Source organism: Helianthus annuus, chromosome 3 (genome assembly GCF_002127325.2).
Source record: "Helianthus annuus cultivar XRQ/B chromosome 3, HanXRQr2.0-SUNRISE, whole genome shotgun sequence".
In the NCBI taxonomy this organism is placed as follows: Eukaryota; Viridiplantae; Streptophyta; class Magnoliopsida; order Asterales; family Asteraceae; genus Helianthus; species Helianthus annuus.
The window spans coordinates 155110555-155169378 of NC_035435.2; the positions used below are offsets into that span (position 1 = coordinate 155110555).

Sequence of the window (58824 nt, forward strand, 5' to 3'; positions counted from 1 at the left end):
TTTTCCCATCAAAGTGGTATCAGAGCCATTGGCTCTTGTTATTGGGTTGAAACTTGATTGAACGATGGAAGCTAATACAAGTAGGATTGTGAATTTGAATGGTTCTAATTATCATGTTTGGAAAGGCAAGATGGAAGATCTCCTTTATGTTAAGGATTATTATATGCCTGTTTTTAATACCGATAAACCGGGTGATAAAACAGATGAAGAGTGGAATATATTGCACAGAAAGGGTATTATTAATCAGCTTGCAGGAATGGGTATCAAGTTTGAAGACGAGGTACAAGGCTTATGGCTTCTTGGTACTTTACCGGATTCTTGGGATACTTTTAGGACATCATTGTCCAACTCTGCAGCAAATGGTATTATTACTATGGAAATGGCTAAAAGCGGTATTTTAAATGAAGAGATGAGAAGAAAATCACAAGGTTCCTCTTCACAATCCGATGTCTTGGCCACAGAGAGCAGGGGGAGAGGTCAAAGTAGAGGTCCGAGTAACAAAGGGAAGCATCGTAGTAAGTCCAGAGGTAAGTTTGCTGATTATGAGTGTCATCATTGTGGTAGGAAAGGACACACAATTAAATTCTGCAGACAATTAAAAAGGGAGAACAAGAAGGCTAATTACAACAATCAAAAGAACAATCACAAAAAGGATGATGGTGGCAATGATATTGCTGAAGTTAATACTGCTACTGAAGAGTTCTTCGTTTGTTGTGATTATGATACGGTGAACATTGCACGTGATGATTCGAGTTGGGTTGTTGACAGTGGTGCTACGTGTCATGTGACATCACAAAGGGAATTTTATTCATCTTACACACCTGGTGACTTTGGGGTTGTTAAGATGGGTAATAACGGGCTATCAAAGATTGTAGGTGTTGGGGATGTTTGCTTGAAGTTTGACACTGGGATGGAGTTGGTTTTACACAATGTAAAACATGTTCCAGATATTAGACTCAATTTAATCTCCGCAGGTTTACTCGATGATGATGGTTACCATAGTACCTTTGGTGATGGTATTTGGAAACTCACTCGTGGTTCTTTGATTGTGGCAAGAGGTAAAAGAAGTTCAAAGTTATACAGAACACATCCAAAGATCTCCAAAGACTCGGTCAATTTGTTAGTGAATGTTGATATGACCGACTTATGGCATAGGAGACTCGCTCACATGAGTGAAAAAGGGATGTCTATTTTGTTGAAGAAGAATGCCTTGCCCGATTTGCACGATGTTCATTTGAAGAAGTGTTCTCATTGTCTGGCAGGTAAACAAAAAAGAGTTTCTTTCAAGAGTCACCCTCCTCATAGGAAAGACAATATACTTGATTTAATACATTCAGATGTTTGTGGTCCTATGAAGACTAGAACACTAGGGGGCTGCTTGTACTTTGTCACTTTTATCGATGATCATTCGAGAAAAGTTTGGGCCTATACTTTGAAGTCTAAAGATCAAGTATTAGACGTGTTCAAGCAGTTTCATGCCTTAGTTGAGAGACAAACTGAGAAGAAGCTCAAGTGTATTCGAACAGATAATGGAGGTGAGTACATTGGTCCTTTTGATGCTTACTGTAGAGAGAAAGGTATTCGGCACCAAAAGACTCCTCCAAAGACACCACAGTTGAATGGTTTAGCCGAACGGATGAATAGAACATTGGTTGAAAGGGTTAGATGTTTGCTATCACATGCAGGGTTGCCTAATTCCTTTTGGGGTGAAGCTTTGAACACCGCAATAAATGTTATTAATCGTACTCCTTGTGTTCCTTTGTCTTTTGATGTTCCTGACAGGGTTTGGAGCGGCAAAGATGTTTCATACGATGATTTGAGGGTCTTTGGATGCAAGGCTTTTGTGCATATTCCCAAAGATGAAAGAACAAAGCTTGATATAAAGACTAAGCCATGTATATTCCTTGGTTATGGGGGAGATGAGTTTGGACACAGGTTTTATGATCCAATCTCGAAGAAACTCATAAGAAGTTTCGATGCTGATTTTATTGAAGATCAAAGTTTGAAAGATATTGAGAAGACAAAAATAGTTCCTCAACATAGTGATGATCTTACTGAATTGGATCCAGTTCCTCCACAGCACTCTGAGCCGCATAATGAAGATGATATTCAAAATGATGAACAACACGGTACTGATAATCATGATATTCCAGAGCAGCAAGAGTTAGATGAGGGTCCTCATCCAGAGTTACCAGTACCAGGCATGCCAACATTTGTCCCACTCAGACGGTCTACAAGAAATCGTCATCCTTCCGCCCGTTATTCTGCCGATGAGTATGTCTTGCTTACTGATGGGGGAGAGCCTGAGTGTTATGAAGAGGCCATGGAAGATGAACACAAAAGGGAGTGGGTTGAAGCCATGCAAGATGAGATGAATTCCTTGTATGAGAACAATACCTTTGAGTTAGTAAAGTTTCCCAAGGGCAAAAGAGCTTTGAAGAACAAGTGGGTCTACAAAGTGAAGACTGAAGAACATACCTCGAGGCCTAGGTACAAAGCCAGATTGGTGGTTAAAGGGTTCAGTCAAAGAAAGGGTATTGATTTTGATGAGATTTTCTCTCCAGTCGTGAAGATGAGTTCCATTCGGGTGATTCTTGGTTTGGCAGCTAGTCTTGATCTTGAGGTTGAGCAAATGGATGTCAAGACAGCGTTCCTTCATGGTGACTTGGATAAAGAAATCTATATGGAGCAACCTGAAGGTTTTCAGGTTAAAGGTAAAGAAGACTATGTCTGTAAGCTTCAGAAAAGTCTTTATGGGTTGAAGCAAGCACCAAGACAGTGGTACAAGAAATTTGAGTCTGTTATGGGGAAGCAAGGCTACCGAAAGACTATTTCAGATCACTGTGTTTTCTTTCAGAGATTTGGTGATGATGATTTTATCATTTTATTACTCTATGTTGATGACATGTTGATTGTAGGCAAGAATGCAGAGAGAATTGTTCAGCTGAAGAAAGAATTAAGCAAGTCGTTTTCTATGAAAGACTTGGGCCCAGCAAAACAAATTCTTGGTATACGGATTACTAGAGATAGAGCTTCAAAGAAGTTGCACATGTCACAAGAGCAATACATTGAGAAGGTGCTTCGCAGGTTCAACATGGATAAAGCCAAATCGGTTAGTTCACCTCTTACTCCCAATTTTAAACTAACCGATAAAGATTGCCTTTTTTCGAAGGAGGAGATTGAAGACATGGATAAAGTTCCATACGCATCAGCGGTTGGAAGCTTGATGTATGCAATGGTGTGTACAAGACCTGATATTGCCCATGCAGTAGGTGTTGTCAGTCGGTTTCTGTCAAATCCTGGCAAGAAGCATTGGGATGCGGTTAAGTGGATTCTTAGGTATCTACGTGGTACTTCCAAATTGGGTATAACATTTGGGAATGAAGAGCCAATGCTTGTTGGTTATACTGATTCTGATTTGGCGGGAAACAAAGACAACATGAAATCCACTTCTGGATATCTGATGACTTTTGCAGGGGGAGCTGTCTCATGGCAACATGAAAGACTGTAAAAGTGTGTTGCTTTGTCTACAACTGAGGCTGAGTATATCGCAGCAACAGAAGCATGCAAAGAACTGTTGTGGTTGAAAAGGTTTATGCAGGAGCTTGGCTTTATGCAACAGCGCTACGTGGTTCTTTTTGATAATCAAAGTGTCATTCACCTTGCTAAGAATTCTACGTTTCACAAGAGAACAAAACATATCGATGTGAAGTATCATTGGATTAGAGATGCTCTTCAAGACAAGTTGTTCGAACTTGATAAAGTTCATACCGATGATAATGGTTCCGATATGTTGACAAAATCTTTGGCAAGGGAAAAGTTGAAGATATGTTGCTCAATCGCCGGGATGGCGAACTCTTCCTCATAGGCCAAAAAGGGGGAGAATTGTTGGGTTTTTGGGCCAATGAGGAAGCCCAACAATTATTTTTATGGCCCACTCTTATTTTTCATGTATGGTTAAAAAGGAGTAGTAGGGGTTTCAGTTGTGAACACCCCCACAACACACACAAAAGTCTCACAAAAGAAGAAGAAAAATTTCCGTCACTTTCATACCCAGCTGCAGAGGTCGGCAATTTCTCGGAGATTGAACCGTTGGATCACTCTGATTTTTGGACACAGTAATCACGACATCAGGGCGACCTTATCCAACGGTCAGTTTGTCTTAATCACGTCCGGAAGTCTGTCTGCACAGCCTCTGTTTGCTGCTGCAGATTTTGGTGATATTCCTTCTTTTGTCTTTGTATTTTGATTCCATATGTTTGATGTTGTTGATTCCAAGTGTATGATGTTTATTGTATGCCTCTAGTATACCTAGGGAAGACTTTGTATTGCTCTAAATTGGTGATAGTGGATTTGAAGCGGCTCTAGTAGTCCCGTGGTTTTTACTCTCCTTTCTTGAGAGGTTTTCCACGCTAAAATTGGTGTTCTTGTTATTATTGTTTTCGGGTTGTTTAGATTGTAGTTGGTATACCCTATTTGTTTGCATCCTCAAAGGTTCATTCAAGTTTGGGAAAATTCTTGGTCAAACGAAGTTTGCTTCCGCGTTTGTGTTTACCGTTTGTGACCGGGTTTTGTGTTTTTCCCATCAAAAAGAAGGGTTTGTGAATGCTGCAAAATTGATTGGAGAAAGTCTACATAAGAAGTTGACTGATAAGGATGGTGTTGTTAAAGATATAGAGTCATTAGGGGACTTATTTCCCAATAGGATTCCAACAACAATCATAGGGGTTTCTGGAACACCAAAGATCAAGTTGTATGACATTGATTTTGGGTGGGGTAAGCCCAAAAAGATTGAAACAGTTTCGATTGATTATAATGGAGCGATATCCATGGGCGCCTGCAAAGATAAGAACGAAGATCTTGAGATTGGCGTTTGCCTTCCGACTACTGAGATGGAGTCTTTTGTTCGTATCTTTGAACATGGGTTAGAAGCATATATTGATATGGGGTGGAGGCGTTTGTGAATATTCCAGCTTCATGCAACTAGCTTATAAGTTATATGTGTATTTCTTAAGAGTTTCTTTGACTTAGTGTTTTGGTAATGGGAAAATTACCAAATATCAGTTGACCAAAACATTTTTTCAAAAATGTCACCATCCTGTGTTGGTGGAGAGGCACATCAAGCTTGGGATGCGTCTTTCAAGCAAGGGAAGCGTCTGTGAGCGAAACCCAATAAAAATGGACACGTGGTCATGGGACGCGTCCTTGGAGTGAGGCATGATGCACGGGATGCGTCCGGCTAGTTTCTGAAGCGTCCGGTGTGTTTTCCGGCGAATTGCTGGTTTCCGGCGTGTTTCCAACGAGTTCTCATTGCTTATTATCTCTTTTCTGTATGACACCAATCAAGTTCACAATATCACACATGAATTTGGCCCCAAATAGATCCCAACAGATCTCGAAGATGACGGATACCTTGTCTCTTAAGAAGATAACGAACTCAACAGATCTTGAATATCTTTCTTTTCATTATCAAAGAACGAATTCAAGAAATAAGTACCGAATTCCCAGAAACCAAAACCTATATTTTATGTTGAACTCACCGAAAACCTACAACTCGCCGGAAACACACACCGGACGCTTCAGAAGCTAGCAGGACGCATCCCGTGCGTCATGCCTCACTCCAAGGACGCATTCACATGTCCATTTTTTATTGGGTTTCGCTCACAGACGCATCCCGTGCTTGAAAGACGAATCCCAAGCTTGATGCGCCTCTCCACCGGCGCAGGAGGATGACAAATTTGAAAAGTGGTTTGGTCAACCGACATTTTCGTAATTTTTCCTTTTTGATAATTGTGATTTGTGTAACAACTCATATACAATATAATATGGTGTTCTTTTTAAATTTATGAATATCATCACTATTAACTCGACAGTGATTTTACTTTAATTTTATAGACGTTTTAAATTAAACTATTGCAATTTGGATATAGACAGATAACTATACAATGCTTTTATTAGGGGTAGGGACGCTTTACTAGTGATGGAATCCAATCACTTACAACATCTAATCAAATTCCGCTATATTATCGAGTTTCATTCCATCACTAGTGATTAATTTTTGTAGAAATGTCCATCACTACTGATAGTTTTTTTTATTTTTAAAATATAAATTAACAATAAAATTATAAATTATAAATTTCATTTACTAATATTTTTTAGTGTTGTACATATGCTTGAATACTTGTACCGTTTTACATTTTTTAATGTAGCTTTTGCATTGTGTCAATACCACAAAACCACCATCATCGCACCTGGTTACCAAAATAATTTAGTTTTTTTACAGAGTAAGCTGCAATTTTATCCACTGGGGTTTAGGCCAATTGGCACTCTGATTCCCCCTAACGAAATAATTGCAATTTTACCCCCCAACGTTTGTTGTTATGTCGCAAGTTTACCCCCCGGCGTCAATTTTATTAACAAATCTGTTAACTATAACTTGAAATATTACCCTTCAATTATTATTAATAACCTTTTGGTCAACACTAGTCTCCGTTCACCCCTTTCTTCTCCAAACCCAAAATCTGAAACCCTAAACCTAACTCTACTGAATTGCCAAATAACCCTAACCCACCGCACTGATGTGAATGAAATCAAGATTCATGAATTGTATGTAAAGTATGGTGATTTGGATGGAAAATAATTTGTGGGGATTTTTCGCGAGGGAATGCGGGTTAAAAGTTGGGCTTGTGGCATCTTTGAAGTTGATATATATCAAGTATTTGAAAGAGTTGGATCAGTGGTTGTTGAATGAAGGTTTTAAAGATGGAAAAATGGAGAATTTGGAGGTTAGTGTAGTTGAGAAGCTAGATCGGTTGTCACGGAAATTGGGAAGGGCTTTGATTGATGTTGAATCTTGATTTCATTCTCCATTGAAGGTGGTGACGATGTTACGCAGCAGCAGAGGAGGTTGACGGTGACCGAAGGTAATGCACGGTGGTTGTTCAGAGGTGGTTGGAAAAGAAAGTGGTTGCCGAAGGTGTTAATACAGTGATCGGAGTTGGAGTTGCAGGTAATCCAATTTCAAACCCCATCTTCTTACTTCACCCACTATTCAATCTTTCAATTACAAACAACACTTGCAATCTTTTTCCTGAAACTCAAATCTTTTATGATACCCAATTGTGTTGTCTGATTTCATGTTGCAGATCTGACACAAAGAATCATGTTCTCTCCATCTTTTTTGCTTGTTAAGTTTGAGAATTTTGTGAATTTTTTTTGTTGAAAAAGATTGAATTTTTATGTATGAACAAATATGAACTGAACTGATATTTGATAACTTGTGAATTTTACTGACAAAAATATTGAATCTTTATGTATGAACAAGATGAATTAAGCTGATATTTGATAACTTGTGAAGTTTACTGACAAAAAGATTGAATCTTTATGTATGAACAAGATGAATTGAACTGAGGTGGTTGATGTTTGGGTGTGATTTGAGTTAAATGGACAGCGGCGAGAGAGAGAAGTGGTTGAGAGTGTTGGAGGGTGGTGGCTGGAGGTGGTTGAGGGTGGTGGTGGTGAGAGAGGACTCGTTTAAAAAATGTTTTAAGTATTATGGAGGGTGGACATTGTCACATTGAGTTCTTAATGTTATTTAAAAGTGTTAAGTCATTTTTTTTTGTTCGTAAATCATTGTATCATTCCACACGAAAAGGACAATTACAAAGCAATGGCAGGTAGTCGGGCAACAAGTTGCGCCGCCACCCCCTTTTGAATAGAAAAACCAATTCTACTAAATACAAAGTTTGAGACCTTTAGCGACAAAGAATTACTATTAACGACTTTTTGAACCCGATTCAAAAGTCGCACAGCGTCAAAAAAAATTAAGTATTGTTTTTAAGTATTGGTTTGTAGCTTTTTTTAGTTCTAGTTTAATGGTATTTTTTTTGTTTTATCTTAAATATATCTTTTATTTTAAATTTATAAATCTGAATTTATAAATAAAATTAAATTAAATTAAAATAAATCTAAATTGAGTATTTATAAACTTAAAATAAATCTAAATTAAAATTAAATTAAATTAAATTAATAATTGAGTAATGATGAGAGTTTTATTGAGTAATGGTGGGTGGCGTGTGTGGCGAAGGTGGGGTGTGGCAAGTGACGGGGTGGTGGTGGTGGTTGTGTGGCGGAGTGAGAGGGAGACGATGGTGGTGGGAGATGGTGGAGGTGGTTATGGTGGGGTTAGATGGTGGTGGATGTGTGTGTGTGTGTGTGTGTGTGTGAGTGAGTGAGAGTTAAGAGTTAGGTTTATATATATATATATATATATACATATATATAGGGGTAGGAGTTTGCTACAAAGTACAATTTTTCCTACAAAGTGTAAAAAGTTATAAAACACCATAATATCAATCATAAAACATACTCAAAACTCACAAATAACATAGTGGAGATTACTAAAACATTTGTGGGTTTGTATTGTGTTTTGGATGATAAGGTTTTGATTATCGAATGACTAATATTAGTATGTTTTATGTTGATTATCATGTTGTGTTTTATATTCATAGTTGTACGATGAGGTGTTTGAAGTTTTTAAATATTGCTAGGGTTTGAATATTGTGTTTTAGTGATCTTCACTATGTTATTTGTAGGTTTTGAGTGTGTTTTATGGCTGAAATTTTGGTATTTTATGACTTTATATACTTTGTAGAAAAAAATAGAATTTGTAGCCGAACCTCACCCATATATATAGGGGAGGGATAGAAAGAAAACTCATATTAGTTAAGAAAACTACGAAATCCAAATAAATGGACCTTCTTTTGCCATGTGTTACACAATTTTGGAGATTGTGTTACGTGTAATAACCAGAGGTTATCACATGTTACGTGTAACAACTTTTGCAGACTTTCAGTTTTTCCTGAAAAAGTAAAAGCCGTTACATAACATGTGGCAGCCTTTGGTTGTTACATGTAACACGTCTGCAAAAAGGTGTAACACGTGGCAAAATGATTTCCATTCATTTAGGTTTCTTAGTTTTCTTAACCAATATGAGATTTCTTCCTATAATTGCCCTATATATATACTAGTATGGTGTCCGCGCGATGCGGCGGGGACGACACTTTACATTGCGGCACTTGTTTTTTGTAGTTTTCTTATTATATAATATTTATGGTAGCATTATTGTGGTGGATATATCTCATAAGTATAACACATGTCTAGTAATTATTAAATTTAGAATTTACATTATCAAGCACTTCAAATGCAATAAAATAAAACACGAATAAGGAAAAATAAGTCTTAAACATAAAAGCTAAATAAAGTAGCACACGAATAAGGAAAGATAAGTCTTAAATATAAACGTTGAAAACTAAAAGCTCAAGTGTCAAGTTTATAAAGTTTTTTTGAATTATATATTTAAGACGGATAAAAAGTTTCTTCATTGAACATAGATTTTTCAGCCACCGACCATAACGGAATATAAGGCTATTTTTGTTGCATTTAATTTAATATAGTTTATAGTTATTCACTTGTAAGAGACATGTCTCGTATAATACAAGTTCCCGTCTCTTATTCATTCATGCTACTATGTGATATAAATTACAAAAAGTTGAGAATCTTTAAGGCTTGATGAGGTGGTTAATGAGGAAACTTGAATATGAAACTTAACACTCGCAGGGATTTGCATCGGTCGATCCGTGTCAGTTTTGGGCTTAAACCGAACCAAAACCAAAAATCCAGTTTTTAAGTTTTAGACTGTTGTCCGGTTTTGATTTTGGGTTTTGCGTGTGGGTTCGGTTCAGTTCAGCTATGAGTTTGTTCATTTAGGTTTGAAATGTTTGGGCCTGTAAAATTATTCCAAAATAATTGGGCTAAAAACTTTTGTACTAAAGTTTGTGTTAATCATCTTTTTAATAAACTCGGGCATAAAACTCTTGGCCTAAAATAATGAATTTAGACTATATATTTAATAATAAACATTTGAAAAGGTTCGGGGTTGTTCGATTCGGTTCAGTTTGGATTTAGAGCGAGGCATAAACGAAATTGAAGTGTAACTACTAGTTAAAAAAAAGATCAAACTGTCAGTTATTAGCTTCGGTCAGTTATTTTGGTTTGCCTGTTTGCTATTGTCAGCTCTTTCGATTTTGGTTCGTTAATCAATTGTTTTAGTTGAGTTCTTAGTTATGGACCTTATAAACTATCATTGATTAGAAGCTATTATTTTTTTGTATGAAAGGAATATTTCATTATGTTGTTTATAATTTGGGACTTTGTCTTGTTTTTGTAAATAAACAACAACATTTTTCAATAGCCTAGGAGATCAAGTCGAGATTATCTTCATGGCAGCTGGGTGGACTTGGTCTTCTGCTCGTGTGTTTGTTGTTGATCTGTCTACAAGCATTTTTTTGGTTTTTTTGCCGTTATGGTTGTAGGAAACACGTTGAAAGGGTAGTGAGGATTTGTAACTAAATGGTTTGTTGTTGATCAGGCTGCATGTAACAACCCGCGTTATGGAAGTCAAAGTCAAAGTCAAAGGAAGAAAAGATTGCTAATTGCGATCTGTCACTCCTTGCTTAATTATTGATTGTACTCTTTGACTTGAAATCGATTTCTTAATTTATGTACTTTAGTTGTATTATGTGGAGTATCTATAATAATCGCATGTTTATCCTAATCGCATCGCAACATGAATCGCAGATTCTGAATATTATTTTACGTGTGTGTGCTATTTATGTGTTACTTGTGCATCTTTATATTATATATTTGTGGTAATTAATCGAAAACGCAATCGTAACTCTATCGCAACGCAAACTAATCGCGAACTGAGAACGCAAGGTTAATTATGTTGTTGTATATTAGTTATGTTATTTGTGTGACTATTATTTAAATCTATCGCATCGCTTAATCGACACTCGCCTAAACGCATCGCAACGCTCAACGCACGAAACGAAACGTCAAAACTCAACTCGACGAAGACGTTCGATCGAATGACCATTAGATCGAATGGTCATCTGTACGGATGACCATCCGATCGGATGGCCATCCGATCGGACTGCCTCCTTCACACCCTAACTGATGACGGAAATATCGGGGCGCGGCACTGAGCGAAACAGATTGTACAAGAGAAATTCCATAACAACTAAATTACCGGATAGTTAATTTATTATGTCCCATACCATAACCCATCAAGTAAATCAATTATTACAGACATAGATATCTCTAGGCAAATCATTGTTTCGAAAACTCAAATCAAATAAATAAATTGTCTTTGTTTCTAGACTCTCACTCCTACTTGATTCCACAAAAGCAGGTAGAGCACAACATCCTAAACACCTGTCACATACGTTAAAATAGAGGTCAATACACATAGTGTAAAGGTGAGCATACAAGTTTGATAGTATAATAGATTTTGAAAGCGTTTACGCATAACCAGCATGTAACATGTAGCAAAGTGAAGCATGTAGGTTATCGACAATGAAATATGCAAGTTGTAGAATGCGCAACACATATCCCCACTGGGACACATGAAGTAAAGCCCTTAACAACCCCTGTCCACGACAGGTGCTGAGTCTAAACTATAGTACTATCGTTGCTAAAGTGTCAGGCAACAATCACTGTGTTAACATAACATACAAGCATTCATCGAATAACACGTAACATGCAATAACGGTCATTGTATAAATAGTGTTTGCGTTGTGTGTCGATTGTGACTTGAATAAGTAACGTATGTAACACCTAAAAGTGCGTAAAGCAAAAAGGGTTCGAGTATACTCACAGATTGTGTTTAAGTAAATAAACACTCTCTTGGATTGAAGGGAGCGCTGAAAGATTAGCCTGAACAGTTAACGATAGCATAAGCGAAGAACGGTGCGTTAAACGGTAAAAAAAACAAGTGTCGAATGGTAATCCGATTGGATGGCAATCCGATCGGATGGTCATTCGATCGGATGTCAATCCGTTCGGATAGTTATCCGATCGGATGGCCATTCGTTCGGATTGACCTTCGTTTGGGATGGATGTGTTTGTGTATGATGTCTTTGAAGTTTTTGTTGTAGCATTTTGAAAAAACAGAGAAGTATCTCTACCCTTCAGGTCGTCGATCGAATGGTCGTTCGATCGAATAGCGATTCGATTGGCGAGACATTTCAGTGGAGAACAAGTTCACAGCAGGATGGTCATTCGATTGGATAGTCTTCCGATCGGATGGCAATCCGGTAGAAACTGATGATCTTTGAAAATTAAAAAAATGTTATGTGTTGGAGATCCAGGTGTCAACCAATCAGATTGTCGTTCGATCGGATAGCAATCCGATCGGACGACAGTCCGTTCGACATGCAGATCTTCTGAAAGTTTGAAAAAAATGTTTAAGTGTGGGAGTTCAAGTGCTGTCACACCCCGATATTTTCACGTATTACCGGTGGGCCCGGTGGGGAGTATCGTGACGTAGTTAATATCGTCATAGTCAAACAACACAATTTAATGCACAGCGGAAGCGAAAGATAAATTCATTACAAACCGATGAAGAGTAATATTAAGTATTACATAAACGGTTGTAAAATATCCACAGGCAGATCAAGGATAAAAGAAACATTGTTCAACAGACTTTAGGCATCTAGAACTTGCAAGATTCCCTATTAACGCCCTGAGCTCCCAGCCAATTACGTACAGTACCTGTCACTTAATCTTTTTGGAAAATACGTCAGTTTACACTGGTAAATACAATTAACTGACTCATTTTGAAAACATTTATGATAAATTGATTTGAATGCACAAGGCACAAAATATCTTTTATAACTTGGGACAATTATATAAAAATAATCTTGTATACAGATTTATATGTTCGTTATACATTTAGGGCCCGATGTTAGAAACCGGGTCAAGATTGACAGACACACCACAAGTATAGGCCCACAAGAGAGTGAGATACCGTTTCCCTTATGCAACTGTCAGGTGTATGCCTACACCCCGTGCATAAGACGTGGCCATTTTTATTTTATAATGATGCCAAGGATATCCGGGACATGGTCATTAACCCCTAAAGGCCTTTATTTCAAACAAGACAGATTAAAACGGGTTACCTCAATAATTTAATCACAAACCGATTAAACATTCAATACCCGACCAAGCGATATTATTATAATACCGTATCCGAAGCCCGTATAAGGAAAATAAGTTAAAAGTATTTACCTGAGCTTAAAATGCAATTTATACTCAACCGTATATCCTAATCAGCAAGCACAAGTACCTTTACTGGGGCTCTTAATCTGGAACAAAGGTTTTATTAACCTATTAGATTCCTAACGGGTCTTATTTAAGTCGTAACTTAGACCGGGTTTTAAGGAAAAGTTTACGGTTCAAAACGCAAGATTAAGCGAAGACCGGATTAGAATGTGATTTAGACCCAACAATTTTGTATACTTGTATAATATGAGTAAACTAAACACATTCTGGATTTTGAGATAAAAATGATAAGGTTTGACCCGTTTCGGCTAATTCATGCAAACTAGTTACATAAACCGCATCGAACGCGAAATATGCGTAACGGGTAATCAAAAGTATAATGAACAGGTTTCTTAAGTTAATATGCCTTAAATATGTTGTGATATCAGTAAAATACCTTCCATTATGCCCAAAACGAATTTAAACTCAAATTAAACCCTGTAGGGGTATTTTGGTCATTTTAAAGGTTATAAAAGGGATTAATTATAAATCTGAGTTTCAGGTCTGATATAATCAGTAAAAATACTTAATTTAATAAGTTATATCAATAGGGTATTGCTTATATGTGAAATTTATCATTTATAACCAAACTACGCACCGAAGGGGCATTTTGGTAATTTCGCATAAGCTTAAAAGGTCAAATCTGGAATTCCGAGTTTAAACTTTTGCTTACAGTTAGAATATAAAATTTACTAAAATATCAGTAGGTGTCAAGTCGTTATATATTTAAAATAGTTTTAATACATACTATGCGTTTAAAACGCGTAAAAGTCGGTTTTAAGCGATTTTTGGGTTAAAATAGGAAATCTGAATTTTTGATCAGTTTAATACGTTCAAAATATTTTATTTATCATATAAAATCAGTAGCAAAAAGTTTGGTATCAAAAAGTTATGTAAAACTCATTTTATAGGCCAAAAGGGCAAAACCGACGATTACCGAATCAAAGCTATAATCCTATGTTATGCTCAGCCTAAAAGTAAATAAAAATCTTCAAAAATCCCAAAATATTATTTTACATCAGTAGGTAAAAAGTTTGGTATCAAAAATTGGGTTTAGATAGGCTTTATGCTAATTACGCCGTTTATAATTAATAAAAAGCTTCTTTATTACGATATTGAGCATAACTCCTAATCTAGACCTCAAACTGATGTGAAAATTTAAGGACATGTTTATAATTCAGTAACCAAGGTTGTTATCTTTTCAAATTTTCAAAATTCTTGTTTTAAGGTCAAAAGGGAATAATGGTCAACATTTAGGCATATAACGGAAACATGCATATGAATCGGATAACTAAGGATCCAAGTTGTATAACCTCAAAGGGTTATACTAACCTATAACATGGTCCTAAAGGAATCCTAAGGCATATCTAAACTAAGCTAAATCGGGTCAAAACTGAAAGTCAAAGCAAAAGTCTACTTTTGCGACTTTCGGTTCCAAACCGAGCTTATACTCAAATCGTCGGGTTGAACATGCTTAAACATGTTCTTATATTAATTACCAAGTTATTTAAGTGTTAAAACATGTTCCATAACTTCAGTATTATTAGTTGTGAATTTATTTGTAAAAACTGACTCGTTTGACTTTTTATTAAGAAGTTTGACCCGACAATTGACTGAGTAAACGTGGTAATTAGGAGGTGCCCTTTTGAGGGTTTAACACCTACCTAATTACGGTCACGTAGCCATGTTCGTTGCGAACAATGGCTCAACCGTTTAAAAGTCAAAGCGTTTATCGAAAACACTTGACTTTTCGGCTATAAATGCTAAACAATTAAACTAAGCACGAAAGGATACTTACAAAGGGTCCAAGCAAGGATGGAATTGATCTAGGATGCTCAGGTATGAAGCACAAAGGCTCCAACTTAGAACAATTCAGATCAAGTGTGAAATGAGAGCAAGATCAAGTGGGTTTATATAGGATTTCAAGAACCGTTAGGATCGTTTCTCGTAACCCGAGCTTTGATCAAGGCCCTACATGTGTTACCCACTGTTTTTCAATACTATGGGTGCCCAAAATGGCCTATAGATTGATTAAAAACCATCCGCAATACCAGAAACCAGCTGCTGATCATGGAAATCAAGTTTTGCAGGTCTGATAAACTCACACGGCCTGCGTAGACTCAGAGAGAGTCTTACGCGGCCCGCCTAGTACCCAGATCAGCAACACATGTTTCAGAAATGGCAGTTTTAGTCCCTGTAATCATATAAATGTGTTTCTGACACATCTAAGGCCTATTAAGCCATATTTAAGGCTCTACAATGATGCCTAAATATAGGGAACATAAAACATGCTCAAAAATATGTCAGATGTCGGTTCGTTTGGTCGTACGGTCACGTCGTTCGGCTAATTACGACGAAACACGAACGAACGCGAAAAACGAACCAAATTGCGCGACGAATAGAATTTTATCATGCCAAACACTAAAATAAAATATTTTAATTCTTACATAAATTTTTGGATGTCCGGATATATTCAGAACGTAAGATATGCGCGAAAATGCAAACTTGTGCACTTTTTGACGTTTTTAGTCCCTGTTGATCAAATAAGTTTATTTTTGCACACCAAACACCTCAAAGCCTATTTCTAAGCTATGTAAAGGATATTTAGGGCATGTTTAACTTATGATCATATTCCAGAAGGTTTGATACCATACGAATCGATAGACTTTTGCAGTTTGACGCAAATAGTCCCTTTAATGCGCAAACTTGCGCATTTTATCGTTTAATAGCATCGAAGCCTTATCTAATCCATATTAGGCATTCATGAGAGTATTATAAAACATCATGATGCTTCAGGTTTGTAGAAAGGTCATTGTAACACCCTAACACGCTTTTACTGAAAAGACGCAGCGGAAATTGATACCATAAAATTTCTTTCATTTAAAAACGTCTTAATTTACTAGAAATCCATTTAAAAGTGACAATCTTACAATAATACATCAATAGATCTTATCTGCGAAAAGGGAACATAAACTATGTTTGCTAATTACTTATTCGAGCATCCCGTACAATCTAACTTGTGACTCGATCCTTGATCTTCACTCCTCAGTGATACTCCGTGCCTCGTACAACCTACACTCACCATACCAATTCACACGTTAGTACACTTTATAAACGTATCAAGATTCATACTCTTTTACTTTCCATTCCGTTATTCCTCTATGTAAGGCGCTTTCGTCTGAGTATCCATTTCCATGGTGAGATTACAACATTGTACCTGCATTATACTTTATTCTCAAGGTACACTGTTAATAGCATCATTACTCAGTCGTATTGAAAACCCATGAACATACTTACATGCCTACTAGCATACATTTATACCTACATACATGCATCCACATATAAAACGAATCATAACTATACCCATGCATACCCTCACTAGTGAAAACTATACATACATACACACATACGTACCCACGTACTTAATTCATAGCCCCGCATACTCACTCACGTATCCCGTTACTATTCACACATCAATAACACTTTTAAACTATCATTCGGGTATGCTTCAGATCTTTGAGAATGAGTTCCATTCGCAACCGTAACTTACCAAGCCCTTTAGTAGGGTTGAGGTGCATTATAAAAACTTATCAAGGCTTGGAATGGGTTCACGGGGCCCGAAATCGAAGGAAAAACGAATGATTACGAAATCTTATAAGTGCACCTGACCTCCACCGTAAGCTACGGTGGCTACCGTAGCTTACGGTGGCCACAAACCCTTATGGTACATATCTATTGCCTTACGGCAGGAAGAAAGGCCCAGAACCTACCGTAGCTTACGGTGGCTACCGTAAGCTACGGTAGAGACCAGTTCAGCCTACCATTTAAAAACTAAAACTCGCATAACTTGCTCGTTTTGCGTCCGTTTCACTTGAAACTTATTTCTAATTGTCCGTAGAACATTTCCCTACATATTAGACTAAGAATCCTTGCCCCGGGTCCTTAATCCTCACGAATTTCATTACCGCTACCATACTTATACATGCTTATTCAACCCGTTTATTCACATCAAAATACCTTCGTCTTACATATCTCCCCTCGTCTAACTAGATCAATACTTTATCTTAAAACTTCCATTATTTCATAACCTTACATAATTTTCTCCACATTCATGAACATAAAAAATCTATATGCATACTAAGAGGTGAGTCGGAAGTCACTTACCTTGTGCTCGCCATGTTATGCTAGTTTCTTTGCCTCCTCTTTGACCCGTTTGCCTCCCATGATATGGTCCATCTTGACATGGTTCTTATTCTTTCAAGCTATCATATTTACAACATTGTTAGCATATATGCTCATACGTATTAACATCCATTTCCAACACATGGGTCATATTGACTTTCACTAGTCCATTATAACATACACAAGTCCTACTTTAATAATTATTTCATTCCAATTCCACATAATTTAACATATCATCAAATAACACATGGTGATCTATTAGGCATCGCATTACCTTCCTAATCACACAATCATGTTGGATAAGCCTAGTCACAACATTTCTACATTCATTGACTTTCAGAAAGTCAACTATCAAGCAACCTAAACTCCAATCTAAACACACACATACATCAGATCGTGGCATGTTAGAACATAACCATTATACTATATACGCCTCACGCTCATGTAGTAAGACACATACAACCACATTCACCTAGATTTCACACATGCACAGAAACAACTTCCATTCATACTAGTATTTATGTAAACCTACATGTAGCATCATAATCCACGATTCGCCAACCTAAATCATCATTCTAATATTTCTTCTTCTTCCTTATACATTCACGATTTTCACAATTAATTCATAGCCATATTTAGAAAGTCCAGCAACACATGGTGTCCATTGTATCATTTAAGCATAAGGTACCACTCCTAAAGCATACTACTACCACATGATACTAGCAATTCAAATCTTCGACATGAATCATATCTAAAGCACACTTCTTTTGTTAATTCACTATTCAACACACCATTATCACTTCCTATACACGTTCATTCATTGTTTACATCCAATCTCATCTAATAATTCCACCTATGCATTTCATCAAACACTTGGTGTGCATGCCATCATTTAAGCCTATAGTACAAGTATTTTATGCATACTCTTCCTAGTTCATTACATAGATCATCAATTTCAACTAGAATCATATAACTTTTATACCATTATCTAACAATTACTCATTACATATAACATCAATATCAACATCACACAAGTATTGAACATGCATAATCATCCATATCATCATCTCTACTACTACAAGTGGGTTTCACCCCAAAACATCAAATTACTCAAAACCTTGCATAACACATATTCTATTTAATGATTCTAACACCCATTCATGCTTAGTTTCATATAATTTCACGGATTTGCTCATAACCCATTTCTTAAAAGTTCACCAAATACCAATCTACAACTTACCACATGTTTGTTAATGTTGGGTGATGCTAATTCTTCATTCATGCATGATTTTCCATTCGATTTTTGCTCTGATTGGGCTGAATTTGTGTTGATGTTCTTGAGAGCTAGGGTTCATCCTTCTGCTCTTTCTCCTGATCGAAGTCACGCACACACACATCTTGTGTGTGTGTGTGTGTGAGATATTTTATTTAATAAATTTAGTTTCCATTTTGGCACCCTAAGTCCCTCAAGATCCACCATGTTCCCATACTTGCCACAACTTCATTCTTTTAAATAAAACACTTTCCATTTATCCTCTTTTTAACCCTTGAATTTGTTAATTGTTAGTCACAAAGATTCCATTCCTAATATTTAACTTATATCTATAACTAAGTTAACTAACTTAGTTACCATGTCACATCGAGTAAAACAAAACATGCTCAAAATTAACATTCAGGTTTTGGGGTGTTACAGTCATTCAGAGGTATAATTAAACATATTGACACTTTTAGCCCCTTAAACTTGCAAAGTTGCGCGTAACTTCACTTAAGGGCATAAAAACCTTAGATGGCCATTAATTGGCATTCCCGAGAGTATAATCAAATATCATGAAGCTCCCGGATTGTTAAAAGGTCACTCAGAGGTAAGAATTAACATGTTGACGTTTTTAACCCTTTATTGCGCAAACTTTCAATTAACTACGCAAACAGCTTCACTCGATCGACAAGTGGCTCATTTGTGAATATAATTACCGTATAACGTTATTCAGAGGCTTATGATTACCATGCTGACACTTCCAGTCCTTCTGTAATCAAAGTTTTTGATTTTTCGAAAAATTAGTCCCTTAAATTCAATGTTTGACTTTATTTGGGTTTATTACATGTGTCAATACATCATTGGACGTGATTTTACGAGGTGTTACAAGTGCAATCCGATCGCATTATCGTTCTATCAGATGTCAATCTGTCCCAACGGTCTGATCATCTTGAACTTGATTATTTTGAAAAGTTTTGCGGTTTGCTTGAGATGGTATGGCAACGTACTAAACAACGGAACCTCGTTAAGTCCCAGGTCGTCCGATCGAACAGGAATCACCCTAATCTGACCAATTAACTGTTCTTGACAGTAGTTCATGTTCAATCCGTCATCAGTTGTCTCTTTTGATAGAGATCAGATCTCAGACCGATGGTTCACTAATAAATGAGTAGAAGACCTGAATTAGCTCCGATTCCATCAGTTTTGAGTGCATTGAGTGTAAAAGAGTTGAAAGAAAGTTGTGAAACCATTTTTCAATCCTTTTCACCATGGAAATGGGTAGATCTAGATGAAAACGTTGTTAAATCATGTGGAAATCCTTTAGATCTTAGTTGTTCTTGGTGGATTGAAGCTAAGTCTTGAAGTTCGTAAGAACTCTATGATGACATCATCCTAGAACACCTCAAATCCACTGATTTCACAGTTAAAAGTTAAGATTCAAAAGAGAAAATGAAGAAGAAGTGTGTGTAAATGATAGATGTACAAGATTTGAGTTGAAAACTTACAAGAATCGCGAGAAATCGAGAGAAAACTGAGCTTGAGCATGCTGGTCGAACGAGGGAGCTGTCAAATCACTGTTGGTGATGCGACAGGGGTATTTATAGGTTGCCAGAAAAGGAAAGTGGAGTGTAGGTGATGGATCGGATGGCACTTCGATTGGATTGCCATCCGATCGGATGGTCATCCGATCGGATGACCATTCGATCGATTGGTCATTCGATCGAAGTGGTCCGGCGAGTTGTATTTCGACGTTTCGTTTCGTGTTTTGAGCGTTGCGATGCGTTTAAGCGAGTATCGATTAAGCGATGCGATAGATTAATAATAACCACACAAATACTATATCTAACATACAATCATCCTAAATAACTTGCGTTTAGCGTTTGCGGTTCGATTGCGTTGCGATAGAGTTGCGATTACGTTTCGATTAATCACCACCAAACATAAAGTAAACATGCATAAATAACACATAAGTAACACACACACGTATAACAATATACAGAACCTATAAATCAAGTTGCGAGTGCGATTGCGATGCGACTAGCGTATAAGCGATAAATAGATTAGCGATTAAACCTCGATTATTAATAGATACTCCACATAATACAACTAAAGCAATTGAAATACAGAATCTGATTACAAGTCGGAAGTCAAATCAGTAGTTAAGCAAAGAGTGGAAGATCGTAATTAGCAATATTTTCTTCCTTTGACTTTAACTTTGACTTGTACTTTGACTTTCCGAAACACGGGGCGTTACACCTCCGATCCGTCATCTGCACTGCCTTTCCTCTTCTATCACCTATAAATAGCACCTGTCACATCATGAACAGTGATGTGACAGCTCTCTCTCGACCCTTCAACTTCTTAGGCTATTTTCTCTCGATTTCTCGCGATTCTTGTAAGTTTCTACCTCAAATCTTGTACATCTATCATCTACACACACTTCTTCATCATTTTCACCATCAAATCTTCATTTTTCACCCTAAAATCGGCTCATTTGAGGTGTTCTAGGATGATGTCATCATGGGGTTCTTATGAACTTCAAGATTTGACCTCATACCACCAAGAACAACTCAGATCTAAGAGATTTCAACATGTTTAAACACTGGTTTTGCATAAATCTAAACATTTTCAAGATTAAAAGGATTGAAAGATGTTTTTATAACTTTCTTTCAACTCTTTTACACTCTTGCACTCAAAAGCGATATAGTCGGAGCTCATTCAGGCCTTCCGCTCATTCTTTAGTTAAGTGTCGGTCTGGGGACTGATTCCTATCAAAGAGACACCCGATTTATGGGTTGAACCGGAACAACCATCAAGAATAGTTAACTAATCAGACTGGGGTGATTTCCGTCCGATCGGATGACTTGGGCTTGATGGAGTTCCCATTGTTTAACACGTTATCATATCGTCTTGGTCAAACCGCAAACTTTCTAAACTTAACAAAATTTTTCCAAGTTTCAAAACGAACAAGTCACCAAACGGACTGTCGTCCAATCGGATTGCCATCCGATCGGATGATTTTGAACTCAACACTTAAACATTTTTACAATGTATCAAAGATCATCAGTTTCTGACAAATAGTCATCCGATCGGATGACCATCTGATCGAATGACTATTCTGTTGTGAACTTGTTCTGAAACGTCTCACTTAGAACAGATCGCCATCTGAGCGAACGAACATCCGACCAGACGACCGTTCGACCAGAGGACTTAAAAGGTAGAGATACTTCTCTGATTTTAAAATGCTACAACGAAAACTTCAAAGCCATCATACACAAACACATCCATCCCAAACGAATGACAATCCGATCGAATGGCCATCCGACCAGATGACCATCTGTCCGGATGTCATCCGATCGAATGACCATCCGTACGGATTGTCATCCGATCGAATGACCATCCGTACGGATTGTCATCCGATCGAATGACCGTTCGTCATCCAATACACGCGACACCGCTTAACGCACCATTCATCGCTTATGCTATCGTTCTGTAATCAGGCTAACTTTCAAGCGCTCCCTTCAATCCAATCCAAGGCTGTGTTATTCATTTAACACAATCTGTGAGTGATGCGTGTGTAGTGTAATATATTTTAGGTGTATATTTTAAGCCATTTTACACTTTTTAGCCAAGTTTTAAATTTATAAAACACGATATTTACGAACACTAAACACACATATGGGCAAGTGCACCCATCGTGAGCGTAGTATAGTGTTGGCAAGATACCGAGGTCGTCCAAGGACACAAGAGCTTTTAGTACCGGTTTATCCTCAACGTCTAATCAAATCAAAAGTTAGAAAAAGGTTTTTAAACTAGAAAAAAAAAAATAAAACTAACTAAAATGCTGAAAAATAAAATAAAAGTAAGACAGATAGACAAGATGAATTACTTGGATCCGACTCGTGTGTAGTGTAACCTTTGATTATTTCCGCACTTTTGCACTTTTTAAGAGATTATCTTAGTTATTGTAGTAGGCCCCTCTTTTGAAGGTGACGTTACCCTCAACCCAGTAGTTTGAGTCAGCAAGGACAATCCTAAAGGGTCGGATTATTGAAAGATAATTAATTAAGTTATTAATGCATAATGTGGTAGGCCCCTCTTTTGAAGGTGACGTTACCCTCGGCTAAGTAGTCTGAGTCAGCAGGGATACAGTCCTAAGTAGCCGGGTTAAAGTTTTTATAGTAGCTTAACTTATGATGGGATCAAAGAGTTTGGACCCCCGCCATCCAATACCGGTGGGTATTGATGGAGGTCCTACTAAATTTGACCCAGGTCCTTTGCAGGATCTATACACTGAACAATGGCAAGACTCTTACCAAACCGTTCCCTTAACCCCGACCAGGTAGCCAACATATCTCCATATAGACCGTGGAGATATGAATGGTGAAAATCTTTTATTTTATATAGACAGTAAAATAATGCCAAGACACCACGGACAAACGATAAGGAAGAATCGTCTTCAACATAAGAAACTAGTTATTAAAGTCATTAATACATAACCAAATAAAAAGTGCGAAAAGATTAAAAATAAAAAGTATTACACTAAACACTTGTCTTCACCAAGTGATGTAAGAGACTTAGGCAAACATGGCCTTTGATTGTCAATAACTCTTACGATCAATCTTGGATCCCGAGACGACTCACACACTCTATGATGGACAATGGATGATGGTGGTGGATGATGATGTTGTGATAGTGGTGGGTGGTGGGTGAAGTGTGAGAGAGGTGGTGTGCCAAGGGATGGTTTGCAAATGAGCCAAGCACCCCTATTTATAGCCTGAACAGTAGCTCGGGCACGGCCCCGTGTCCATCCTCCTTCTCTTTCTTCATTAATTGCAGTTTTTCTGCATTAGTTGACCACGCCTCCGTGTCTGCTGGGCACGACCCCGTATGAAGAAGCGTATCTGTACTATCAAGATTTCCTCAGATTCTGCGAATCTTAGAGTTGACCATGGCCCCATGTCCGATGGGCACGCCCCCGTGGTGGGTGATAGAAGCTTCTACAGCTTTGTCTTTTCTGCTGACACTTGGGCACGCCCCCGTGCTCACTGAGCACGAGGCGTGTTCAGCCTTCGGTTCTCTTGTTTTGCTTGGGAAGATGCTGTCGTGAGGTCGGGCATGCCACGTTTGTTCCTTATGTTAGATTTAGCTGCCTTTTTGCTTCTTTTGTTCATTTGAGCCCTTTTAATCCTAAAAATACAAAAGGAAGACAAAAACACACTTTTTCCAACATTAGTACTAAAAAGGGGTTAGTTTTATGCCACAATTGATGTAATTTACATGTTGCATTTTGTGCACATCAAATACCCCCACACTTGAATCTTTGTTTGTCCTCAAGCAAAACTCTTTATAATGTGGCTTTACACTCCTATATGGAATGGGTAGAAGAGAAGGTTTTTGGGTTTGTCATAGAGTGTCGGGATTTCCAAGATTCTTTATTAAGTTTTATTTTTATTTATTTACAATCCTATTCGTCATCATTTATTAAAAACATTACATAAGATAAATTACTTATTAGGGCATAACATGCCTTTTTAAAATTCCATTTATATACAAGTTCACATACCTCACGGGGGATCAGTCAACACTCGGCCGAAGATGTATTTTAGTGAATCACTCGAGAGCGGCATGGAACTTACTCCTACCATAAGCTTGCCAAGCAATCAATTCTCCTCCTTTTTAACTATACACCTTTGTAAATATCAAGAGGACTTTTGGGTGAAGGGTTAGGCTTGGGCTAAAGGTGGGTGGTTGGGTTAGTGGTTAGTAGAAGGGCGAAAAGCGTAAAAAGCGTCGGTTTTTGGAAGACTTTTTATTTTTCATAACTCTTTTTTTTTAATAATCAAGTTATAAGAAAAACCGAGCTTTGTTACTAAAATAAAGGGTTTAAACTGAAAAATGGTTTAGGTGGTTTAAAAAAGGTGTTTGTTTTGGGTTGAGAAATGAAAAGGTTTAGGCTCAAAGGGGTTAACTAGGGGGATTTTGGGTAGGTGGCAAAAAAAAAAAAGAAAAATAATGGTGTACAAATAAAAAGGGTTGATCCTAATGCCTCCATCATTTACTTACTTGGGTTTAAGTTGGTAAGGACCGGGAATGTATCGTCGTGGCAAGTTCTAGAGTCGTAAGAACCAAGCGGCTATTCACACCAGAAACGAAAAATTTGCATTTAGTTTAAAGATATGTATTTGTATGCTCAATAAAGGCTCAAAACTCACTTTTTGTGTGAATGGGTTTTTATGTGATCAAGTATATATAATCAAAATTTTAACTAAACTTGTCATGCCGTTTCATAATTTTCTTATGTTGGTTCTTTTTATCACGACGCTATCGGTTGTAAATTTGTAAAAATATAACCTTTTTGGAATTTGAAATTCCCAAATTAAACCTAGACAAGTAAAAAAAATGAAAATTCTTGAAAAAAAAATTGGGTTGATTAGCAGTTCCAATAGAGTTTTGTGTAAGGCTTATTAATTAGGACTTGCAAGATTCAAGGTTTTAGCATCCCCCAACACTTAAATTACACATTGTCCTCAATGTGTCCCAAAAATAAATTTTTAGGTTGATTGAATGTGTAAAAAGGTGTAAAAAGCAAAATTTTATGTTACTGGGCGTCTGGACACGGCCCCGTGTTGGATGAACACGGCCCCGTGGTCAGATCGCCAGTAACAGAAACTTAGAGAAGGTGGACACGGGGGCGTGTTGGTTGGGCACGACCTCGTGTCTGGAAAAAATCTAAACAGCAGGTCTGGGGAAGTGGGCAGGGGGCGTGTCGGTTGGACACGACCCCATGTAGACAGTCTGCAAAGGTGAAAAACAGGTTTCTGGCTTCGGTTTTCCTGTCCAGGATTTAGTGGTACTAATATTTAGTACTCTAAGCCTCGTATGTACCTATCTTATCAATAAACACTATACCAAACCATCGCAAACATCCTAAATTACCATAGTTCAACATGCACATCATCAAGTTAAAAAGAAAAACAAATGCAGAAAATTAAAAAAAAAGAGTTAAAGGAAAGTAAATTGTTCAACACTTCGGCACGCAGGCCGGAAATTGTTTGATAGAAAAGAGGGTTAACCTGTGGGATCACCAACCAGCTACTTCCATCTCCACTCCTCCCGCCTAGTCCATGTCCTCGTCCTCGTCATCACCTCCTCCTCCATGCCCCGCCATGTACTCACGGATGCTACCAATGTCATCCTGAATGTCGGATATGTTTCTTTCAATAGCTCTGACCCGAGAGTAAGTGTTGTTGGCGAGGTTGTAGGTGTTCCTAGTGCACATGAGGTTTTCCTGCAATAAGTCATGTAAACTTTGGAAGCTAGGAAAACCACCTTCTTGTGAGGAGGATTGGCCCGAATCACCGTGAGGCTGGTACTGGTACTGAGGAGGTTGTTGAAATTGTGGAGCGTGAAGGACTAGTGCCTCTTGTGGGTTCCATGCATGCCCTTGGACCCTTGGAAAGCTTACCGACCCGTCTTCGGCTTCGTAAATCAAGTTCATGGAGCGGCAGATGTGTATGTCCACTCTTCCCGACCATGGGCTCTTTTGGAAGGATCGGGGCATGTTCACGAAGTGCTTGAACAGACGGTATATCCACCCACCGAAGAGGATAGGGGTGGGTGGAGTGGCAAGCTTGTTCCAATGCATGTTTCGGAGTAGGAGGAAAGGAACATCGAGGTGTCTGCGGTTGTGAATGCAATGGAGGACTATTAGATCTCGCAACCCAACGACGCCGCTGCTATCATGCCTTTGACTAAGAGAGTAAGTAATGACCCGGTGAATGTAGCGATAGAGAGGGTCTCTTAGCTTGGTGCTCTTAGTGCTGCTCGGATTGTAGTGGCCATCTCCTATTCGTGCCCATGCAGCTTGGCGTTCGTTTTCTCCTAATTCTCGTACCCCTCCAGTGTTTTCTTCATTGCCCACATCCTCCTCCGAATACAGCCCAACTATAGACCCAAACTGCGCCATTGAAATCGAGTACTTGGTCCCTCCGCATCGAAATTGTACCCCATCACTATCAAATGGGTCGCACCTTGAATTGAACACGAAGGTGCTATAGAACTCCAAGTTATACTCGTGGACCGAGCGATGGCGAGTGGTTAGGGCAACTCTAAGTGGGCCGGTAACGAGGTTGTTAAACCGGTCAAGTTGATTCACCGTTGCTAAAGTTCCATGCATGCTTGTCTCGGGTACTCCTCCGGTCTTGTTCGTAACACATCGAATCTAGCCTTAGCATCCAACTCGTTGGCGTTGAACCTCGTGAATTTCTTTGACATCTGAAAGAATACAACAAACAATTAGCACGAAATAGTGGAATTTTCGGAAAAACTGAAAACAGTTAGCTGGACACTGCCACGTGTTCAGCGGACACGACCCCGTGTCCAGGCGTCTGTTACTCAAAAACTTCATTTTTCGACCCGGTCCCGAAAAGTTGAAATTTTTTGGTCCAGTAGGTGCGGTTTTCCCCGAAAATGAAACCCCAAGTGCCGTTTTCCCAAAACAAACCGTTTACCCCTTCGATTTTATCTTTTTCGGTTCAAAAACAAGGGTTTGAGGTTTTGTGAGAAATCGGGCAAATCTATGAACAATACAAGTGGATTTACTTCCTATAACACTAATCTAAACTAATGCTAACAGATTTATGCAAAAATTTGAGGTTCGATCTGGATGAAGTTCAAGAACCCTAGATTTTTCCCCAAATTTTGATGTTTTAACTACATACAAGTACCTAATCTAACTACTAATGGTGATAGAATCATACCTTGATGTTTTTAGAATGAGAGGAGACGTCAGAATTCTGCGGAAAAATCGCCTGAACCAGAACGTTTTTGGGGAAACGGGGCGTGTGGAATGAAGAAACTGTTTGAGAAAAAGGGTTTTATCCCGACAGTTGCACGGACACGGCCCCGTGTCCAGCGGACACGGCCCCGTGCCGAGCAAAGTTTATTATTATTATTATTATTATTATTATTATTATTATTATTATTATTATTATTATTATTATTATTATTATTATTATTATTATTATTATTATTATTATTATTATTATTTTTAGTGCTCGTGTGAGTGCCCTGTTTTCCCAAAACTTGGATAGAAGACTTACCGATTTCGATGTCTATCCACTGGTTCGTAACTTACCAGGTATGATGTTGGTGTTTCTTGTCACACCCTGGCTTTGCGGAAGCGTGGGTTTATTTGGTGTGACTTCTTAATACCATAGCTTAATCACAACAAAGCTATATGAAAGTAAAACCATGATGATCATCCATTTAATTCAAGTTTTAAAAATAAAATACGACATCATTGTTTTAAAAGTTGACACATGCAACGAGATTACAACACAACATAATAAAAAAAACTTTGTTCAAACGACACAGCCATACGACATGAAATAAACACAGTTTAAGACTTGTGACTCGTCCAGGCAAAAGTCACAATCCCTAAACTTTGATGACATCATCTCTCTTACGCAGCTTGACAACATAGCACACCTTGCCAGATCCCTAATTCCCTGAAATACATGTAGTTTGAAAAATCAACAAAAGTTGAGCGAGTTCATGTAAAAGTGAGTATGTAAAAACCTTTGTAACATGTTTGTATGTATGAAAATCCCTGGTATGTAGCAAATAAGGAAAAAGAGATCACCATTGGGTTGCAAAGCCAATGATATGTGTGAAGTGCTGTAGGAAGACTCAAACCTAGCATATTTTTGCGTCGGGCTCAAAGTCACCCCAAGGTCCGTACAGTGGGCCTAGAGTTGGGCTCGCTACACCCAGATAGATCTACCGCTAATGACCCTCGGTCCTACTATGAGGATTAATGGCCTCTAGTTCCAGCCTACCCACTCACATGATCTAAGTAGTAACCCTCCTTAAGCTAACCATACCATGTATAAAAGTATACGTAATTACTGTAACATGTATTCCACCCCCGAAGTATAAAAACTGAAAACAGTTAAGAGAAAAGGGGGACATGAACTCACAGAAGTGCGTCTCGAAATAGTCAATCCCAATCAACCTGCTGCGTGACGACCTACACGTACTAACTTTTATTAGACGGACGGCCGTGCCTTGGCTTAAGGTTTAACGTTTTTGGGAAATAGTTAGATAACTATTTCGTATTTACACTTCTTAACTATTTTATAAGTATATTCCTTCCCAAGGATGGGGGTATTAATACATGTGTGTTTTATAATTCCGAAAATATATTTTAAGTCTCACTTGAAAATATATTTTAATTACTTTGTCTAAAATGTTTTAATTTCCAAAATATATATATTTTTCCCAAAAATATTATATTTTATTCCATAAGTTTTCCCAAAATAATATTTCAACAAAAATATTCTAATAAGAGTATTTTTCCGAAAAATACATAAGTTACATTTTTAGAGTTCGCGTCTTATTACGATACTTATATAACTTACATATTTATTTTTGTGAGAGCGTTGGTATTATTTTGGAGTTCGTAACTTCATGATATTTCAAGTAATATTATTTTTACCCTAAAAATAATATATATCTAGTTCACAAAATAATCACATAGTCACACGAGCGTTTTATTATGAAATATATATTCTAAATATATATTTAACAAGTTTTATTTACGAAAATCCACCTCCGAATACTTGGTAATTTTGTAGTAAAAATCACGGCGAAGTTTATTTTGAAAACCAAGTCAAAAACATATTTATGATCAAAAATATTTCTAAGCGTTATATTTCTAGAAAAATTTCGCCAGAGTTTCCTCTGTAACTGGAGGTGGCCACGCTTACAAGCGTATCATTTTCTTTTCAAAACTCAATCAAGTAATTTAACAATCATCAACATACAATATTTAAACATCAAACTTGACAAAGCAAGCCTAAATCACAAACTCATGAACTTGAAAGTTGTGTAAAAATACGTAGTAAGTTGCTAGCGTATTTAGTAGGTTTTGTTATCTTTAAAAACATGTTTAGTTTCTTAAAAACTTTATTTTTAAAGAACTTGAAGTTTAACAACTTCTTGTCATAATTTACAAAAATATTTCTTTATGAAATTTCATTGTTACACAAGTGTTTACACACTAGTTTAGTTACTAAAATGCTTTTAGTTTATGTAAGATCCGGGTTTTAACAAGACTTGCATTTTTCACTTGGTTCTTCCGAAAAACCACTTGTAGATCTTTAGATCTACTAGTTTAGAACCTTATTTTACAAGAAAAATTACATTTATTTAAGTTCATGTTTCATGGATGGAAGGTTTCATCATCTTTTACATTCCTAGCACTAACATCCTTCTAGTTCATGTTCTTGAACATGATCTAGTATGGTTAGATGATGATCCATCCTACTTTTAGTAACAAACAACATAAAATAATCACAACTAAACAAGATTTGCATGATTTACACAACTAGCTTCTCTTTATCCATCATTAATCACTTATGTTCAAGACTTTATGTTATGATCTTGTGTGTTCTTGATTTTTAACCATTAAATCTTATATTAACCACCATAAACAAGATCAAGATGATGTTTAGAGGCACTTACTACTAGCTCAAGGCTAGGGAAGAAACAAGACGTAAACAAGGTGGATAAAAAGAATCTAGAGAGGTTCTTGAGCTTCCGAGTTCACCGGGCTTGTTTGTATGTCACCTTGCACCTTTGGGTATGTAGGAAATGGTTGAACAAGACTTGGAAGTGGGTGGTTGATGGTGGTAGGGTGGCGGCCGAATGGTGTAGGAGGGAGAGAGTTTTTGAGTTGGTTGTTGATGGTTTATGAAAGAGAAGTGTTAACCTTTGATCATATTTATAAACCATGTTCATGTGTTATCCAACATGCAATATGTAATCTAGATTCCCAACATTAACAATATAATAATCAAGAAAAAATGGGTGTGGGTCACCCCTTGGGGTGACCGTCGCATGAAGGGGGGGGGGGGTAAGGGTTGGGTAGTGTAATGACATGGTTACTAATTAGTTGAAATCAAAAGGTTTAGTTAGGATACTTGTGTGTTTATTAATATAAAGGGTGTTGGGGACCATAACTAGCTCAAAAAGGTAAAAACAATGTATTTGGCAATATTTTTATGTTCCGGGTAAAGTCCGGTTGTTCGGTTGGATATTGATCCGTTAAAGTGTCAAGTAAAGCTTTAAAGTGTCTTTTATAGTGTTTTTAGTGACACAATAAAGTCCCGACACTTTGGAAAGTGTCTAGTATTATTTTACCAAGTTTTTGCACTTTACTAGTTATGTTAAATGCTGAATTTTTGTATAAAGTGCAGAATTTTGTAATTAAAGCATGTTTTAGGCGCATCCGGTCACTATAACTATCTCCTAGTGACGCAGTTTTATAATCCTCATCTTCCTACACTCCCTACTAGTGTAGTAATCTATTCCCGGCTCATACTGGCCTCAGAGACAATGTCTGTCTAGTGTTGGCAATGTCAGCATGTTTACTGGGTTATCCGCTCACTTTGCTAACGATGCTTTTGTGCATCAAGTTTGTCACTATTGTTTTGTGTGTAATAAATGAAGTGACAGTAATAAAGTATGATGCACGAATATATATGTATCAGAAAACAGAAGGCAGTTTATTCGTAACTGAAATCAAGCACAGTAATTAAGCACTAATTAAATATTAATTAGATTGTACGGATACCTGGATTTGTGAGGGTTGTCACATTTTTATTCTTCGACCGTTTGAAGCGAGATTTCTTCCTCTTCACCCTCGATGAATCCTTGATAGATCTTCAGCCGTTGGCCATTGACTTTGAATGGAATTCCATTCCGAGATTTAATTTCTACTGCACCGTGTGGGAAAATATGGGTGATGGAAAAAGGTCCTGACCACCTAGACTTTAATTTACCCGGAAATAATCGAAGTCGTGAATTAAACAATAGAACCTGATCTCCTACTCGAAATTCATTAGGTTTAATGTGTTTATCATGCAAATTTTTCATTCTTTCCTTATAAATTTCGGAGTTAGAGTATGCATAATTCCTTAATTCGTCTAATTCATTTAATTGACAAAATCGATTTTTACCGGCAAATTCTAAATCTAAGTTTACATTTTTTTATTGCCCAGTAGGCCTTGTGAGCTATCTCTACTGGTAAATGATAACTTTTTCCATAGACGAGCTTATATGGGGTTGTACCTATTGTTGTTTTATAAGCAGTTCGAAAAGCCCATAAAGCATCATCTAATTTATCGGCCCATTCCTTTTTATTTAACCCTACGATTTTTCGAGTATTCGTTTTAAACCTCTATTAGTCACTTTGGCTTGTCCGTTTGTTTGAGGGTGATATGCTGTTGAGACCCGGTGATAGACCCGATATCTTGTTAAGATTTTTTCAAGTTGATGATTACAAAAATGGGTACCTCTATCACTTATTAATGCTTTAGGTATGCCAAAACGAGAGAATAGTTTTTTTCAAAAATCTTACCACGACTCTTCCATCATTTGTCAGAAGTGCCTCGGCCTCGGCCCATTTAGACAAGTAACCTACTGCCACAAGTATATATTTGTTTCCTTTTGATGGCGAGAAGGGTCCCATAAAGTCGAGTCCCCACACATCAAAAATTTCACAAACAAGAATGCCATTTTGTGGCATTTTGTTTTTGGAAGAAATATTACCTGATCTTTGGCAAGCATCACATGTCTTGACAAGACTCTGCGCGTCTTTATAAATGGTCGGCCAATAAAATCCTGAATCAAATACCTTTCGTGCGATACTAGCGGCACCATGATGTCCTCCGTATGGACCTTCATGACAATTGCGGAGAATTTTTCTTGCTTCGCTACCATGTACGCAACGTCGGATGAGTTGGTCAGCACACATTTTGAAAAGATAAGGATCTTCCCAAAAGTAATGCTTTACATCAGCAAAGAATTTCTTTCTCTGATGATGTGGCCATCCTTTGGTGACTATACCGCTAGCTAGGTAATTAGCATGGTCGGCATACCATGGTTCTTCCCTGTATTCCACCATCTTTAGGGACTCCGTTGGAAATTTTTCGTTGATTTGCTCGTCCCTGGTTGCCTCCAAAGCTGGGTCTTCCAAGCGTGAAAGATGATCTGCAGCGGTGTTTTCTGCTCCTCTTTTGTCTTCGATTTCAATGTCAAATTCTTGGAGGAGTAGAATCCACCGAATCAAGCGGGGTTTAGCATCCTGTTTCTTGAAAAGGTATCGAATGGCTGCATGATCTGTATAGACTATTGTTTTAGAAAGAACAAGATAAGAACGAAATTTATCAAAAGCAAATACCACAGCTAGTAACTTTTTTTCAGTTGTTGTGTAATTTTCTTGTGCATCATTAAGTGTTTTACTAGCATAATAAATTGGGTGAAAATGCTTTTCTTTTCTTTGTCCCAAGACTGCTCCAACTGCAAAGTCACTTGCATCACACATGATTTCGAAAGGTAGTTTCCAATCAGGCGCTATCATGATAGGTGCATTGACTAGCATTTCCTTGAGTGTTAGAAATGCTTGATTGCAATCCTTGTCAAAGATGAAAGGGGCATCTTTTTCAAGTAATTTTGTTAGAGGTCTTGAAATTTTGGAAAAGTCTTTGATAAACCGCCTATAAAATCCGGTATGCCCTAAGAAACTTCTGATCGCCCTAACGGAGGATGGTGGAGGTAATCGAGAAATAGTGTCTATTTTTGCTCGATCAACTTCCATTCAGTCGCTTGAGATTTTGTGACCGAGTACTATTCCCTCCGTTACCATGAAATGGCATTTTCCCTAATTAAGGGCGAGGTTAGTTTCCTCACATCGGGATAGCATTCGTTCAAGATTATCGAGGCATTGGTCGTATGAATCTCCAAAGATAAAAAAGTCGTCCATGAAGACTTCCATTGCCTTTTCTATCATGTCATGGAAGATGACCACCATGCAACGTTGGAATGTTGCGGGGGCATTACATAGACCGAATGGCATGCGTCGATAAGCAAAAGTTCCATAGGGACATGTGAAAGTTGTCTTTTCTTGGTCTTCGGGTGCTATCGGGATTTGAAAGTAACCTGAAAAACCATCCAAGAAACAATAAAATTTATGACCGGATAATCTTTCTAACATTTGATCAATGAAGGGTAAAGGAAAGTGATCTTTCCTTGTTGCTTCATTTAATCGGCTATAGTCTATACATACTCTCCATCCTGTGACGGTTCTCGTTGGTATTAATTCATTCTTTTCATTAGTTATTACCGTCATACCTCCTTTCTTTGGAACTACTTAGACGGGACTTACCCAAGGACTATCGGAGATAGGGTAAATAAGTCTTGCGTCAAGTAATTTGATGACTTCGTTTTTAACCACTTCTTGCACATTTGGATTTACTCTACGTTGTGGTTGTATTACCGATTTGTAGTCATCATTCATTAAAATTTTGTGCGTGCACATGGAAGGACTTATTCCTTTAATATCTACAAGCTTCCAAGCGATCGCATTTTTTGTGTTTTTTCAAAAGTTTAATTAGTTTTTCTTTTTCTAAACTACTTAATTTAGACGAAATAATTACAGGTGATTTACCATCTTTGTCTAGAAAAGCATATTCCAAACCTTTTGAAAGTTCTTTGAGCTCAAGAGGAGGGTCTTTAGAGGACTCCTTATTTGGTTGCTCATTTTGATCAAGAACTTTAAAAGTTTGTTCTATGGCGACCTCTTCCTCAACAAAGTGGTCAATCTTTTCACTTGTATCGGGTGGTTCATCTTCATCTTCAATTAGGGGGTCATTATTGCCAAAAGGATATTTCATTGAGCGCTCAAGATCTATACTCCTTTTGAATGCCCCTAATTGAAGAGGTAGATTGTTGTATTTCGGTTTTTCAAAGCTTCGTGAGTTTTTTACAAAAGGTTGTCCCAACACTAGAGGAGCGTCATCGAGGATGACAAAGTCGGTTGGGATTACCATTTGATTTGTTTTAACCAAGACATCCTCAACTATACCGATTGATTTTTTCACTTTCCGATCGGATAGAAAAATGGGTATTTGAAGTGGAGAAAAATCACTAATACTTAATTTTTTGAAAATGTAATTAGGCATTATGTTAACACAAAGATCTTTATCAATCGTGATATTACTAATAATGGAATTTTGAAAAAAACATGGAACCAGTGTAATGTTGATTTCAAATGGGTCTTCTTTTATTAGCGAAGTTTGATCGTTAGTTAACTTAATACTCACCGTTTCGTCAATTTTAGTGTTAATGTTTAACTCTTTTAAAAACTTAGCATGGGTGGGTACTAAACAATGATTTTCAAAAGAAGGTGACAAGCGATTAATTTCTTCAAAATTAGACTCTTCTTGAATTTTAACGTTGACGGTCTCACCTTTTTCGTTGTTTAACTCATGTGTCGGTTTTTCACTTATTTGTTATTCCATTTTTACCTCTTCAACTATCTCTTTTTTATTTAATTCTTCTCTTGCTCGGGACTCCTCTTCCCTTGCACGAGATTCTTTTATGTACCACTCGATAGTTTTAATGTGTTCTAGTATCCTATTGGTCACTTCGGTCATAGAATAAGGATCGGGATTTTCAAAGTTTGAATCCGGATGTTCGATCCTTGGTTCCTCATAGTACTCATATGAAGTAGATGGTTCACACCATTGTTCTTCATTATAAGTATACGACGGATAAGGGTCGTAATCTTGTTCTTCATAATACTCATATGAGGTGGGTTGTTCACGCCATGGTTCCTCATAATAAGCATACGAAGGTGGTGGCTCATATCTTGGTTCCTCAAAGTATGAGTATGAAGGCTCATACCTTGGTTCATCAAAATATGAGTATGAGGGAGAAGGTTCATACCTTTGGTCTTCATAGGATGTATATGAAGTTGATGGTTCGTACCTGGGCTCCTCATAGTAGGTGTATGAAGTGGATGGTTGAAATAAGTTACAATACTATACCGAGTGCGGGTTACCACAATTAGAGCAATAATCTACCCTATAATCATCCTCCTCATAGGTGTAGTTGTAGCCTCCTGAGTATTGATCCATAAGAACCACTCAACAGACCACAACAAAGTCTCAGAACCAGAAAACAGAAATAAAAACGGAAATAGAGGCTGGACACGGCCCCGTGTTCAGTGGACACGGCCCGTGTTCAGGATCTGTATCTGGGCGTTTTAATTAAAGTTACTGGTTTTTTGTAGCACGGGGGCGTGTTCAGTGAGCACGACTCCGTGTTCAGACTCTGTATCTGGGTGTTTTTATAAAAAATGTTGAGCACAGCCCGTGTTCAGTGAGCACGGCCCGTGTTCAGGTTACTGTAAATGCAAACTAAACTAAAATGCAGAAAAATGTGCGCGCGTTTTAAAAAAATTTTGAAAAACTGATTAGGCCGTCGATTTTAAGCTTTCTTAAAATCCTTGTGTCCCCGGCAACGGCGCCAAAAACTTGATGTGTGTGTAGTGTAATATATTTTAGGTGTATATTTTAAGTCCTTTTACACTTTTTAGCCAAGTTTTAAATTTATAAAACACGATATTTACTAACACTAAACACACATATGGGCAAGTGCACCCATCGTGAGCGTAGTATAGTGTTGGCAAGATACCGAGGTCGTCCAAGGACACAAGAGCTTTTAGTACCGGTTTATCCTCTACGTCTAATCAAATCAAAAGTTAGAAAAAGGTTTTTAAACTAGAAAAAAAACTAACTAAAATGCTGAAAAATAAAATAAAAGTAAAAACAGATAAACAAGATGAATCACTTGGATCCAACTTGTGTGTAGTGTAACCTTTGATTATTTCCGCACTTTTGCACTTTTTAAGAGATTATCTTAGTTATTGTAGTAGGCCCCTCTTTTGAAGGTGACGTTACCCTCAACCCAGTAGTTTGAGTCAGCAAGGATACAATCCTAAAGGGTCGGATTATTGAAAGATAATTAATTAAGTTATTAATGCATAATGTGGTAGGCCCCTCTTTTGAAGGTGACGTTACCCTCGGTTAAGTAGTCTGAGTCAGCAGGGATACAGTCCTAAGTAGTTGGGTTAAAGTTTTAATAGTAGCTTAACTTATGAGGGGATCAAAGAGTTTGGACCCCCGCCATCCAATACCGGTGGGTATTGAAGGAGGTCCTACTAAATTTGACCCAGGTCCTTTGCAGGATCCTACTAAATTTGACAAGGTAGCCAACATATCTCCATATAGACCGTGGAGATATGAATGGTGAAAATCTTTTATTTTATATAGACAGTAAAATAATGCCAAGACACCACGGACAAACGATAAGGAAGAATCACCTTCAACATAAGAAACTAGTTATTAAAGTCATTAATACATAACCAAATAAAAAGTGCGAAAAGATTAAAAATAAAAAGTATTACACTAAACACTTGTCTTCACCAAGTGATGTAAGAGACTTAGGCAAACATGACCTTTGATTGTCAAGAACTCTTACGATCAATCTTGGATCCTGAGACGACTCACACACTCTATGATGGACAATGGATGATGGTGGTGGATGATGGTGTTGTAATGGTGGTGGGTGGTGGGTGAAGTGTGAGAGAGGTGGTGTGCCAAGGGATGGTTTGCAAATGAGCCAAGCACCCCTATTTATAGCCTGAACAGTAGCTCGGGCACGGCCGCGTGTCCATTGGGCACAGCCCCGTGTCCATCCTCCTTCTTTTTCTTCATTAATTGCACTTTGTCTGCATTAGTTGACCACGCCCCCGTGTCCGCTGGGCACGACCCTGTGTGCAGAAGCATATCTGTACTATCAAGATTTCCTCAGATTCTGCGAATCTTAGAGTTGACCACGGCCCCGTGTCCGATGGGCACGCCCCCGTGGTGGGTGATAGAAGCTTCTACAGCTTTGTCTTTTCTGCTGACACTTGGGCACGCCCCCATGCTCACTGAGCACGGGGCGTGTTCAGCCTTCTGTTCTCTTGTTTTGCTTGGGAAGATGATGTCGGGAGGTTGGGCATGCCACGTTTGTTCCTTTTCTTGTATTTGTGTTAGATTTAGCTGCCTTTTTTTTTTGCTTCTTTTGTTCATTTGAGCCCTTTTAATCCTAAAAATACAAAAGGAAGACAAAAACACACTTTTTCCAACATTAGTACTAAAAAAAGGGTTAGTTTTATGCCACAATTGATGTAATTTATATGTTGCATTTTGTGCACATCAGTGAGTATACTCGAACCCTTTTTGCTTTACGCACTTTTGGGTGTTACATACGTTACTTATTCAAATCACAATCTACACCCAACGCAAACACTTTTATACGCTGACCTTTACTGCATGTTATACGTGTTACTTGATGAATGCTTGTATGTTATGTTTACACAGTGATTGTTGCCTGACACCTTAGCAACGATAGTACTATAGTTTGGACTCAGCACCTGTCGTGGACAGGGGTCGTTAAGGGCTTTACTTCACATGTCACAGTGGTGATATGTGTTGCGCATTCTACAACTCACAGTCACGTCTGTGCATATTTCACTGTCGATAACCTACTAGCTTCACTTTACTACATGTTACATGTCGGTTATGCGTAAAACCGCTATATATTATACTATTAAACTTATATGCTCACCTTTACACTATGTGTATTGACCTCTATTTTAACATATGTGACAGGTGTTTGAGATGCTAGGATGCTTGCTATGTGGAATCAATGTAGGAAGAGTCTAGAAACGAACAATTTATATTTATGAGTTGTCGGAACAGTTTTATTTGTCTTTGAGATATTTGGTCTGTAATAATCGAATTGCAGAATATGTTATGGTATAGGACGTAACTTAAAAGTATTTGGTAATATTAGTTGTTATGGATTTCTCCTGGACAATATGTTCACTCAGTGCCTCACCCCGATGTTTCCGCCATCGGTTGGGGTGTGATACTGCAGGCTTTTCTTTGTTTTTTTTTTTTTTTGTTGACAGTGTAAACTGGACAAACTGAACAAGGTACCGTGTTCCGGATATTTGTGACAACGTTGAAAAGGGTTGGAATATTATTAAATTGATAATAATCATAACAACATGGGGAGTGTAAACTGGAAAAACCCGAACAAGGTACCATTGCTTTAATCACTTGTACACTAATGCATCATCTACTTGTACATTTTAATCCGCACAACAATATTGACCAAGACAACTATTGAAATGCCGACAAAAATGAGTAGGTTGTCACGGTACCTTTGAATTTTTTGAAAGCATTATAGTTTATAAGATACGGCAAGAATACGTAAAAGAATTATAAGTTTGTTGTGGAGATAGAAAAGTGTAACTAATTATCCATAATTTTGTTAAAACAAAGGGATAGAAGTGTAATAAGATGGGGGACTAAAATATAAATAGGGTTTAAAAGACCAATTTACCCTCATTTTAGGGGTGTTTTTATAAATAAAAGGGGTAAAAGTTCTTTTTTTTGTATCTTAAAATGCCCCCCCCTCATGCATTATAATATAGTGTGTGTGTGTGTGTGTGTGTGTATAAACGATTCTAAGAAAACAATATATAAAAATGGGTTTGAATGAAAATGGCAATTTAGAAACATTTTTTCGTTAATGCTAAATATACCCTTGGTTATAACCGGGTTTTTAGACCAAGTTAGGCAATGTGATCAAAATGACAAAAAAGGAGAAAGGTCAGTGACTAAGAGGAGAAAAAAACTATTTGAACTAAAGTGGCAATTTGATACAAACATCAGGGACTAAAATGACAATTTACTCTTATTATTATCTTTGACTAATTAATTAGTCATAGAGTTAAGTGTCATTTACTTCCCTAGGGTTTGTCCACTTATGCCATTTCAGACCAAATTTCAAAATTGTATCGTTTTCCTCCTTGACATTCTCGAAACATGCCATTTCAGTCCAAAAAACTTAACCCAGTTAAAATTTTTAGTTTAACGAAGGGCAAAATTGTCATTTCTCATTCTCGGAACGATTTAGGCCCTTTTTCATCAAGTCGTTCCAGCCAATTCGCTCCATCAGACCCATCAATTCGTTTTTAGTATTTGATCTTTGCAATTTGACATATTGTACATGTATCTGATTGTTTTATGTGTTTTTTTGGTTTTTTTTTTTTTACAGATTTTGGGAAATCATACATCAATTCCTTCCAACCTATAAGAATCTCAATTTTGGTGCTTTATGTTTGTTTTTGTTCAGCTGTGTAGACATCACAATGTGAATAATCTATTTTGTCGCGAGGGATGGAAACATCAGCCTTTAAAGTAATTATTCAAGTGACATTGAGGGCTTCAGGAAGGGTATGAGATTACTGAAGTTTAGTCTGACAAAAGAAATGGAACCCGAAAGTTATAAAAGGTTATATTATTGGGCATACTTATCAAGTCCGTCATTGCAAAATTATGGACCAAAAGCAGTTTTATTATTCTTTTTTCACTTAAATAAAACTAATGTACCAAGTATTATACTAAAGAATGAAGATGCTATGTTTTTGGCTTCAGATTATGCTGTTAGTGGCTGCATATATGGCTGAAAATAGTTTACTTTTGAGGGGTTTTTTTTTTAATATTAATGAATTTTAATGGATGGAACAATGGTTGCAATGTTAGAATAGTTGCAAATATGATGTTTTGGTTACAAACATGGTTGCAAATATGAGTCAAATCCAGTGCAGATAACTTATAAAATTAATCCTCTGATGTTTTGACTAATGCCTGGAATTAATTGGTTGGAAGTCTAAACGTTGTGGATGAAGACGATTTAGGATTAGGGTTTATGAGGAAAAAAGGAGGGAAATTGGGTATTAAAAGGGGTGGACTTTTAGTAGGGATTAAAAAAGGAAAATATAAAAATATAGAAATGACCATTTTGCTCTTCACTAAACTGAAGTTTTAAACTGTAGTTAGTTTTTTGGACTGAAATATCACGTTTCGAGAATGTCAGTGAGGAAAATAGTACAGTTTCAAAATTTGACCTATGACATAAGTGGACAAACCACAGGGACGTAAATGACACTTAACTCTTAGTCATAAAAACTATCATCCTCAACACTTAGAGTTTGCTTACACACCTCAAAATTTATCGTGCACATTTCGAAATTTATTTTACACATATTAAAATTTATTATATGTTTTATCCTACACACCTCGTAATATATCCTACACTTTAAATTATTTTTATTTTTTTGAAAAAAAATAAATTAAGGAAATAAGTTACAAATTTATTACAGTTAGCTATTAAAGAGGAAGATTACAAATTAATAATATTTATAAGTTTAACAATATACCCTTACAATAATATTAAATATAACAATTATATTGGTTAATTTTTTTATACTTACCAAAAATTTAGTCTCAGTTAGACTCTCCACTACTTAGAGCATTCACATCCATTCTATCAATTTTTCACCTTAAATTACATTAAAAAACACTACATCTTCTCTCTCCTTTTCAATTAAATAATATTCTTTTATACATTTATTATTAATTTTTCTCTCTCTTCCACTCACAATCACTTTCAAAATATATTAAAAAATTATAGGGGATGAACAGTGTTGTAGGATCGTGAGATGACCTAACGAGTCGATCAGAAGAGTGCTCAGACTGAATCAGAGGCGGAATTCATTGATTCAGTCTTTGTTTAGCTTGATTTCACTATTAATTGTCTCTTGTATTGATTATAAAGCTGTTACAGATGCGGAGACACTTCGACAGGGCTTCGCCGTCGGAAATCACAACTTCACTACTTGATTTCGCTCATGATTGCCTTTATATAGGCTTGGGATTTCGCTCATAATGACACAGAGTCCATAAGAGCGAAATCAGACATTATACATAGGAGCGAAATCACACTAACTGACTCTATAAGCGAAATCAAGATATTGATGATTTCGCTCCAAATGACAAGAGGTCATTATGAGCGAAATCAACACTAAAACATGTTTTCTTGATTTTCGTGCACTGTACACACAATCCTAACCTAAGACTCGAACGAAGATGAAGTCGACAGACAACTGCACCAACAGACTCCCCCTTGAATGTTGTCGGAATCTTCAGTGAGAGTCTTCAACATGACAGTTCTTCTAATGTTGGTCGGTCTTCTTCAGGAATTTTTACTGGAATCATGTACCCGGATCTTTCTCTGGCTCTAACTCTCATCAGACTCCCCCTTGCATCAAGCTGGGATCACTGTCTGGAATTTGTTATCACCTTTGAAATGAAATCCTGGCTTTTTCAATTTAAGCTTCTTCTCAGGTTCTGATGCATCTCCTGGCCTTCCGTAGCAACAGGATCAGAGACCTACACAACTCAAACACTCTATTACAACAAACCATGTTGTGATTCAACTTAATGAATCAACTAAACATTTGAAAATATTCACATTTAAAATTTTATCAAAATTTGAAACATTTTAAATCCTGATTCAACTTAATGAATCATCTTAAACATTTCAAACCAATTCACCAAACAATCTGTTCATCATGTTTAGTCTTTGAGATTTTGAATATCAGCTTTCTAACATCAATTGTCGAAAATCTTTTTGGATTTTTCAAAATAAGAAACATAAATGCAATAACAGAAATTAAATGTAAAAAATGAAATATGTTCAAACATATTTTTGTGAGTTTGTGAAAGAGGATCATATTAGTTTTGAGACACATCACAAGCACCATTAAGCTTTTAATCGTTTTAAGTTCTAAGCAATTCACCTAGATTGTCAGTATGTTTGTCCTCTTAAATTTTCACACAAATTTCAACTGTTTCAAGATACGATGTTAATGTTTTAATGACTTGAACTTATCTGTGTGTCCCACTTCTTGAATATACTCCCGTATCCAGATCCCAATATTCAGTCTTACAGGTGAGTATACCACAGCTGATATCTGTTTAGGGGATAATTGCGAGGGCCGTGAGAGCTCAGGTCGATACTTCCGTATACGCAAAGAGATGACGGCTTCGACTTTTGGGTGTGTCCCCTTTAGAGGATCTTTTGATTACAACAGCAGCGACTATCAATTTTATTGTTTCATCAGCATGCTGAGGGCGTAGCTATGTTTCAAGCTTTTGCAGAAAGCATTATCCGGGGACTAGGTCAGAACTTCCATTCAGCAGAAGTCCAGGGATAATACCCCAGATATCACTGAGCATAAAGACCTAGTATCTCAGAATAAGGGACCTTTCAAACAAGATTTCAGGGGTTACCTATATATCCAAGAAGTTGTTAACCCACAGAACAAGCAAGTTTGAAAATTTTAGGTTTATATCTCGTTACAGTTTACTAAATGTGTAAAAATCTACTGCACATCCACAGCGAGATTGTTTATCACATTTTAACTTTACATTTCTTTAGCATACTGTGATAGTCCGCTGATTTTCTATCATTTCCTCTTGTTTCAGCAAAACTCATTTTTAAATTTTTCATGTTTTTGACATTTTCAAATTTTCTATTTTTTTAAAATTTTTACTCCCCCTAAAATCAAAATATGTTTCAATTTTGATTTTCTGGGAAAATTTGAAACAAACTGTACAAACTTGACAACATGATGAGAATCACTTCAGTTCTCCATCCTTCCGGCGTAAACAATCAGAACTCCCCCTTTCAACAAACTATTTTCCCATTATGATTTCAAAACACTTAAGTTTGTTTTAATCAAAATGGTTTTTCCGGAAAACTTAGTTTGTTTACCAATCCATTTGTAGGTTCGGGGTCACTTCATCACTTTGTTTTTCTCAATCACATGGAAGATTTATCATTTCCAGATTTTACCATAAAATCACTTGTAGAAAATCAAGTACAACTTAATGTCCCTGATTTACCACATGTAAGGCGAAAAATCACCAGAGTGAAATTTCTCAAGAAATGTGCCGATTCATGTTCCATGCTTACCAACCTGGGAACTCCGGCAAGTCAGGCTTTTCTATTTGAACAGATTCACCCAAGCCTGACGATCCTTGGGTGATTTTGAATTCTTGTTCAACAATGGTGGAAAATTTGCATCATCCATTGTTAAACCCGAATTCTCCTTTTTTACCTCAACGCCAGGCTCCTCTGGCTTTGACGAACCAGAATCATTGCCTGCACGTGGCTTGTCTGACTTTAACATGTCAGATTCATCGCCGACCACTTTCTTCTTTTTCTTTTCTTCTTTCGTCCTCAGATTTGTATCCGATGAATTCGTCTTTCTTGACTTTGCAGTCGAGGGAGTTGATTCATCAGAACTCTTATTTTCACCAACAGATGAACCCAAGGACCAAATCTTCTCCAAATACTCTCTCGCCTTCTTCCTCTTCTTTCGCAGTCTGTCTTTCTGCCCCTGCGAAAGTTTAACTTTCTTTTCTTGAATTGTCTGATCTTGAACTTTAGGTTTTAGAACCTTCTGTTCATGGGGCTTGACATTGACTGGAATCTTTTCCAATTTTTGAGAATTAGCCCTCGATCTGTCATTTGATTTCCTTGGGCAATCTCTGGCAATGTGACCTTTAATGTTGCATTCAAAGCATCTTCTCATCTCAGAACTCCTTCTCTGGCAATCAACAGCGATGTGTCCTTGATAGCCACAATTGTAACATACTCTGTTGTCGTACCATTTTTCTTTTTCAACCCAAATACTCAAATCATAACATTGATTTGATTTGAAGTACTGATCATTTCTCAATTTGCTATCATTGAAATGATTAGACTTGGGTGAATTCTCATTCCTTCTTCTCCTTTGAGTTGGATTTTGCATTTGAGCACTGTGGTCCAACCTGCACCACTTATTGCCAACAATTTGTGAATTTTCATTTTTTACTTTTTGTAATTTTTGATTTTGATTGGATGATCGACCTGATGAGCTGTTATTATCTTTTTGAACATTTTTCAAATTTTTACCTTTTTGTTTTTGTTCTACAATCTTCTTAACGGGTTTCTGTGTTGAACATTCACCTGTTTCAGTTGATTGCAAAACAGTTTTCTGAAACTTTTCTTTTAGTTTCAAAAACAAATTTTGTTTTTCAATTTTTTCGTTTTCATCATCAGATTTCTCATCACAATCTTCAATTTTGACTTTGTCAAAATTTGTGACATCGTCACTTATTGGAACAGAATTGATCGGTTTTGGACAGTGGGTATTCAAAAAATCTAATGAGGTCACAAAACCTTTCAATTTCTTTTCAAGTTCATCAATCTTGTTTCTTGAATTCTCAGCTTCGTTTTCAAGCTGAGATATTCTTTCAAGATGAGACTTGATTAATTCTTTATTCTCATTCTTCATGTTTTCAAGAACAGATTTTTCATTTTCCAAAACTTTTAACTGTTCTTGAAATTTTGTTTCATTTGCTTTCAGATTTTTGTTCTCTAGTTTTATCCAGAAATCTTCATTTTCTGAAGATTTCTTTTTGCTTTCAAAGTCTTTTTCTTTCTCTTTCAACACCTTGTTTTCTGATGTCAAACTGTTCAAATTACTTAACAGTTTGTCATTCTCAGATTTCAACTTCTCACAATTTCCCTGTAAATCCAGAATTTGTTTTACATCAGTTTGCTTCTCATCTTTCAACTTCTTGACTTCCGATGTCAAACTTTCTGCATCCTTCAAGAGTTTGTCATTGTCAGTCTTAAAGTTGTCACATTTGGTGCATACTGATTCAGAACTTGAAGATTCATTCTTCACAGATTCTTCATTCTTTGACATTTCCTTTGTCTCTGTCTTGTATGTTCCTGCACAAACAATTTTAACAAAATCAAGAGGTTTTAAATTTGTATCAATGTAACACCCCCTTTTAAAGTCATATTTCATGTTCTGTTTTGCAGCGAAACACATACATATTCTTTTATCAATTTCAGTAATTACATCCAAATTGATTTTGTCTAGATTTCCCAAATTCAATTTATCTAGATTTCCTTTGATTTTATTCATCAATATTTTCTTCTTATCAGAATTTTCATAACTGTGTGTTTGAAGTTTATTGATGAAATCAGATGAATGTAATTTTGAAAATTTAGGCTCTTGTTTTAATTTCTTTAAAACATCATCCCATTTAGCAGGTAAAGCATCTACAAACTTTGATATCTTTTCAGCATCTGTCAATTTTATCTCAAACATTTTTAATTTGTCTATCAAGTAATCAAATCTCCTTTCCACTGTCTCATCTTTTTGACATGCAAAATTTTTAAGTCTAAGCATCCAAATCTTCTTATCATCTTGTTCATATATGCTCATTTTATACCAACCATAACCCCTATTTAACCTTTCAATAAGATCATTTTCCTTTTCGTCAAACATTTCTGCCATATTTCAAATAATCCCGACACGTTTTCTCACAATACAACCTATCAAGCGAAATTAGAGTTTTCAAGTGGAAAACTCTTTGGAGCGAAATCACTTGTTAAGCCTCCTTGGAGCGAAATAGCTTTGATCACTGGAGCGAAATCTCAATCTTTGAATCCCAAGAGCGAAATCAAACTATTGCTCAGTGGAGCGAAATCAAACAATGACCGTATTAGCAAAACTAGAATGTAATTTTGAGCGAAATAAGCACTTTAAACCTTTGGAGCGAAATCAATGGTTCACTTGGAGCGAAACCTCAAACACAAGAGCGAAACCTCTGATTTCGCTTTTACTGTACGAGCGAAATTAGAACCTAATGTGACAAACACTTGATTTCGCTTGAACCTACGAGCGAAATCACTCAAGTACCTTTGAGCGAAATCAGATCTCGAACCATTTTTTGTCACTTTTAAGCTGATTTTAATGCTGAAACTTTCAAGGATTTGTTAATAGACAATTTTACACAATATGTGAAAATTTGAAACAATTTTGACCGTTAAAACTTTCTGAAAAGACAAAAGAAGGTGTAGAAATCAGAATTTTGAGCGAAAACGAGCTAAACGGTAAGAACTCTTCCTCCTGAGCTCTGATACCACTTGTAGGATCGCGAGATGACCTAACGAGTCGATCAGAAGAGTGCTCAGACTGAATCAGAGGCGGAATTCATTGTTCAGTCTTTGTTTAGCTTGATTTCACTATTAATTGTCTCTTGTATTGATTATAAAGCTGTTACAGATGCGGAGACACTTCGACAGGGCTTCGCCGTCGGAAATCACAACTTCACTACTTGATTTCGCTCATGATTGCCTTTATATAGGCTTGGGATTTCGCTCATAATAACACAGAGTCCATAAGAGCGAAATCAAACATTATACATAGGAGCGAAATCACACTAACTGACTCTATAAGCGAAATCAAGATATTGATGATTTCGCTCCAAATGACAAGAGGTCAGTATGAGCGAAATCAACACTAAAACATGTTTTCTTGATTTTCGTGCACTGTACAAACAATCCTAACCTAAGACTCGAACGAAGATGAGGTCGACAGACAACTGCACCAACAAGTGTCCTCTCAAATATACAGATTAACAGTAATATTTTCTCTCTCATCCACTAACAACCACTTTTTATACTATTTATATTATAAAAACTCTACTCACATATTTTAGTGGGTTGGATGTGACTGCTCTTACATAATCAACTTCATATTTTGTTTATTCAAAGATTGATATGTTATTAACATTAACATTGTAGGCTAGGAAGTGTAGGAAACAATAGGATTATGACATGTGACAATATTTAAAATAAAGAGAAAGGGTATTTTAGTTGATCCAACCCTTTCTTCTTCCTTCTTATCCCCAGTAACTTCAAAACCCACCATTTTCAAAAACCAATCATCTTCAACCATTTCTTCACTTACTATCTCAATAATCACTATATTATAGTGCGATTTTCGTCACCAATCAATGATTCAAACACCCGATCAACGTGTTCTTCAGCTTTTTTTTGAAGAAAACCCAGTTTAATTTCAATCTAAATCTCGTTTTTCCCGTGATTTTGAAGATAATCACTCGATCCGTTCGATTCCATTCCTGATAAGTATTTCTATCATTCAAATTTCGTCAATCGTTGAAGAAATCGGCTTCGATCCATGTAAGAAGTTCTTTAATTTCATTTTAACGGTCTGGATTTTTGATTTAGTCATTGCGTTTTACGATCTTGACGAGGGTACAGGGCAGCGCCCCTGGTAGCAGGGTCCCAGGGGCGGCAGCCCCCTGGCGGGGTCCAAGGGGCAGAGCTCCTGGCTGGGGTTCAGAAAAAATAATTTTCTGTAAATTGCCTCTGGAAAACTGCATTCGTAAACTGCATTGGTTCAGACAATTCACAGCACAGACAATCCACAGCACGGACAAAACTATTGTCCTGGTTCAATGCATTTTAGAGAGAACACTTTCTTTGGTGTTTTTAGGCAATTGCGTTTTAGAACTAAGCAATTTTTGTGTGTTTTCTGGCCATTGCGTTTTAGAAAAACACATTCTTGAAGTGTTTTTAGTCATTGCGTTTTAGGTAAAACACATTTTTAGGTGTTTTCAGTCCATTGCGTTTTAGAGAGAACACTTTCTTTTGTTTTTTTAGGCCATTGTGTTTTAGAAAGGAGACATTTTTAAGTGTTTTCTGGCCATTGCGTTTTATAAATAAGACATTTTTTTGTGTTTTTGATGCATTGCGTTTTAGGTAAAACACATTTTTATGTGTTTTCAGTCCATTGCGTTTTAGAAAACAGACATTTTAAGTGTTTTCTGGCCATTGCGTTTTAGAAATAAGACATTTTTTTGTGTTTTTTGTGCATTGCGTTTTAGGTAAAACACATTTTTATGTGTTTTCAGTCCATTGCGTTTTAGAAAGTACACTTTCTTTTGTGTTTTTAGGCGATTGCGTTTTATAAATAACACATTTCTTTGTGTTTTCTGGCCATTGCGTTTTACAAATAAGACATTTCTTTGTGTTTTTTGGTGCATTGTGTTTTAGAAAAATGTCATTTTTTAGGGTTTTTTTCCATTGCGTTTTACGCAACTGGGTTTTTTTCATTGCGTTTTACGCAACTGGGTTTTCAAAAAAAAAAATCGAAAATATAGCAATAGTATACTCGTTTTAAAGATAAAAAAAACGCTCGTTTTTTTGGTGCAATTTTTATAAAAAATAATGCCGTATGAAAGAGTTATTAACGTTTAAAAAATGGGGGGGATTGGAGAAGAGAGAAACTATTGGCTTGGATTGACTAGAATACCCCTAAACAAACTCACACGCCTCTAAATTTTCATCATTTAATCTTAGCTATTGTTAACTAAATAGATGGTCAAAATATCTTCACCAAACATTGTAATGTAATTGTTGAAAATATATATACTCCCTCCGTCCCATTAAATGTGTCTTATTTTGAATTTTCAAAATCTTTATTTATAAACTTTTATTTTAATTATATCTTTTTTGTGTTATATAAAACTTGATGAAAATTAACCCAATAAAAACACTTGTAAAACACACTCAAATCATATAACTTTCTTCAAATATTATCTAACACAAACAAAATTATTTAAGGTCAAAGTTTATAAATAAAGATTTTGAAAATTCAAAACAGGACACTTTTAATGGGACGGAGGGAGTATTAGACCATGTGTAGTGGTAGTGGGTTATAATGCCCCCACCATAGGGCATTATCCGACACGTGGCGTCCTAGTCAGCAATGAGGCATTATAGCAAAAGTGGCGTAGTGGGGCATTATGCCAATAACCCCCATTCAAGCATTTCTCAAATTTTTTTTTAAACTTAAATGCTTCATGAAATTAAAAAAAATACAATACTAGAAATTAAAAAAAAAACATCCGATTAAATTAAAAAAAAAACACTAGCTTTCGTCTTCCCTTTCTTCACCCTCGCCAACTTCGTCTTCCTCGTCCTCCGTTTCTTCCTCTCCCTCAGGTGGTACATACCGAACCGACCATGCGTGGTGTACCAAATCAACCATTAACTGGGAATGGTACGGTTCATAACGCAACTCTCGCGCGTTATTCACTCTTTCTTCCATTGACGCCTGTGGATGCTCCTCTTGAACGGCTTCTGGCACATAATTCTGGCATATCGTCTTTCCTTCGTCTTCCAAAATCATGTTGTGCATGATTATACAAGCGTACATAGCATCTCTCATTTTTTGCTTGCTCCATGCACGACAAGGATTTCTCAAGTATTGCCAGCGTTGTTTAAGAACCCCAAAGCATCTCTCAATGTCTTTTCGTGAAGACTCTTGAAGCTCTTTAAAGTATGCTCTTTTGTCATCAATAGGATCACTAAACGTCTTCACGAAAATCGAATACCTAGGATAAATTACGTCGCTCAAATAATATCCATGAGGGTAGTAGTTTCCATTTGCGTAAAACGACGCTTTTGGAGCTTTGCCAGAAATCCACTCCTCTAACAACGGCGATTGTTCAAAAACATTGATATCATTGCATGACCCGACCACGCCAAAGTAAGCCGACCAAACCCAAAGGTCCTGTGAAGCAACCGCCTGAAGAATAATAGTGGGTCCTTTTTGGTCACCACGTGTGTGTTGGCCTCGCCATGCAGTCGGACAGTTATCCCAACGCCAATGCATGCAATCTATGCTCCCGATCATACCAGGCAAACCATGCTCGGCATTATGTACCTCGTAGATCTTTTGAAGGTCCTCCCATGTAGGCGTTCTAAGATAACGCGCACCGTACACATCAATTATACCTTTATAAAAAAATATAGACAAACATAAGATTCAAAAAAAAAATAAAAAAATCTAAGCATACTCGTCGTTGTAAAAAAAATAAAAGTAAAGTATAAGAATTGTACCGCGACAAAAATGTTCCAAGCTGTCTCGTGTTGTTTTCTCCGCCATTTTTAGATACTCGTCGTTGATGTCGGTAGTGTTACCATAAGCAAGGATTCGTAATGTCGACGTACACTTTTGGATACCGGTAAATCCAAGTGCCCCTCTAGCATCCGGTTTTTGTTTAAAATAATCGTAGTTGGCTTCCAAGTCGTCGACTATGCGTAGAAACAACCGCTTACTCATTCGGAAACGACGCCTAAAAAATTCGTTCGAAAATGTCAGCGCCTCATCAAAATAATCTTTCATCAAACGATCGTGTGCCGCGCGTCGGTCTCTTTCAGTATAACCTCTTTTATTTTTTTCTGCTTGAGGCCGACTAGAATGGTTGACATATCTCACCGCTAGTTGACATGCACTCGTAACCGCCTCTTGCTCAAGCTCCTCATCGGTCGAACCATCGCCATCCGCAAAATACTCGTTGTAGTAAAAATTTATCATGGATGAAGAACTAGGAGAATCCATTTTTTATAAAATGGTTGTATTTTTTTAGAGAGTTTTTGAGAGTTTTGGTTGAAAATGAATGAGATTTGATTGTGTTTGTATATATATATATATATATATATATAGGGGAAGGTTCAAATGAAAACCACTAGTTATTGTGAAAACTCGAAAACTAATTAAAAAAAAGCCAAAAAAACATACAAAAAAATTTTTTTTTTAATTTTTTTTTTTTTGCAATCAAAATTTCGCAGGTTTTTTAATATAAAAAAAAATTTTCAAAAAAAAAAAAAAATTTGTGTAGTGCACATGTGTAATACTGCACATATGTATGTGTACTACACATGTGTATTATTACACATGTGCACTACACAAAATTTTTTTTTTTTTTTTTTGAAAAAAAGTTTTTTTTTATATATAAAAACTAGCGATTTTTATAAAAAAAAAATGAAAAAAAAATTTGTGTGTTTTTTAGGCTTTTTTTAGTTAGTTTTCGAGTTTTCACAATAAAAGTGGTTTTCATTTGAACCATCCCATATATATATATATATATATATAGTGTAAGTATCTATGAAAAACCCATTTAATCAAGAAAACTTGGCAAACCTTAATTGTGTGGCCAAGATTGATCCACATCATCTTTTTAAAACACATGTTAAAAGGCAATATTGGTCATTTGATCAAGATATCATTTCACTCTCTTCACCATCACATCAACTCATTTATTACCCATCATTTCTTCCCTTTTTAAACAAAAAAATACATACAGAATCCATCTCTTTCTTTCTTCTTCATACCCCATTCCTTTCTCTTCAAAACCCTAACTCCATTGCTTTCACCCATCTTCCATGGCCGATTTTCAGGCTTCTTCCCCTAGCCGTGTATTCCGGAACAACTTCATTGGCGATCAATCACCGGCGGTGTACTTCCAGCAAGCATCAGTTTCGTCCGGTATGTGAATGGATGAAAAATCTGTTCTCTTTTTTTTAGTAGACAATAATGTTTTTTTATTCATGTTCTTCTTTTTTTAGGAGTCAATCATCTTCTTTTCTTGGTGATCATCTTCTTTTTTGTTCATTTTCTTCATTTTTTTATGAGTCAATCATGAACACCCTCTCATTTACATGTGTTTGCGGATTAGATGATTTTATCTTGGATCCTTTTGTTCAACTTATTTGAAGCTTGGATTCTTTTGTTCAACTTATTTGAAGCTTTTTCACATTTTTAATATTTTGCACAACCAAGCAACCAATTTGTATTTTCTTTTTGTTTTGTTGGTGTTTGAAACCCATTACTATACAAGTCTGTGATTTATTGTATAATCAGGTGTTGGACATATTAGAGATGAGACCATGCAGCCAGAGGTAGAACTTCAACAGTCTCAGTTTCAGATGTTTTCACCAAATGAAGAAGGTTTAACATTTGGATTTAAAAGCTATTTTCTTCTAAAAAAATCTTATTCTTGTTTTTCTAATTACCGGTGCAAACTCGATTTTCAGATATGTGGAGTGATGGGTATGACGAGGAATCACCGCTACGCGCACGACCTAACGACAGAGGGAAATCCCCACTAACCGGAACTGATGTTCATCAAGGTTATCTTCAACCTTTTTGGCAGCATGAAACCATAAATATTTTTGAAAAATATTCATTCGTAACATTGTAACATGTGTTAGCACTCCAATAAAAGTGTTAGCACTGCTCTAAAAATAACTTTACCTTTGTATTTTTTAAAAAATATCCATTGTTTTCAAGTCTCATATGCATGGGTCAACCTAACACGTACACATTACACATGTAACATGTGTTAAAACCTTACAGAACATTAAAAAAATCCATGATGGTGTTACAAAATGTAGCCCTTATGACAAGGTTTTCCTAAAAAGATACATTTTATGTTATTTTTCAAAATTACTCAGTTTTAAATATGTAGCCGTTAAGTTTTTTTTTTTTTTTTTTGTAAAAAGATTCAGCTTTTGTTTAATTTACACATTTTATACACAGATGAACAAGGAACTCCACGCTACTTTGTAACCCAGACCCCACAAGGAACCAAATATTGGACTCCTATTGTTGACAAGGAGTTCCATCCCGTTCTTGGAAAGTCATACGACACATTTGAGGAGCTTATTGCAATGTATAAGGCATACGGATACCAAGCTGGCTTCGATGTAAAAAAGGCGCAAACAAAGGTTTGGAATGGGTATGCGACGCACAAATACTTGAGGTGCTCGAAAGCTTCTAAACCGCAACAGAAAAGGACGTTCGACACTCTCTGTGAGTCTTCGGTGATGACCAACCGGAAAAGTACATTCACACTCACTGATTGCAAGGCGCAGATTCTTGTCCTCATCACGCAAAACCCTACTCGTTTTGTTGTACACAACTGGATTGATGTGCATAATCACCCCCTTATTGACCCATTCAACCGAGACCTTTCAAAAATATCAAGAAAACTCCCATTTGCAACGCAACAATTTATTCACCGAATGAGCCTCAATCGTATTGGTCCGGTCAAGGCCCACAGGTACCTTGTAAGTATTAAAGGTGGTCATCACAACGTGCATGGTACTCCCGAAGACTTTAAAAACTTTAGCCAGAAGTTGAGGATTTTTATAGGTAACCGAGATGCTCAACTTTTTCTGGATCGCCTTCGTGATCGAAGGGAAAGTCTTCCAAACTTCTACTATGACTTTGTTGTATCTGATGGGAAATTGAATGCTGTGTTTTGGGCTGATGAGATCTCCAAGCTAAACTACAAGGCTTTTGGGGATGTGTTAGCGTTTGATGCTACTTACCAGACAAACAAGTTAGTAGATATATTACACATAATATATAGAACATGTTTTACATGTGTTACACATGTAGCTGTTACGTTACAACCTTTTCCTTTACTTTCAATACAATTGATAACATGTGTTACATGTGTTACAGATTTGCCTTTTTTAATTTTCAGATAGTTATACATGTGTTACACATGTAACCCTTACAGTTGTTACATGTGTTACACATGTAACCCTACAATCGATAACATGTGTTACACTTGTTACATGTGTTACACATGTAACACATGTGTTATACATGTAACCCTACAATTGATAGTTATACATGTGTTACACATGTAACCCTACAATTGATAACATGTGTTACACTTGTTACATGTGTTACCCCCGACATGTAACATGATTTTGTGCTAACCACCCACCCTATTTTTCCCCCAGGTACAACATGATTTTTGTACCATTCACTGGCGTAGACAACCACATGCATTGTGTGACCTTTGGTGCTGGGTTGCTTTTAAATGAGACTGTTGAATCTTATAAATGGGTACTCCAAGCATTCCTGAAAGCACATGGGACTGAACCCCGGCTGATCTTAAGCGATCAGGACCCGTCGATGAAACAGGCTATTCAACAAGTCTTTACTACATCTCGTCACAGGCTTTGCATGTGGCATATTATGAAAAAGCTACCAACCAAGGTCAAAGATAAGCACTGAGTTATTATTCCGAAGTTATTTTTTTTTCAGTACCTTATTGACGACTTGTTTCTTTTTTCCTTTAACATCGTTAACAGATTGCGGGTGACCTGTTGCAAAACACTGATGTGAGGGCTTGCATTCATCGACTGGTTTGGAATGTTTACATAAAGCCATCTACCTTTGAATCGCGATGGGCAGCGTTGCTGGAAAAATTTGGACTACAAGACCACCAATGGCTCAATGAGATGTACGAAATCAGGGATCGTTGGGTACCCGCATACTTCAGGGACATCCCTATGTGCTGTTTGATGAAGACGACTTCACGTTCCGAAAGTTCAAATGCAGCTTTCAAAGTTAACTCTACCAGCGCAAATACTCTGGTTCAATGGCTGCTATGTTATGACGCGCGAATTGACGCACAACGTTACCGCCAAAGAGTTGCTCATTTCAAATCTTCTTCCATCGTTTTCCATGGCAAAAGCAATCTACCCATTGAAGAACATGCGTTCGCTATTTATACTCACACTGTTTTTCACGTTGTTCGAAAAGAAATCCTCAAGGGAAAGTTTTACTGCTACATCTCAAACCAAGCAGCCGAAGACGGCACAATGGTTTTTTCTGTTACACATGAAGACAACGTTTTCACGGTTATTTTTTCCGTAATAGGCTGCCTAACACATGTTACATATAATATCTTTTTTACACCGTAGTGTTACAGTGCCTAATTTTGTTTAGCTTTATAATATGCAGGTCAAGTTTAATAACGTTGATAGGACAGCAGATTGTTCTTGCCGTGGTTTCACTCGCATGGGCTACCTATGTCGCCACGTCTTTTGTGTGTATCGCTTACAACATGTTGATACGATCCCAGCCCAATACATATCTGATAGGTGGCGGCGTGATATATTGCCAAAGAGAGTGTTTTCCGTCGAGAGTCGTTATGGTGTAGACACGCAACCACAGGACGTTATGCGATCTGAGATTATTGACGTGGTCTCTGACTGTGTGGATGTTATTCGAAACGATGTTGATTCACTTTCATCCTTGCTTGAACAGCTAAAACTCATCAAAATGAATTTTTTAACAAAGGGATCTAGCCAGATGCCAGCCCAAGTGCCAAGTGAGGATGTCTTAGAAGAACTGATTGGGCATCCAAGAGAGAACGAGGTTGTGGTGAATAACCCTGATGTGGCGCGTAATAAAGGATGTGGTAAACACCGTCGCATTACTGGTAGCAGCAACCAGGCAGCTCCAAAACCCCCAAAGGCTGCTCGACTGTGCCGAACCTGCATGAAGTACGTCACTGGCCATGATTCCCGTAATTACAAAAAATTCACCGATCCAGATAGCATCAATCAGCCCCCCAACCCAAATGACATGGGGTCTTCATCTGCCCTTTAGTTATATATGCTAGCTGACGACAATCGCTTACCAGACACCAACTTTTGACACGTGTTATCAATGGTAACAGTATTTTGGACTTTGCACCTCCCATGCAACAGTAAAACTGTTACGTGTGTAACACGCATTATCCAATGGTTGTTTTTGTTTAGGTAAGCTAATTTTTGCAACTTTATTGGTGAAGCTTAGTATGTTCTTCAATACTTAGTTTAACGTATGTAAGTTTCATGTGAAACATAAACAATATCCCGCTCGTGTTTCAACATGTATTTTGGTTGTAATTTGACAATGGCATGGTTGCCCTTAACTTGTGTTTACTAGTTGTGTATATTCTTGTGTATGGTACTGTCACGACCCCCGACCCACCCTGGACGGAATCGGGTGCCGTGAGCAGTCTAGTGGTACCGGTGATTATTTTTGGAAAACATTGCAGCGGAAATTTCATCAGGACCGTGAGTTAGGAAAAATATCAGAGTTTAGAAACACCGGATTTTATTTAAATAGATGGAATAAATTCCATGTTTTACAAAGGTAGCTTTTAATAAAAATGATATTTCTTAATTTGATTTAATTAATAAAATAAGCCACTTCTTGAAGTCCTTCAGTGCTGGATCCAATTCTTACTCCAATATACTGTAATTACCTGAAACGTGTTTTAAAAAGGGTTTTGTCAGCGGGAAATACTGAGTGAATCATTCATTTTGATAAAATGACACATAGTTATAAATTACAGCATAAGAGCGATTACTATGGCAGTATCTTAATTAATATCTGGCCTTGCCACCCGTGTGACGATGGTCATACCACTATTGGGTCCAGTCACCCAATTAGTGACGTTTTGTCACTGTTAGGTCTTATTAGCCTAACCCATGTTAGGGCTTATTGCCTAACTGTGAGAAATTAGTAATGTGCACAATACCCCACTAACCAGCGGTTAAGATAACCATGACTTAATCCCTGTAATTATAACACTTGGAAAATAATTTGAGGTATTGTAATATTTACTCACAAACGGTGAGAAAACAATTTAAAAAGAAGAATGACTCACAAACTGTGAGAAAAGAGAATGACTCACAAACTGTGAGAAAAGAGAATGACTCACAAACTGTGAGAAAAGAGAATGACTCACAAACTGTGAGAAAAGAGAATGACTCACATTGCAGATTTAACGGGCAAGGTATAAGCCTACTGATTAGCCTTGATTAAACCTAATTTAACATAATGCACACACATAGGTTAGTAACTAATACAGCAATTACGTCAATTCACGAGATTAAACCTTCACAACGATTAATCAGTGCAATACTCGATAATTCAATCGGATTCACAACGAATAACAGAGCATAGTCCGAATTCGAACAGCACTCTAATATTCAAGTCGAAATCACGACGAATAATCAAAGTACAAGCTCAATTGAGCAGCATCTGGACTATCGTTGGATAGTTATAATCGATCGGACGTTGAATCGTAATAGCGATCGAGTTATTATCCTGATTGCGGCAGCAATTCGAGACCCGTGTGTGTTTGTTGTATTGTTTCTGCTATAACTTGACGTACACAGCGAGTTTTTACGTCGTTTCAAAGACAGAATTCAAGTCCCAGACTCCTCTATTTATACATGAAATTTGACACCGTCGCGTAGCGCGAGGGGTACCCCCCATGGGCGTCGCGCTACGCGAGTGGTAACCTATGTTCATAGGGTAGCTACGTGTGTAACTAGGCTTGTTGTGTTGACAGTTTCATAAAATTCGATTTTGATAGAGAGTTATGAAGATAATCGTTGGCTAGGGTTTATCCCCCCCTGAGTTTTAGGGGCCCTGATCCTGATTCTGATTGTTCTGGAAATTTTAGGGTTAGTGCAGAATTACTTGGGTTTCTCAATTAGGGTTTTCTTAATAGCTAATTACCATCCTAATTATGGATTTTAGTGACAGTTGTTACATCCTCCCCACCTTAATAAAAATCTCGTCCTCGAGATTTGGATTATGATATTTTCTTGGGTTATGTTTCTTCTTCTAATTAAGAGAAACAATGTATCGTGGAATGGAATCAAAGGATATTTTGAGGGTATGAATTTTGAAAATAAAAATGACTTATAGAAACAATTGGATTCAATATCCGAAATGAATTTTCTTTGATCAATTAAGGAAGGTTCTGAATTGATAAATATCTATTTGTGAATGGAAGTATGGAAAATGATTTGTTAATGATTATCCGAAAATCAATATCGTTTACTTAAATGGTACTGGACAATAGAGTTTAGTGTATCATAATCTGAGTACATAATTGTACCAAGAATATGACAAATCAAATGAATGGCGTATGAATAGGGTTTAGCACATGCTACAAATCTATTCGGACGCTACAAAGTGTTTGTAATGATTGAAAGAATTTAATAATGATGACCGAATAAATTCACTGTTTTCGAAATTGAGAGTTTCAAGGAAGCGAATCTGGATATTTCAAAAGATGAGACATTCCGATGAAATGATATAGTTTCCAAGGTGATTATGTTTAAGCCAGAAGATATATGATGTATAGATTTTTTAGAATGAATGTGAAGAACTTTTTGGAATTAATAAAATTTCTTTGTCAGAAGAAAACTTACTTTGATTGGTACCTAAGGAAGACTTAAGATTGACAGGTTCAAAATGAAATGGAAACATGAAAATGATTCGTCAAATATTGAATTATGATATGAGAAAATCAATGTGCTGAGATGGGTGATTTGTAATAATACATGAGAAGACAAGTGTATTTTTGTCTTAATACATAATTGTATTCAGATGATTTTAATCAAAATGTTTTATTTAAGGATAGGTGATATTTTGATTTATTAAATACCTTTTCCTTTTATGTTATCATAAAGTAGAATAATAAATGAATATAGATAGGTTTAAAATATCAAAACCCGTGGTAAATTGTGACAAAATAATGATATAGGTTTACCCAATATTCTAGAACTTACGATTACCATTTTTTTTTTTAAATCAAGTGTGTTTAACTATAAGATTTTATAATGAGGTATTTTAAATCATAAAAGTAAGATAATAAATGTTTATTTTAATATCAAGCATACTTAAATATTGGTTTGTGTAAATAACATTTGATATTTTAATATATATATTTTATAAAAGAATATTTCTATAAGATGAACATTTATTTATAATATGTCTTGTTCATGAATACTTAGACAATTATTTAGATAATTTTATTCGTCCCTTTAATTGTTCTATGAAAATATATCTTCTCTTTACAGTACAAAGTATATATATA

The 58824-nt window shown here is 36.8% G+C and overlaps 2 protein-coding genes and 1 pseudogene across 2 annotated transcripts; 2 read left to right on the forward strand and 1 right to left on the reverse strand.

Moving 5' to 3' along the window:
• LOC110930344 overlaps nt 1-5187 on the forward strand; it is a 6882-nt pseudogene extending 1695 nt beyond the window's left edge.
• A 21574-nt stretch (nt 5188-26761) lies between these two features.
• LOC118490538 lies at nt 26762-50690 on the reverse strand. The gene is made up of 3 exons (XM_035988231.1): nt 50189-50690; nt 49737-50083; nt 26762-26875 (listed from the first exon to the last, which is right to left on the reverse strand). Exons 1-3 carry the CDS (start codon nt 50688-50690, stop codon nt 26762-26764), a joined length of 963 nt encoding a protein of 320 aa, XP_035844124.1.
• A 3203-nt stretch (nt 50691-53893) lies between these two features.
• LOC110932393 (protein FAR1-RELATED SEQUENCE 5-like) lies at nt 53894-55880 on the forward strand. Its single transcript, XM_022175732.2, has 3 exons — nt 53894-54146; nt 54242-54793; nt 54897-55880. Exons 1-3 carry the CDS (start codon nt 53895-53897, stop codon nt 55545-55547), a joined length of 1455 nt encoding a protein of 484 aa, XP_022031424.2. The 5' UTR covers nt 53894; the 3' UTR covers nt 55548-55880.
• The last annotated feature ends 2944 nt before the right edge of the window (nt 55881-58824 follow it).

Coding starts and splice junctions, on each gene's coding strand:
- LOC118490538 (XM_035988231.1), bottom strand. CDS start 50,690: ATGGATTCTCCTAGTTCTTCATCCATGATAAATTTTTACTACAACGAG. Junction 50,084..50,188: donor CTTGGAACATTTTTGTCGCG/GTACAATTCTTA, acceptor TTTTTTATAAAG/GTATAATTGATGTGTACGGT. Junction 26,876..49,736: donor CTCCAAAAGCGTCGTTTTAC/GCAAATGGAAAC, acceptor GTATTCTTTCAG/ATGTCAAAGAAATTCACGAG.
- LOC110932393 (XM_022175732.2), top strand. CDS start 53,895: ATGATTTTTGTACCATTCACTGGCGTAGACAACCACATGCATTGTGTG. Junction 54,147..54,241: donor TGAAAAAGCTACCAACCAAG/GTCAAAGATAAG, acceptor CATCGTTAACAG/ATTGCGGGTGACCTGTTGCA. Junction 54,794..54,896: donor ATGAAGACAACGTTTTCACG/GTTATTTTTTCC, acceptor TATAATATGCAG/GTCAAGTTTAATAACGTTGA.